Source organism: Colobus angolensis, unplaced genomic scaffold (assembly GCF_000951035.1).
Source record: "Colobus angolensis palliatus isolate OR3802 unplaced genomic scaffold, Cang.pa_1.0 Scaffold306, whole genome shotgun sequence".
Classification (NCBI taxonomy): Eukaryota; Metazoa; Chordata; class Mammalia; order Primates; family Cercopithecidae; genus Colobus; species Colobus angolensis.
This window is the reverse complement of record NW_012116333.1, coordinates 861,886-933,974: the sequence shown is the minus strand read 5'-3', so window position 1 is coordinate 933,974 and position 72,089 is coordinate 861,886. Positions and strand designations below refer to the sequence as shown.

Genomic DNA, 72,089 nt, shown 5'->3' with positions numbered 1-72,089 from the left:
CATGGCTCTCTGTTCCATGATCCCAGAGGGCAATTGTCAAGGGCAAAAGCTGTGGCCTTCCACTGGGAAGGTCCCTGTGCCCCAGCTCACCCAGCCCCTACACTGGGAACACATCAATGGCACCTGGTTGCAGCTCGGTGAATGAGGTTGCACAAAGTATCCTGACTGCCCTGAAAAGCAATGTGGCCATGAGGAAGCAATGCAGCTTAGACACTGCCTCCAGAAGGCATCAGGACCCTTCAGCTCACCTCAGCTCTGTCCCTAGAAACACACCCAGATAAGACTTAGTCTCCTCCTGGGGGAGGGGTCCTGGCAGCCTTATGGGTTAGGGGATGGCCACTGTGGGCCACAGAGAGTTTGGAATCTGGAAATAAGAGTATTTTTGGTGTGGGAGGAGGAGAAGCCAGGGACAGTTTTAGAGGAAAAGTACAAAAGTTAGAGGGACACGTGCTGGCTGAGTACAGGTCTTGAATTGAAAGGTGAGGTGGGAATGGAGCCTAGGCAGGAGCTGGTGGAATGGGAAAGGAGCCCTGCTTTAGGGGGGCACACAAGGGTAAGGCAGGTGAGAGGACCATGCCCTGCTCATTGGGGGAAGGTGCCTGAGACCGGGGAATAGAGAATAGGAAGGCAAGAATAGGCCAGAAAGCAGCCCAGGACCCATAGTGGGCATCCCTTGGTCACTCGGGGCTGCAGTGAGGCCTTTTTGGGCCCTGGTGGGGATGGGATGAGGGCCGTGTGTTGCAAGGCAGTGCAGGCCACTGGCAGGTGACTTCCTCCCCCTGGAGCCTATGTTTTGGCTTCTCTGTGCCCCACACTCCAGGGAGACACAGGCCTGGCTTCCCCAGATGCCCACTGAGGCTGCATAGGAGCTTGACACTCCCAGAAGAAAGAAAAAGATCTGACCACAGACAGAGCCAAGACCAAGGAGGAGGAGGGCAGAGCCAGGCAAGAACTCTGGGATCTTTTCCCCTTCAACAGTGGCCACTCAAGCACGCTCTTCATCCCTGTGCTGAAGCCCCCTGCTGCTTCCTGGCTGGGTATGGGGACTGGATCCTGCAGGCAGTGGGGAATCATTTTTAAAGGGTGTGAACTCAGTAGGGTGACCTTTGGAGATGGGCAGCTGGTGTATCTGGAACCATCTGTCTCCCCTTCCTCCACCCTTTTTGATACTGTCTTTCCTAGAAACCTCTTTTATGGTATGTAAATGGTTTGCCCTGCAGCCTGTATTGGGTGGAAAACAAGGTCCTTGCCATCAAGTCTCATCATCACACGTATCCAGTACATTAGTCACCTTAATGATGTGGACCAGTTTGGAACCAGCACTTGGGGGAAAAAAATTTCATATAATGCCATCCATTTAGAGATATGTCCCCAGAGCCAGGTAGAGCATCCCCCTTCAAATCTAGTACAGGATAGATTCATCTTAGAAATGTGCAGAGCAGCATGCACCAGCAGCCCTGTGGTCCCAACACCTCAGGACCCACCTCAGTCCTGGGGGCCCTTCCAGATTTGGGACAACATCATCTATACAAGTCCTGCTTTTTGACTTGGCTTCCCATTCCAGTCTTTTTTATAGACACTGTACTATATACTTTATTTTTTAACCAACTGATGTAGTTTGGATATGTGTCCCCACACAAATCTCATGGTAAATTGGAATCTCCAGTATTGGAGGTGAGGCCTGGTAGGAGGTGATTGGATCATGGGAGTGGATTTCTCATGAATGGTTTAGTACCATTCTCTTGGCGTTGTCCTCGCAATAGTGGTGACTTCTCACAAGATCTGTCTGTTTAAAAGTGTGTGTCACCTTGCTGTCTCTCTCTTGCTCCTGCTTGTATCATGTGACATGCCTCCTTCCCCTTCATCTTCTGCCATGAATGGAAGCTTCCTGAAGTCTCCACAGAAACTGGGTAGACATCAGCACCATGCTTCCTCTAAAGGCTACAGAACCACGAGTCGACTAACCTTCTTTTCTCTATAAATTACCCTGTCTCAGACATTCCTTTATGGCAATGCAAGAATGGCCTAATACACCGACAAATAGTACAGTTATAGATCCATAGGATACACACAACAAAGAATAAAAGAGATTGACAAAGATCTACAGGATGTATAGGACACCATTAAGTGAACAAATATTAATATTATGAGAATTCCAGAAGAAAAGCAGAAGGGGAAAGATGAGGAAAATACATTTAGTGAAATAATATTAGAAGGCTTCTCAAGTCTTAAGAGAAAGATATATCCAGGTCCAGGAAGTTCAAAGAACCCCAGACAGATTCGACTCAAACAGATCCTCTCCAAGGCACATTACTGTCAAAATGTCAATAGTAAAGACAAAGAAAGAATTCTAAAAGCAGCAAGAGAAAAGAGTCAAGTTATATATAAGGAAATACCCATTAGACTAACAGTAGATTTCTCAACAGAAACCTTAGAGGCCAGGAGAGAGTGGGATGATAAATTCAAAGTACTGAAAGAAAACCACTAACAACCAAGAATATTATACCCAGCAAAGTTACTCTTGATGAATGAAGGAGAAATAAAATCTTTCACAGACAAGCAAAAACTAGACATTTATCACAACTACACCTGACTTCCAAGAAATGCTCAGGGAAGTCTTACATCTGGAAATGAACAGATAATAACCACCATGATGAAAAAATGCAAAACTATAAAACTCACTGGTATAACTTATACACAAAGGAGAAAGAGAAAGGAAAATCATTAGATAAAACAACCCAATCACAAATATAAGCAATAAGGAGAGAAGTAAGGAACAAAGTCCTTTGGTCTTTGTTTCAGGGGCACAGGAAGTCAGGGAGCCCTGGCACTCTAATTGAGTGGTTTGCTGCTTCCTATAGCAGGGTAAAGAGACAAAGGGAGACTGAGTCAGGGTCAGGGGTATGGGGCTGTGAGGGTTGGGTTTTCCTGAACTCAGCCTTGCCTGTTGAAGGATAGAGGGCCCAATAAAAGAGAGCCCACAGGGCTAGGGTTGTCCTATTGAAGTCCTGTCCTATTGCTGGTCCCTGACCTCAGCTGCACATCCCTGTGTTGCAGTTAGGCTTAGGACTAGGAATGCCGGTCCACTGGGAGGGCCTGAGTTCCCTTTGCAGATCCATGGGAAGCTTCCCCTCTCACCATCAATGGTCCAGGTGGGACCTTTGGTGAGGTCACTCAGGCCTGTGTTTCCTGAGACTGGGATGAGCTCAGAAGGCTGTGAAATCTCTGGTCAATGTCACAGTGAGGAATGAGCAGGACAGAGACCTTGCCTGGTCCCCTCCTCCATCCAGGAAGCCCTGCACGATGAACAGTGGCTCCTGGAGAACTTGGGAGCTGATTTTTAACAGTCAACCCTCTTTTTACTTTTTTTTTTTTTCAAAAAGAAATATGTAGGGCTCTTTGTGCATTTGCCAGCAGGAGAAACGTTCATGATGAGAGGATTTGAAAGGGCACAGACCACTAGAGCACAGATAATGTATTCAAGTTTCTTAAGTTCCTAGAACATTGCTTCGGTCACCTCACTGTCCAGGCTCAATATTTCTTTGTTCCCTTGCAGGCAATTCAGAAGATGGAATATTTCAACTCTGGATGTAAGCACCTGCTGTCCCCATGGTGGTCATGTAGGGGGAATACCAGAGTCCCTGGGTGATTTCTACGCAGCACCTTCTTTCTCCTGGGCTGATAATCTCAGCCTGGGGGCCACCATTTACATCATGGGTATGAGCCAATGTGAGTAGGAGCAGGTGACTCAGAACAGGTGGCAGGCGTCACTCTGGAGCCTACTCGGGAAAGGCACCCCAAGCAGCTTTCCGGGGGCCACCCCATCATCTAACCTGCTACAAGTGACTTGGGCCAACCCATGACCACTACAGAAGTGATTGACAGCAGGTTGTATAAATACCACCACACCAGAGGGGAGGGCTGAAGAGCTCCCCTGCTCCCCAAGAGTGGGCTGCTTGCTGGAGAAGCTTGTGACCCTCAGAGCCTGACATTCTGCTGCCCCCAAAGCAGACAGACATTGTTCCCTGACCCTGGGATCTTTTGCATCCTCACCCCCGGCCGAGAGTCCAAGGCACCTCCCATCTCTGTAGATAACAGCAATTGCAGATAGCCCGGACCATGTGTTTGTGGTGGAGAATGGCTTCAAGGCCCTGAGAAACACCACTGATGCCAGGAGTGGGCTGATGGTGAGGGGCTGAGGCACCCGGCTCCTACGGCAAGAGGCTCACTCTCCCTGCCCTGCTCCACCCCTCCTGTGTTCCAGCTCACGTCAAAGGCCTGCACTGCAGTTAGGTCTGTGGATCCCCCACCATGTGTGCAGGAGGTGAGAGCTGAGGAGGCCCTGCTGAGGGCAGAAACGTCTGTGTCCGTGTCTGGCGGTGAGGAAAAGGGTGCGGTTTGTGTGTGTTGCCTGTGTATGTGGTGTATGTGTTTTTGTGGTGTGTGGGTGTATGTGTACTATATGTGTGTGGTATGTGGTGGGCATATGTGTGTGTATTTTCTGTGTGGTGTGGCACATGTGTAAGTAGTGTGCGTTTGTGGTGTGAAGTATGTGTGTGTTGTGATGGTGTGCATGTGCTGCGTATGATGTGTGTGTGGTGTATGTGACATGTATGTAGTATGGTTAGATGTCTGTGTGTGTGCATAGGGGTGTGCAGTATGTGAGTTTGGTGTATTTGTCATGTGGTGTGTGTGTCAATGTGTGTGTGTTTCATGTCTAGTGTGTGCTTTTCTGTGGTGTGTGGTGTACTGTGTGTGTGCTATTTTTGTGTAATGTGTTGTGTGTTTGTGGTAATGTGTGTGTTGGGGTGTGTGATAAGTGGTATGTGTGTCATATGTGCACGTGGTTTGTAGTGTGTGTGGTGGTTGTGTGTGTAGAGGGTCATGTGTGATGTGTGGGTGTTTGATGTGTGGTATGTGTGTGGCATTGCGTGTGTGTGTGTGTGTGTAGTGGGTGCGTGTGATAGGTAATGTGCATGTGGTATGTGTGTATAGTGTGTGGTGAGTGTGGTGTGGTGCTTGTGTACATGTATAGGGCTATGTGCGATGTGTGTGTATTTGCTGTGTATGTGATATGTGGTGTGTGTGGCAGTGTCACTGTGTATACGTATCTTGTGGTGTGTTATGTGTGGTGTGTTCTGTGCGTATCAAGTATATGTGTCTATGGTGTGTGGGTATGTGTATGTGTTGGGTGTATAGTGTGTATGGTATGTGTGTGTGATGTGTGCGTGCTGTGTATGGTGTTGGGTGCGTGCTGGGTGTGTGTGTTGTGTGGCAGAGTGGGGAATTTGTGCTCTTTGTGTGGTGCGTGTATGATGTGTGATGTGTGTGGTGTGTGTATGAGATGTGTGGTGTGTCTTTGGTATTTTTGGTGCATGTGTGTTTGCTATTTATGTGTGTGGTGTGTGGGTGTGTGTGTTTTGGGTGTGTGGTGTGATGTGTGTGGTATGGGGTGGGTTGTGTTTGTGGTGCAGTGTGCGTGGGTGGTTGGGTGTGGATGTGTGGCCCCATGGATGTGAATGTGTCTATTTGTGTGGGGGGAATATGCGGGGGTGGTGGTGTGAGTACCTGTGTACAATTAGTGTGTTATTACCTCACAACAATAAGTTTAACTCTGAGGCAAGAAAAGACGTGTGAGAGGCTCTCAGGGAAACACTAGCAAGTGGCATGGAGCAGCAGCTAACTCGGTCCACAGGCCAGGAAAAGCCAGGGCTCCTCCCAGGAAGACCAGGAGGGTGCAAGAGCTGAAATATCTGTGTAATTTACCACATCAGCAAAATGGGAAACAGGAACCAGGCACCAAGCGGTTATCTCAGGGGATGAAGAACAAGAAGTGGGGGCATCACCATCCCACAGCACCCTGTGAGCAGAAGGAAACCTCCATAGCCCGGCAAAGGTATCCACACAAACACCCTCGGCTCACCTCAATCCCACAGGATCAATCCCAGCATCCGTCCCTGCTGTCTGGAACGTGATGAGGATGTCCTCTTGCCATCCAGGGTCCTGGTATGGGTGGTGACAGCCTTGTGTGGTCCTCTGTGATGACCCCTGTCTGTCCTGACCTCGGCCTGTGAGTGCTGGGACTCCGCACGGCTGGCATTTACACAACTGCAGCTGCTGGAGAGGAGGGGAGCCCTGGGCATCCTCCCTCCATGGGGACAGCACGAGGCTGGGTGCCACTGGCCCCAGAGCAGCAGCTGGGCTCTGGCCTCCCTGTTCCTCACTGCAGGGTGCCCTGGCACTAGGCTGTGGGGACAGACACACCATCCATGTCTGAGCTCTGCTCCCCATGGGCACACGACCAGCAGCAAATTGTCCAGTGTCGGCAAGCTCCTGCAGTGCCTCCTATGAACAGAAAGGATGCAGTCAGGCCTGTCTTGAGTCCCAGGGCACTGGGCTGTGCAGGGACTGGCACGGGCTGGGAGCTGGTAGGTCCCAGAAATAGGAGCTGTGCTGACACTTCCATGATTGGTCCTGGGATCTGTCCCCAACTCCGCCTCTCCCCATTGCAGAACTGAGGGTGGGGGTGGAGTAGAGAGAGCTCCCCTCCCCCTCGGGGTCTCTTTCTGCTGCTCCTGATTTAAAGCCGCTCAGCCGTGCAGCAGTTGTGACAGCTGTGCTCCTCTGATGATGTCCCCTGGACATGCACAGGCTGTAGCGGCTGAGCAGACCTGTCAACCCCAGGTGAGGATGTGAGCCGTCACTCCTCAGCTGGAGGCAGCTGAGTCGAGGCGACAGGTGCCCTCTGCCCACCAGCTCGGCCCTCTGGCTCTGCTCGTGTGGCCTGGCAGTCACAGCCCTGACCTGTCAGCTGTTGGCCAACTTGTGCAAAGCTGCCCCACATGGAGGGTGACAGTCACAGCAGGGAAAGCCCAAGGCAGAAATTTGACCCCAAATGCAACAGAATATGCCCTCTCAGCAGGCTGCCACTGAGAAGCCAGGAGGGTTCTAGGGAGCCCAGGAAGGAGGCCAGGGAGGGAGGCAGAATGTAACTTGGAACCACTCGTTCCATGAAGGTCCAGAGCAGTCCCCAGCCCTGCTCAGGGTGGCAGAGTTGGGCTGGCCAAGGTGTGCACTACCCAAGCTCAGATGTACCTTCCAGTGTCCGGCTGGTCAGGACCCTTTGGAAGCCTGAGCAGGGAAGATATTGAGAGTGCAGCCCGGGAGCATCAGATTTGGAAGCAGCTGCTGTTGGCCTCCGCAGTGGGAGAGGACCCAATGCTTGCGCTGAGGGGGCCCAGGCCTGGGAGCTCAGCACAGGGCACCAAGCTGGCCTTTCCTGTCTTCTCTCTCACAGCCTCAGTGCCCCCACAAGGTTCTTCCTAAGAAAGCGTCATGGCCATTGGACAGGTGACCTCAGAGGCCAAACAGGAGATACCATGAGGAGGAACAGGCCAGGACAAGCCAGCTGAGGTCGGCAGTTGGAAAGCCTCGGAATGAAGGTGAGCCCTGGAGCTCCCCATGTGAGGAGGGTGGAGCCTCAGGCCCCAGTCAGGGGCTGACATGGAGGGACACAAACCCACTATTCCTGCCATTCCCATTTTACAAAAAATCCAGACATTTGCATTTTTAGAAAGAATGTTCAAGTTTTCTTGCTTTTTTTGTCCTTTGAGACAGGGTCTCACTCTGTTGCCCAGGCCAGCATGCACTGGCATGATCATGGCTCACTGTAGCTAAATTTTAAAAATTTTCGTAGAGACAGGGTCTCATTATATTGTCCAGGCTGGTTAATTCCTGGGCTAAAGCGATCCTCCCACCTCAGCCTCCCAGTGTGCTGGGATTACAGGCATAAGCCACCGTGCCTATCAATGTTCAGGACTGTGGGCCCCCATTTTTGAAAATACTTGAAAGCCTCAGAAAGCATGTCAGCGGGCCAGCTTCACCCACAGCCCGCCTTGAAGGTGTGATGCTGCAGGAAGGCAGGAAGCAGGGTTCACAGGAAGCTTTCTTTGGGTACATGGACCAGGGGCACCCCAGGCATCCGCAGGGATTGGAATGAGCAGGACCAGGGCCAGGAGGCAGGGATGGAGGGCAATGCCCTTGGCAGCTGCAGACCTGCGGGAAGCCCGGCTGGCTCCTGGGGCCAGCCCCACCGGCCCTGTGTCCCCTGTGGTGTTTGACTCAGGGTGGGAGTCACAATGGTGGAAGGACACACTCCCTGAGCCTCAGGGTGGGGCCCTGTGGTCCTTACTGGGTCAGGAAGAGCAGGAGATGAGGAATCACCTGTAGGTCTCTGGAATCACAGTTAAAACAGGGCTTCTGAGATGGATTCCCCCGCGCAGGGTCCTAGGTGACTCACCTGCCACACCCGAGTCCTGGCCCTGCCCCTGTGGGTGTCCTGCCTGCCACAGGCACACAGAAAGACAAGAAGGAGAGACCCCGAGTGTTCAGCAGCCCTGAAGGAGGCATCCAGGCCTGGGTGCCCAGCTCAGGCACAAGACAGGGTGTCTTTACGTAGCCTTGTGGCTCCGCTTACAACTTAACCTCAGGGAGGGCCTGGCTGAGTGCACGGCCTGCACTCCTGGGGCCTGAGGGAGCACCACAGATTTCAGGGCAGGAACATCACGCTGACCCCACCCTGTGCAAGGGCTAAGTGAGACCTTTCCTGGACTCCTTGCTTCAGGCATGGTAGGGACAGGGCCCTTGAGTACTCAAGGCCCAGCCACCTCCTCTTGAACCCTCAGTGACACCAGTTGAAGATGTGGCCCAACGACACACAGACACTGGTCGAGACACAGCCGCTTCCTCACAGCAGCCTCTGGGAATTCAGTTTTAGGGGAGGACCTTCAGGAACAGGGAGGTCAGAGGAGAGGCAGCCACCCACTCTTCCTCACCCCTACTGCCCCTTCGCATCTCCCACCAGAGTCCTCCTCCGTAGACTTGCTTTCTTCCCCTTCATACTCACTTCGGTCTCTCTCCCAAACCCACAGCACAGGAGGCACACACCCAAGCCTCCCCGTCTCCCACAGAGGGGAAGCCTCCTCCCTGCTCCTCATCAAAGCTGCAAGAGGCGCCCAGGCCCCCTCCCGTCCTCAGTGTCCTCACCTCTCCTCTGTGCTTCGTTCCCTCTGGGCTCAGTTCCAGGCATCTGCATGGGAAGTGTTCTCACCTCCCCGCCCATCAGGAGTTCTGCAGTGCCCTAGGGCTGCGCCACCTCCAGCACCATGGACACTTGTTCCTCCTGCCTCCCTCCAGCTTCCCAGCCTGACCTGGAACTCAGGACTCCACCCAGGGGCTCCCATGTCTGGGCCCACCAACTTCCCCGCGCTAAAGCCTCAGCACTCCCTGTAGCTCTGACCCTGTCTCCCTCCCACACTGGCCAGGGCAGAGAAAGACATATAGAGAGCAGTTGCCAGCATAGGCAGGTGTTCACAGGACACATACACCTGCCTCGCCAGCCTCTGCACCCCAGGAATCCTCACAGCCACTCCCCAGGGAAGGAGGCAGGGCAGAGAGAGGGCAGGGGAGGGAGAAGGTCAGGGAGGCCGAGAACGTTGGGAGCACAAGGGCCTGCAGTAACAATGCAGCCAGGGGACGGAGGGTTCAGGGAAATAGTTGTTGAGATCAGGGTGGGCACTAAGTGGTGTCCTGACCACCCTGCCACGTGTGCTGTCAGGCTCCCAACCAAGGTCGCAGGGCGCCCCTCAGCTCCCTGGAGTTCCCTCTGGCCCAGCCCCTCAGGCCTCCCTTGGGGACCCAAAACAGCACTCCCCTGCCTAGTGTGAGTGTGAGCTGCAGGATGATGCTGCCCTCCGTGCAGTAGGTGATGAAGGACAGTCGCGTTCTCAGGCTGGAGAGGAAGCACGTGGCCCTGAGAAGCCAGAGAAACAGCCAGAGTGGGTGACACCCATTCGCCACCTCCCACCCTAACTCTTCCTCTTTGGGGCCCCTTGCTAGATATAGGAAGATGAGATAAATGTAGTGAAGCACTCTGAGGCCTGTGGAGATGAGGGGCCCCCAAAGGAGAGTCAGAATGGCAACTCGCTGCATCCCCACAATCCCAGCACCTCCCAAAGACACTCGTACTCGCCACACACACACATGCACACACACACCACACACATGCACCGCCACACACACACAGGCAAACACACACAAACACACATCACACAGACACACATATGCACATATGCACACACACCACACACATGCACACACAAACACACCACACACACGTGCACACACACCGCACACACATATGCACACACAAACACACACATGCACACACACCACACACACGTGCACACACATGCACACACGTGCATTCACACACCCCACGCTGAACATGCAGGAAGATGGACACACAGCTCTCACAGCTGGTCTCTCTCTACTGGAAAATACTTTGCCTCTTCACCCCATTCCTCTCTCCTCTTCTCATCCCTCCTCCACCTCAGAAACCAAGCAACAAGGCAGAGCAGAGGGAGTACAATTCAGGCCAAACCCACAGCTTCCCCACACCATCTTCCCATCACCTGTGTTTACTGAGGTCAGAATACAAAAGCCCTCTGGGGCCACCACCTAACTAGAGGGTCCAGTGAGCTGCTGGGGTCCTGAGTAGTTTGGGGAGAGGCCTCTGGAGACCCGTAAGCAGAAACATCTAGTGCAAGGGCAGCCTGGGGCAGGCCGATGTGTGGGGCAGCCTGCCAGCACCTGCCGCCCAGTGCTGGAAGCCAGGAGCACTGGAGAATGGAAGGACAGCAGGGCTCAGCCAGGACCCAGGGGCCCATCCAGTCCTGACGGTGTGCACATGCTGGAATGCTCTGTGCCTCCCCTCCTAGCATATAAGTATGGTTAGGTCCTTTGGGGTTTAGATGTGCTCAGCATCCTGCTTGGCACATGGCAAGCTCTGGATTCATGTTATTTCACATTCTCCACCTGTGCCCAGAGACCTTCCCCATCCATCCCAGGCTTGAGCTTTGCCCCCACTGGGGTCCCCAGCAGAACCCTAGGAGAGTGGGCAGGTGCATGTAGCAGGGGGTGACTTGAGAGGACCGTTTGGACCCTTACTCCCACTCTCTGGAAGAACGGGCTCAACAAGGCTGCCAGCCCTCAGCGAAGCCCATCCATTGGCCAACCAGATGCCTAAGTGGGGAATCACCACCCTCAGGGCTGTGCTAAGGATCAAGGGCACAAGACCTGTCTAGTGCATCTTGGAAGTCCCTAGACTGGGCAGGGAGGAGGGACTCCCCTTCCAGCAAGCAGGGAGCTCCCCTCATTGCTGACTTTGCTTGGAAGTTGGTGGGCTGGGGTCTGTATTCCCTAAGCATCAGCATCCAGTGGGAATGAGAAAAATCAGAGGGAGTTCAGTGGTTGCCTCCCCCAAAGTAGTGAGCTGAGGATGCTGGAGTGAGCTGTCATGCTAGACATTCCTTATCTGCTCCTTGTGCACAACGTCCTGTTTCTGGTTTCCGTCTTGGTCAGCAGTGCCGCAGCACGGATGTTGCTCAGGTCTTTGGAGTTATTCCACTGTTTGTCTTAAACTCTGTGTTTGTGTTTCATTTCTCATTAATGAATTTTAGAACTTTGGTCCTTTTAAAACTCTGCATTTGTCATAATTAGCTGTCCTGGTCGTATAGTTTTATTCCTTTATCTTTTTTGAACACTTTATACACCCTTATTTCAATGTTCCTTTTAGATCATTCTATTCTCTTTACTCTCTGGGCCTTGAATCTCCTTGTTTGTTGTATCTGCTGCCTCTCTTTGGGGAGATACCTGGGAGTTTTTCCTCTGAGCTCCTCTTCAGTAGGAAATGATGTTCCACGAGAATCCTGGTTCCCCTGGATGAGGACAGTGTCTCCCGGGGAGAGTTTCCTGTTTGGTTTTGCTGGAGCCTGGCAGGTTCCCTCAGGTGGAGATGGGTATAGTGTTAGCTCCTCAGCTCAGAGTTTCTGCACCAGTCACTGTAGACCTGGGGCCTTGGTTTCCCACAGATGCCCAGGGCAGGGGCCTTCTTCTGTGCTAGGTGCTGCTCCGTGGTGTTTGTTCCGTGACTCTGCAAACATTGTTTTAGAATCAGTTTGTAACATCAGCCTAGTAAACAAATGTAACACATGTGTCTCCTGGAACAATGGACTGACACACCACCCCCTTCTCATCTTCATCCCCGTCCTCAGGGAGGCCCCTGGTCACTGAAGTCTGAGGCTACCAAGGCAGGAAGATCCTGGGGGGAGGGTCAATGAGAGATGCCTCTCAGCCCCTGTGCCTGCTGTCTCCTGGGCCCCAGGGTAGAGCTTCTGTAGACTTTGTTCCTTCCCATTTCTGAGACAGCCTGAGCTTGGGCCGCCCTCCCCTTCATGGAGTCCCAGCTGTCAAACAAACACCGCCAGGGCCATCTGCTCTCTGAACAAGAGTTTTCCTCCTGGGATGCCCCCACCCACCCACAGAAGCAGGGATATAGGGAAGGAAGGACCAGGATTTCTGGTTGCAATGATTGTATCCGTGAGTTTGAGACTCTCAGATTACCTTTGGACTCATGAGCTGAACTGCTGGGCATTCTGGCCTGGATGTCCCTGGAGCCCCAGAACCTCCACAGGGATCATGAGCAGGGGGGTCACTGTCCCAGAACAATGAGAGCACCCACATAGTCTACCCTGACTCCTCACTCATCAGAGGAAATGACGAGATTCCAAGGTCCCCTCCGGTGTCACAGGCTGGCCTGACCCATAGGGTCCTGACCCAGCAGGGCATCAAATGCCTGGAGCTCATCCTGCAGGAGCAGCCACGGAGGAGCCCCCGGGTGTGCTGGGTAGGGGGGCTGTATGGAATCTCATTCACTCTGGACAGCTGTGGTCTCTGCAGAGGTCAGGGGTCTGTGGCTCCCAAACTATCCATAACGATGCAGTCCAGCCAGAACTGGCGCCTTTTGGCTTCAAAATGTGTTGGAGTCTTTCCCCAGAGCCCATTGTCTTTTAGAAATTACCACTTAGGGAGGGTAGTGCTGCTGATAAAGCCTGGCATGCACTGAATTGTGTCCTCCCCAAAATTTATATACTAAAGTCCTGACCCCTGGTTCCTCAGGATGCAGCTGTACTGTGTTTGGAGAGGATTTGTAAAGGTTAAACAAGGTCATTAGGGTGCACCCTAATCCAGTACGACTGGTGTCCTTACAGGAACAGTTTGGGAAACAGACATGCGCAGAGGGAACAGCGTGGGAGGACGCAGGAGGAAGGCGGCCGTCAGCAAACCTGCTCCGTGAGACCCAGAGGAACCGACCCCCACACCTTGACCTTGGACTTGCAGCCTGCAGAATTCTCAGGAAAAGTGTCTGTTTTTTGTCACTCAGTGCATGGAACTTTGTTCTGGCCCCTAGTGGACAAATACAATGGCTTTGCTTTTAACAGCCTAGTGGACAAATTCAAAGGCTTTGCTGTTAACAGCCCAGACCCATGTTTCCTGCACGTAAGGCATGGGACTCCCTCATCCCCTCTGCCCAGGCCCAGCCCTGGTCTCCGAGCTGAGCTCACCAGGTAGGCTGCAGGCAGCAGGTGGGAGTGGGGCCTGATGGAAGGGGCGGTGCTGAGGCAGTGAGGGCGGCAGAGGGATGCTCACTTGCTCATGTGGCTCGGCTTCGTGGAAGCATCGGGAGCAGGAGTGAAGGAAGCAAGGTGACAGGGGCCACTCATGGGGAGACGGATGGGCAGGCTCCTCCACATGCTGGGGACAATTTTGGGGGCGCCTGATAAAGCCATTGCCACACTCTCAAGCTTCCCCATACCCCATGCAGGGTCCAGCAGCAGCCCTGATTGTATGGTATGACCTTGGTGGTCAGATCAGGCATGCAGAGCTTGGCGCAGACTATGGGATCAGAATCTCTCCCCAGCAACGTGGCCATGGGGTCTCTGAACAGCGGACGAGCAACCACAGACTGCAGGGCTGCTAGCAGCCAAGTGCACAGAGAGGCAGAGGTGGGGAGAAGGGAGCAGAGCTGGGGCCGCATGACCCAGGAAGCAGAGCAACCTGAAGGAGACCCCAAGCAGGGGTCCTATGGGCTTTCCAATGTCTGGTCCTGCTGAGGCCTGGCTGCCCTTGTGATCATGAGCCGGCAACCTACAGTCACTACAGCCCTGTCCTTCTGGTCTCCTCTTGGGTCCTGCGTCTGCACAGCCTGTAGCCAGGCTCAGGCTGGGATCTCCCACATGGACCCTGAGGCAGGCTTTCTTACACTTTCCACGGAAATTCTCCAGCTGATAGAAGAAGTGAACACCCCAAGCTGGGGCCACATTCTCAAGTGGTCTGTAAAATTTTTGCAAGGTTTGTGGTTCATCTAAAAGATTCATAATTTTGGAATGGAATTCTTGATAGTTAGGGAGACTTTTCACATACCCTCAAAGGGCTCCACTTTCTCCAGGGTTGGGTCAAAGTCCTGTGTCCAGAAGCCCCCTGGTCAGCAGTCCTCTTGGCTTCTCCAACCACCCAGTGTCCAGCCTGCATGGGCCCTTCAGTCCTGGGGCCATGGTGAGGCTGGGTCCCTTGGCCTGGCACCATCTAAACACCACTTGGGGGTCCAGTGATGTGCAAGCTACATCTCTAACCCCCTGATTTCTGCCTTCTCTACCTCCCTGCCCACTCCCTCATTCAGAGACACTGAGCATCACCTCTTAGGAGTTTCCATCTTAATACAAGTTGGAAGAGAGTTTCACTTCAGGCCACTGTTTCCCACTGTGTTTTAGTCCATTTGGGCTGCTGTAAAGAAACTACTACAAACTGTATAATTTTTAAACAACAGGAATCTATTTTAAACAGTTCTAGAGGCTGGGAAGTCCATATCAAGGCAGATTAGGTTTCTGGTGAGGGTCAGCTCTCTGGTTCATTGTTAGCATCTTTTGGCCAACAATGTCTCCTGTGTCCTCCCACTGTGGAAGGAGGGAGGCAGCCCCCTGGGTCCTCTTTTATAAAGGCACTAATTCCAACCATGAGGCTCCATCCTGGTGACCTAATCACCTCCCCATACTCCCACTTCCTCATACCATCTCTTGGGGTTCAAGATTTCAATGAAATCTTTAGGGGACACTAACTTTCAGGTCATAGCATTTGGACTTATGCCATTGCCCCACCCCCACCCCTCTAATTCTTGGGCCTTCGGACTCAGACTGAGTCACACCACTGACATTCTTGTTTCTCTAGCTTGCAGATAGCAAACTGCGGGACTTCTCAGCCTCCATAACCACCTGAGCCAATTCCTATAATAAATCTCCTCTTACATATACCTGTATATATCCTGTTGGGTCTATTTCTCTGTATAACTCTGGCTAATATGCACTGCAAGTACCTGTGCAATACCAAGGGCCTGGCTATCTGCTTGAAATGTAAAATAGAAAACATACGCGTGCACACACGCACACACACAGACCCTGCCCAGAGGCACCTGCCAAGTGCCTGTCCCCAAACCAAGGCCCAGTCCCCTTCGCCCATCTCCATCACAAGCATCGCTAGCCTGTCTGACAAACTGCCCTACAAAGATATTGACATTGGCCCGGCCGCCTGGGGACACAAGGCCCTCAACATTGTGGAGAATGAGATGCCAGGCCTGATGCACATGCCGGAGCTGGGCTCAGCCTCCAAGCCACTAGAGGGCACCTGCACACGACCATGGAGACGGTCATCCACATTGAGACCCTCATCACCCTGGGTGCCCCAGCAGCAACATCTTCCTCACCCAGGACCATGTGTTGGCCGCCATTGCCAAGGCCGGCATTCCACTACATGCCTGGAAGGGCAAAAGGACGAGGAGTTCCCAGAGTGCTTCGAGCAGTCACTGTAATTCAAGGATGGGCCCTCAACATTATTCTAGAGAATGGCAGCGACCTCACCAACTTCTTCCACACGAAGTACTCACAGCTCTTGCTGGGCATCTGAGGCACTTCTGAGGAGACCATGACGGGTCCACAACCCACACAGGATGCTGGTCAGTGGGATCCTGAAGGTGCCTGCCATCAATGACAATGACTCCACCACCAAGAGCAAGTTCGGCAAGCTCTATGGCTGCTGGGAGTCCTTCATAGATGGCATCAAGTGGGCCACAGAGGTGATGATTGCCGGCAAGGTAGCGGTGGTAGCAGGCTACGGCAACGTGGGCCAGGGCTGTCCCCAGGCCTGTAGGGTTTTGGGGCCCACATCATCATCACCAAGATCAACCCTGTCAACGCACTGCAGGCTGCCATGGAGGGCTATGAGGCGACCACCACGGATGAAGCCTGTCAGGAGGGCAACATCTTTATCACCACCACAGGCTGTGTCAACATTGTCCTTGGCCAGCACCTGGAACAGGTGAAGGATGATGCCATCATGTATAACACTGGACACTTTGATGTGGAGATTGATGTCAAGTGGCTCAGTGAGAACACTAGGAGAAGGTGACCATCAAGCCCCAGGTGGCGGGGTACTGGCTGAAGAATGGGCGCCGCACAATCCTGCTGGCTGAGGGTCAGCTGGTCAGCCTAGGTTGTGCCATGAGCCACCCTGGCTTTGTGACGAGTGACTCCTTCATCAACCAGGTGACTGCACAGATTGAGTTGTGAACCCACCCAGAGAAGTATCCCATTGGGGTTCATGTCCTGTCCAAGAAGCTGGATGAGGCAGTAGCTGAAGCCCATCTGGGCAAGCTGAACGTGAAATTGACCAAGCTGACTGAGAAGCAGGCCCAGTACCTGGGGCATGTCCCCTGATGGCCCCTTCAAGTGTGATCACTACCGCTACTGAGAGTCAGACCTGTGTTTCACCTTCCAGCTGCTGTTCTTGCCCAGGCTCTGCCTCTCCTTCTTAAGAGCAAATAGCACCAACTTTGTGACTGGTTTGTCAGCATCCCCCATCAACTCCTCAGGGCTGGTCACTCAATTTTTGGCTTCTGTTGCACCCCTCATACTATTCCAAGTGTGTTGGGAACTGAGAGGCCCCTCCTCAAGCCCTGGTCATGGCGGAGATATGAGGGAGACAGCCACAGGGAACTGTGAGCTCAGTGGTCTTGGAACCGCTCACTAAGTCAGTCCTCCCTTAGCCTGAAGTTGGTAGTGGAGTCACAAAGGCCATGTACTTTACCATCTAGGCCTTCACCTGGCCTGTAGACTTATACTGTGTGCTCGGTTTACAGGTTCAGTGGTTCCTCAGCCCCTGACAGAAGGAGCTGTACTGAAGGGCAAGGAGGAACTGTTTCAATTTTCCTGAGAGCTTGGCTTAGTGCTGGGCCTTCTCTTAAACCTCATAACAATGAGGTTGGTACTTTCAGTCCCTGTTTTACAGGGGTTAGAATATACTGTTAAGGACAACTGAGAAAGAACAGAGAAGTGACAGCCAGAGGTTGAGAAGGACCAGAAAAGCACAAAAGCAGGCATAGATTGGCCACTACTTTGTAACGAGATGGTTCCTATCACAACCCTGGGTCAAAAAGAGAGTAATTTGGTTTATAATGTTTATATAATGTTTATAATGTTAAAAGAAAGCAGGAAGGTAGGTAAATAAAAATCTCAATGCCACAAAAAAAAAATCAGAGAGGGAGAATCCAAAACAGAATGAATATTTCAATAGATGCCTAACCAGGCATGCAAATTACCCATCATAGCACAGGCAGAAACACTAGGCAGCACTGAGACATAGAGTTCCCTTCTGCCCCTCTGTCTCCCTCTACATGCTGAGCCTACTCAAGGAATTCTGGTGTTCGCAGAAGAGGTCAGGGGAACTGCATGAAGACCACAGCTTTGTGTAGGCCCACAAGCTTCAACACAGGCTTATGGATGTGTGGTTGTATATGTGTGCACGCAGAGGAGTCCTGCAGCCACGCCTGGTGGGAGTCTAGGGGAGGCTCCTGGCTTCAAAGAGCCCAAGCCACTAGCCCAGGCTTGGAGACCTGAGCTGAGGGATTGGAGGGAGGGGCTGAGCAGCAAGCTCAGGAATAGCCCAGGCCAGCCAGGAGGACAGTCCACCCAACCAGCAGTAGTGAGGGAGCCTCGGCCCAGCCCAGAGCTGGGTCCACTGGCCAGCCAGGTGGAGGGGTTCCTTCAGGCTCCAGTGATGACCTGGCAGGAGGCTGGGGACATGCTCTAGGCTGTGAGCCTCTGTGAGAGGTGGGTGGATACTTCCCCCATATCCCCACTCCTGGTTGCAGGTTCCACACTTACAGAAAGGAACCGAGTGCCCAGTACAACTCTGCAGACAGCTGCTCTGCATTGACTCCTGGTTCTTCCGCTTAAAAGTTGTGGGATGTTAAGCAAGTTGCTGTACATTCTCAGACCTGTAGTTTCCTAATCTATCCAATGTGAAGAAAGCAAGCCAAGCTCACAAAATATTAGTGAGTCTAAAACAATTCACCCGTGGTGATCAGTGCACATCCCCAAGGAGGATAAAACAAAGTTGACAAAACTCCCCAGTGTTCTGATGTGACGTCCCCACCTCCTAGGACCAAGGGTCTAGCACAGAGTGGACGCTTAGGATGTATCAAGGCCCCGTTGAGCTCTGGGAGTTCTGGCTGTGCCCACTGTAATGATATATGATCAGAGTGCTGCACTAAGGCAGCTTCACCATGAAGCAGCCATCGGAGGGCCTGGTGGTTCAGCTCCTGACTGCGGAAGGGGGCAACCTGGGGAAGTGCGCAGGGCTCTGGGCTAGAGTCAGAAGACTCAGCTGCTAACGCCCAGCCCAGCCTTCCTACACTTTCCTACACTTCGACCCACCTGATGCCTCCTCTCACAGAGGCTCGAGCCCCTGGTGGTAGGTGCGGGGTGGGGGATCTAAGGGCTCACCTTGTCGCTAGGCAGTCCCTGTCCCAATCACCTCCATGCCTCTTTGCTGGGGCTTATGGGTTGACAGTTGGAGTTTCAGGACCCCAGGAAAAGTGCCTTAAAATACACTTTCCTGCAAATGAATAGCCATTTATTTTCCCATTGATTGGAGATGTTCGCTGTAGCACATCCTGTGTGGGTCTGGTTCCTGCCTTTATTCTCTCCCTCACCGTGGTGCTCCCCAGAGGACTCCCTAACAAAATAAACCTTCTACATGTACATTTTCCTCTCCAGTCTGTTTCCAAGCCTCTGTAAGAGGTTCAGCTAATACAGGTGTGCAGACCAGGTGTGCACATTTGCCTCCAAAAGTCCCACCAGGGTCTTGCCATCAAGGGAGCCTTCCCTAGTAAGCTGGGGAAACCAGTAGGAGAGCTAAAGTTCCAGGGTCCTTGCCCTCAGTGATTGGCATCATAGCAGGGACTGGGCACTGGTCACAAATCTATCCCTAACTCCTTCTTGGATGCATGGCTACTAAACTGTAGCCTCCCCTGCAGCTCAGCAGGCTGTGTCTGAGCTCATGGCAGTGGCAGGTGCACATGCCTGTCACCTAGCCTAGCCCTGCTCCTTCTGTCTAGCCGACTAGAAGCTGATCTCGAAAGAATGCTCTTGCCTGGCAGAGCTTCCCTTGCATATTGAGGTCCCTGAATGACCAATGGAGGCCTGCAGTGCCCCTAGAGGCCTGGACCTTCTCTGTGCCAACTCAGGGGTGAGAAGTGCCCTGGCTTCGTGTGAGCTTGGTTGTTCCATGTGGGGCTACTCATAACCTCACCTGCTCTGGGTCTTTCCAGCTCTACAGGGGTGCTTTAAGTGACATCCAGCAGACTCTCAGAAATGTGTGTTCTTATAGTCAAAAGTAAGGAATAAGCAGCTGTGATGTGAGACTTGTTCTCTGAAAGTATGCTGCTCCCCTCCGAGGAGGGGCAATGGAAAAATGGCAGCCCAGGAGTAGAAGTAGTTAGTTGGCACCTCTCAGGCATCAAAATAGTAAGTAAATACTAACACTTCAAATCAATCCTCTAGGAGAGCACACTGAAATTCACCAGAAACATGACAGGAATCAGACAGCAGAGGATAGGGAAGCCTGCCGAACTGGGACCCCCAAGGAGCCACAAGGGGCTCCCTAACACAGGGAAGAGGTGAGTGAGTGAGAGAACCCTGAAATTTCACACCTTCACCATGGACCTTTGCATTCCTAGTCACAGGGGGCCCCCTCATCGCCCCCAGGCCTCCAGATGAACACAGGGAGCCTGCTGGAGATGGTGCAGAGGCACTGCTCAAGCCTACATGGATCCCACAGGCTTTTCATCCCTGATCCGCCTGGTGCAGCCGCTGCTGCCCGCCAGGGAGGGGAACTGGGCACTTTCATGTGCCCCAAAGACAGATACTGCAGCTGTGGTAAGGAGGAGTGGGTAGACGATGCTCTGCATGGCTTCCCTCTGCTGCTCCTCTCTGCCAAACGAGACTTGCCTGCTTTGGTGATAGGCTGCCAGTGCCACCACCAACCCCTACCTGAGCATGACAGCCACAGCTCAGTGTTCCTCTGAGAGCCCAATCCCCAGAGGCTGCCCATTAGCCCTTTCCACCACAGGCTTGCCTCTGCTGCCCCAGGCCAGGGAGGGAGCAGGAAGTTCAGGTACCTTCCTAGCTCCTAACAGCAAAATCCAGCTTTGGGAGAGAAGTGTGAGTGGGCCATGAGCCCAACAACTGCCATCGCTCATTGCCCCAGCTGAAGGGTCCTGCCCTCCTGAGTGAAAGGTGCACAGCACAGCCACCCTGCTATGCCTGAACATTGCAGCTGTGGCCTGGAGCCCTTCGGAATGCCCAGCCCCCACAGTCCTGTGATCTGTTCTCAGGCTCCAGGAAACCAGCTCACCCCTCCCTATCACAGCTAGCACCCGAACTCTGGACTGGCTGGATCCTGGTCCAGTCACATCAGGACTCCTACATGCCATCTAGTGGGTCATTGAGAAGTGTGGGGGTTGGGGAATTACCTAGCCCAGTCCAACATCGCTGGCACCTGACTCCTCCTTGGGCCTGCGTTTGGGCCCATCCAAGCAGCCAACACCACCATGATGACTCCCACCCACATGGCTGATAGGCAGAGCCGTTCCCCATCTCCCAATGAGGCAGTGGCATTACCACATGGAGAACATCACCACATTGGCGAGCCATACAACTGCCTGCATCGGGCTGAGTGAAGACCTTCCACCCTGAAGCCACTCCTGCAGAGAGGCACACAGGACAGGCATTTTCCATGTCTCTCAGCCACACTGTGGCCTGGAGATAGACCACAGTGTGCATCTGAACTGAGAGACACCAGCCCCAGAACAGGGGTGTGATAGGGAAGCTGATTGCGTTCCTACCTATCTAGGATATGGAGCCAGTGCAACCCCCTCATCCCACCACAGAAGCATTTCATCAGGAGCTCCCCCAGCCACCCCCATCAGGGCTGGTGCCTGTGCTTATCACTGGGGGTATTTGTGGGAATGCCAGGGTTCCAGCTCTGCCCAGCTGCATCCTCTCTTCCACCCTCCCAATCTACTCTGAGCAGGAAGCTCAGGGCACCTGGCATTCCGCTCTCCAGTCCATCACCTGAAACAATAGAGAGCACCTCAGTGAGCAAAGGTCAAACATACCCATGGGCTTATGCCACAGCCAGTAGTGAGTACCTCTCAGGCATCAAAAGAGTGAGTAAATACTAACACTTCAAATAGATCCTTTAAGAGAGCATGCTGAAATTCACCAGAGACATGACAGGAATCACAGACAGGAGAGGAGAGTAAAGCCTGCTGAGCTGGGACCCCCATGGACCGAAAAGGGGCTCCCTAACACAGAAAAGAGGTGACTGATATATAAGTCAAGTAAGCCAGCTCTTATTTGTAAGTGCCACCTACTGGCCTGCAGGTTGAACTGCATGGCCCAATATAAAACAGAAGGGCACAGGGCTGCAGGAGAAAGTCCAAAACACCTACCAACATATTATACAGTGACAACCGCAAGGCGGGGGAAGGGGGAGATAACAGAGAAAATATCCCACATAAATGAAAATAAATTCAAATATAAGAAGTGTCAGCTCCTCCTGATGAGAAGGAACCAGTGTAAAAATTCTAGCACCATGAAAGATCTGAATGTTGCGACAACATTGAATAATCACACTAGGTCTCTAGCAAAGAGCCCCAACAAAAATGAAAACCCCAAAATTACAGATAAAGAATTAAAAGTACAGATTGCAGGGAAGGTCAATGAGAGCCTAGAGAAAGTTGAAAACTAACACAAAGAAACCATGAAAACCGGGAAATGAAGGAAGAGATAAATACCTTTAAAACAACAAAAACAACAGAACTTCTGGAAATAAAAAATACACTTAAACAATTTCAAAATACAGTTAAAAGCTTTAATGATCCAAGCAGAAGAAAAAATTTTCAGATCTTGAAGACTGGTCTTTTGCTAACATAGACAAAAACATAGAAAAATAAATTTTAAAAAAGAACAAAGAAATATGGGATTTTCCCCAAACCTATAACTTATAGACATTCCTGAGAGAGAAGAAGAAAAAGTAAGTAAACTGGAAAACATATCTAGGAGAATAATTCAGGAAAATTTCCTTAATCTTGCTAGAGAAGTAGACTTCAAAATATAAGCAACCCAGAATACATTTACAATTACAGAATGGGAGAAACTATTTGCAAATTATGCTTCCAACAAAGGACTAATATCCACAGTATATAAGGAAGTCAAACAACTAAACAGAAGAAGCAAGCAACTCCATTAAAAACTGAGCAAATGATATGAACACACATTTCTCAAAAGCAGCAAACAGATGAAAAAATTCTCAACATCACTAATTATTAGAGAAAGGCAAATTAACACCGCACTGAAATATCATCGTGCACCAGTCAGAATGGCTATTTTTAAAAAGTTAAAAAACAACAGATGTAGGTGTGGATGTAGAGAAAAGGAAACATGCATACACTGATGGTGGGAATGTAAATTCATTCAATATCTATGGAAATCAGCTTGGAGATTTTTCAAAGAACTAAAAATAGAACGACCATGTTACTCAGTAATCCACTTACTGGGTATCGATCCAAAGGAAAAGAAACTGTTCTATAAAAAAGACACCTATACTTTTACATTTATCTCAGCACTATTCGCAATAGCAAAGTCATAGAACCAATCTAAGTGTCCATCATTAGTTGACCAGATAAATAAAATATGGTGTATATACACTATGGAATATTATGCAACCATAAAAATTGAAATTATGTTCTTTGCAGCAACATGATGGAGGTGGAGGCCATTATCCTAAGTGAACTAACTCAGAAACAAAAAAACAAATACTGCATGTTCTCGCTTGTAAGTGGGAACTAAACAATACATATATATCGACACAAGGATGGAAACAAGAGAGGCTGTGGACTCCGAAACAGGAAGGAGTGGGAGGGGGATGAGGGCTGAAAGACTACCTATTGGAAACGATTTTCAGTATCTGGGTGATGGGTACACTAGAAGCCCAATCCCCACCAGTACACAATATATCCATGAAACAAACATGCACATGTGCCCCCTGAATCTAAAATTTAGAAAGGCAGCCCACCTGCAACTCAGTCTCCCTGCATGACCAAGGGTTGTGCCCCTTTTCTCCCTTCACTAGGGTGAGAAGCCCCTGACTGATGCCAAACCTGGGGGATCAACTCTGCTGGAGAGGAGGAGGCAGGGCAGGAGTGGCCCACAGAAGGGTGGCTGGCAAAGTTCGCTCTGCCTGCCCCTGCTATCGTTGTTCAACACAGAAAGCCTGGGAGGGTCCCTGTGGGTGACCAGGGTGGAGGGGTTCTCTCCGCTGATGTCCTCTAAGCTCGCCTTCTTAATCTATGACTTCCTCCCTTGAGGGATGAGGAAGGATGACAGGCCCTAACCTGAGTTCACATTGGCTAAACTCCAAAGGCTCTCAAACCCGATTAACAAACATATGTTGATTTCACCAGTATCACATACAACTCTTCATTAAATTGCACATGCATTTCTCCTTATGGGGTCTCAGAGCCACAGAGATGGAAAGCAGCATCTTCATGTTTACACATGGGTTAACACAGGAGCACAGACCAGCTGCAGAGGAGTGGGCTTGAACCTCCCAGGGCAGAAACATAATTGTCATTAGTTAGAGACAACCCAATCTGAGGAAGAAATAAAATCTCTCTACACTTTCAGGTTATTTAAATCCCCTTTCTTTATCCTATCTATCTATCTATCTATCTATCTATCTATCTATCTATCTATCTATCTTTTTATTTATTTATTTATTTTGAGATAGGGTCTCGCTCTGTTGCTCAGGCTGGAATGCAGTGGTGAAATCTCAGCTAGCTGCAACCTCCACCTCCTGGGCTCAATCAATCCTCCCACCTCAGCCTCTTGAGTAGCTGGGACCACAGGCAGCCCATCATGCCTGGCTAATTTTCATATTTTGGATAGAGAAGGGGTTTTACTATGTTGTCCAAGTTGGTCTTGAACTCCTGGACTCAAGCAATCTGCCTGCTTTGGTCTCCCACAGGCTTCCCACGAGCCATCATGCCTGACCTCCCTTTCTGCCTAATGAAAGCTTCCCCATGCTTTTCCTGGTGTCATGAGTACAGTGAACATTTTCTCCCTGAGTCTTGAGAGACACACAGTTCTAGGCACCTTGTAAAGTTGCCTTGGCTGCTCTGGGCACATTTGTATACGGCCGTAGGCATTAGGCAGCTGGGCCAGGCAGTCTAGAGCCAGAGGGTGCACTGTCTGGCTGTCCATCCATTCCCACACCTGCACGGACATGTGACCCACCTCTCGGTACCCTGCCCATGGGGCCGCACACAGGCCATGCACCTGCTCGCCAGGCACCAGGCACCCTTGCCATAAATAACTCCACCTGTCCAGCAATGAGGTGGGAACACTCAATTCTTTGTGAAAATCTCTGTATTTACAGTACCAGAAGTGTGTATATTTTGTGAAACAAAAACTGTCTAAAAAACAAAGCAAGGCCGGGCGCGGTGGCTCACGCCTGTAATCCCAGCACTTTGGGAGGCCAAGACGGGCAGATCATGAGGTCAGGAGATCGAGACCATCCTGGCTAACACGGTGAAACCCCGTCTCTACTAAAAAATACAAAAAATCTAGCCGGGCGAGGTGGCAGGCGCCTGTAGTCCCAGCTACTCGGGAGGCTGAGGCAGGAGAATGGCGTAAACCCGGGAGGCGGAGCTTGCAGTGAGCCGAGATCCAGCCACTGCACTCCAGCCTGGGTGACAGAGCGAGACTCCATCTCAAAAAAAAAAAAAAAAAAAAAGCAAGACAAAAAAAATTGATGAAGCCAGGCCTCCCACTGCAGGAAGAATGTTGAGAAGTGAAGTGTGGAGGGGTGGCATGTTCTCTTCAGCACCCACGGTTGCTCAGGGAATGAGCCTCCAAATGGAGAAAAACCAAATAACTGGGTCCCGTCCACCCCCAGGGGCTCTAGCACCCTCTTCCATTTCCTCGACATTGACCTGGCTTATTTCTCTGGACGCCTTGTGCAGGGCGTTGTGTGCCTGGAAAAGCCTCTCATAACCAGCTAGGGAGACAGATGTGCAGACACAGAGGGGAGAGGCTGGGGAAGGGTGGGAGAGGCCCACTTTCCAACATCGCAGCTGGCAGGACTCAGATGCGGAGTCCAGGCTGCAGCAGGACAGAAGGGTGCAAGACGGGGAAGGGGGACAAGCAAGAGTAACTCCTCGGGATGATGGCATTGAAGGTCAAAGTCATGTGACCTAGAGAAAGCCCCAAAGCCCTATACACAGAGGCAAGCCATTGCATTGAAGCCTTAAAAGAAAAAAAAAAAAAAAAAAACATGGAGCGGGGACATTGCCATCCAAATTAGTCAATACTGTTTAAAACCTAAACCTGGTATATTTTTAACTTGTACTTACCTTTCAAAAATTCTACGGAAAAGCATAGATATTGCATTCTAGTAGATAGGGGAGGTGGAGAGCAGTTGATTTACTCTCAAGATAGATTAGGTATGACTGGACAACCTCAGCCACAGCCCCCCAGGGGATCCCCTCCTGATGTGCTCAGGGGCCCCATGTGTGGGGCCTGTGTGGGTGGCACCTTGGGCCATCCTGCAGCCACTGTCTGCACATGCTGGATGGTAGGATCCTGTCTGTTGACACTCATCTCTTTTGGGGCTGTGCTTCCTTCTTTGGGGACAAATGACTAAGAGGGGAAGTTTATCTTCTCTAATGAAATGAGGAAAATCTGCTGAAATTTGCCTGGTTTTGGGGACAGTGTGGGGTATCTAGAAAGAGAATTCACATTTCCAGAAAGACCCTCATTGCCTTCTGGGACACATTCAGAATTTGAATAGCCAAAAAAGTGGAAAGCAGGGACAAGGATGTGAAGAGTATAGAGAATAAGATACACAAGTATTTTTCATTGCAAAAAAGCTAGGGAGGGAGATACAGCATTGAATTCAAGTTTCAAAGACTTTGGGGCTTTTTTTAGAGAGGAATTTGGCCTAAGACCTCATGGTCCCACCCCTTGGTGACAGATGAGGTTGGTGCTGTTAGGAGTGGAATGCATCCATGCCTGGCATCCCCACGGCACCAGGGAGCTGTATTCTGGCAGGTGCAGTATAAATCCAGCTCATTCAGAGGACAAGCTCCCTGGTGACAAACTCTTTGGTTGATCAGCAAGAATTCAACACCCTTGAACACAAACAAAGGCTCAATGTGTATGTCCAGTTCAGCAATAAAGGCCTGTTAATCTTGGGTGTTTGGTGCCTTAGAAGTTGGGCACTGGGGGAGGCAGTGACAAAGGGGGTTCTGCAGTGTGCCCGAGAAGAGCAGGGAGCAGTGGCAGCATCCTGGAGGGAGGCCTCGGGCACCTAGTGGGGAGGAGGTGGCACCTGGAGGAGCAGGAGATGGGGAGGCACTCCCAGCTGGGTTGAAGGCAGCTCTTTGCATTGCAGAGTCTGCTTGGGAAAAGTACTCCAGGCTGTGTCTCAGGCACATCCTTGGGCGGCAGGGAGCCTGTGGTAGGGAAAGGCACTCCTGGCTGTGTGGAAAGCAGATTCTTGGGCAGCAGGGACCCTGTGTGCATTCGGACTGTGCAAGGGCTAAGCTGAGGTACCTCCCCTGTAGGGAAGAGAAGACAGAGAAGGTCACCGTGATGACATTGGAATTGGGCTCGGAAGGTTGCAGTTGCCTTGCTCAAGGGGTGGGGCCAGGACCCATCGGGACCCACAGGGTGGGCCTTGCTGAGCTCCTCCTCTCTCCCTAGGTGCTGCCTCCAGCCTGGACTCCTTCTTCCAGACCTAGCTCAAGTGTCAAAAGTCCCCCCTTCCTCTCTGGGCAGCCCTGGGTCTCTGACTCTGGACTCCCTCAGTTGGGGTTGAACTTGTCTTCTTCCCCCTGGGAGTCAGGAGGAGGCCCCAATTACCTCTGTGCCCCAGCATGGCCTGGAAGGCTCTAGTGAGCATGTGGAAGGGATGAGTACTCACCACAGCCTTCAAGGCTGGCTCCAGGGACCCTAGGGTGGGTGACGAGCTGAGAAGGCAGCAGCTCCATGGTACCCTTGGTTTGGGAAGAGGATGATCCAGACCCGTACGAACAGCTAATTCTGTCTTGCAGGACCAGTTGCTTTGCTTTCATCCTGGGCACACACCAGTGTAGCCAACCCACCACCCACACAGCTGCAAGTCTGCGATGCCTTTCTCTCTGCTGGTTTCCTATGCTCATGATCAGGGCAACCCTGTCTGAAGACTTGATCAGGGCCTTTCAAAAAGGCCCTCAGGGTCACTCTAAGTAAGGTCAAAGGGACTGGGGTTCATTCCAGCCTCCAATCACAGGCAAGTCACTCAGCCTCCTGGGAATGACTTTTCCATCTCTCAAATGGGTCCAGCGATACCAAACACGGATTGGTCACCCCAAGCTATTCTTCCTGTCTTCCTTACTAACGAGACCTGATTTTGTTAAGAGAGGCAATGCACTCAGCTGTAAAATGACCTTTTCCAAGTCTCCCTTGCTGAGCAGCATGGCCACATGAATGCATTCTGGCAATGAAGTATAAATAGGAATTGTTAGGCATTGCTTTAAAGAAGGCTGCTTTCCCTTTTTCCTTCTTCTTCCTGCCTGGAGTATGAGTGTGATGCCTGGAGCTCCAGAAGCAATCTTGTAAGCACAAAAGCAAATTGAAAGCCTGGCCTTTTCAAGGATAATTGTTCAGTTTCCCCAAGGCTGTTCTCTTGGGGCTTAGCAGGCAGTGAATTAGATAACAGTCTTTCTCAGAGCCCCTCAGCTCTCCCATTTCCCAATTTGCCTAGGATGTCCTCTGTTTCTGGAATGCTCTTCTTAACCTTGCCTGCCCAGTGAACTGCCACTTACCTTTTCAGACTCAACTCCCGAGTGGCCTCCTCCAGGAAGCCCCTTATCCTTGCTCCCAGCTAAAGTGACCGCCCTTCTTGGTCTTTCTGGTCATGTCCTGGCAGAAGGCTGAGCCCGTTGTGGGAATTGCCCTGTCCTTCTAGTTGTACCTGTCCCTGCTCTGTATGCATGAGGACTGTAACTGCATCCCCTTCCGCATCTGTGGCTGGAGGGCTGCAGCAGGCTCCCAGGATGCCGGTGGGCATACGCCACTTCGCCTTGACCTCCCCATCTGTGATGTGGTGCTGATGATACCCACAGACCACGGCAGGAGCAGCAGCCCATCAATGCCTGTGGTTTCCCTGGCGTGGGGCCTGCTCAGCTCCTTCCCCACTCAAGGCCACCCTTCCCAGGCTGTCTGGAATCCCAGGGGTCCCCTGCCAGGCCAGTCTCAGCCTGATGGTCCCCAGGAAACCCTCCATTCCTCACAGGTGTTCCCCAGAGTGTGCAGACTTTGAGCTTGCTTGAACCTGTCATTCATGCATAAAGCCTCCCCTTGGGCACGTGAGTGACAAGTGTCTCAAATGCTGGATTCCCTTATGGAGACAGTCCCTCTCTTACTGAGAGGGGCCCTTCTCCCCTCTAGGCCCCGTCCTGGGACCTGCCCTTTCCTGCCCCTGCCCTCCTAGTCCCCATCCAGGATGATGCTCACTTTCCCCTTGTGGCCCCTCAGACCGTGTCCTGAACTACCTGTGTCTGCAGCTGCCTGTCCACCTTCCTCCATGCCTGACTGGGCTCCTGCTTACCTGTTCAGGGATTCAGGCTTCCTTCTTAGTACAACCCAAGTGTGTCAGCCTGCTCTCCCTGGCTCCACCCATCCCCAAATTTAGTCCTCCCAGGACCATCTTCCCTCGCAGCTCACATCCTCCAGAGAAGCTCTGCACCGCTGGCAGGATCCAGTCCTTCCAACCAGCCTGCACGCCAGACCTTCCCCTGCCAGGCTCCTGGGGTCTCCGCACCCTGCCTTCAGGCAATCATAGCCCGGCTACTGGAAGAACTGGCCATGCCCTGGCACCTTCCCTTCCTCCTCTGCCTTGAGGGCTCTGCTCCTCTGCCTTAAGTGGTCTGCTCCTCACCTCTCCAAGTTGCATATCCAAGCCCAGCCATCCTGAGCCTCAGCCTCAGCTCTGATGCTGCCTCTGACAAGCTGCCTTCCCTGAAGGGGAGCACCCTGGTCCCAAAGTTCCAGAGCACTAGAGCTGAGCCTCTTTCTCTTTCTCCAGGCAGTCTCTCTCTCTCCTTGCAGCACAGAATTGGGGGCTCCTTCACATCATGAAACCCTCAACTTCCCTGCCCCAGGTCACACACCAAGTTCAAGGCTGAGCACAGAGCAAGAGCAACCAGAGAGTCCATGGGCTTGGCCCAGACCTCAGTCTGGAGGCACAGGGACAATTTCTTTCCACTTCTCCTTTGGGCCCAAGAAGTCTCAGCACCGTATTCCATCCACCACTGCCCCCTGACCACAGGCCAACTGGACCCAGAACACAGGACACTTCATCAGGATGTCTGGGCCACAGTCCCGGCCTCACAGAGGTGGCTCTGTCAGGGTCCTCAAAGCCCCACGTCACTCCTCCTGGCACCACGCAGACTATAAGGCCCAGGAAAGATCTCACCTGCTGGTCAGTGCTCTCCTCTGTCCACTCAGGCCTCAGCTTCAACCTTCTTGCCTCTAAGCAACCCCTGTGTGCAGCAAGGCCATTGTGTTCAAACCCTCTTTTGGCATGGTTAGGAGGCGTGGTGGGAACCAGAAAGGATAATGCCACTCCCAGAAGGAGACAGCCCCTCCTTCTGGCACTGCCAACACAGCCTGGGGCATCTGTGGTGACATTGTGAGGGGCTACGTGTGCTCGTTTTTGTGGGAGGAGGAGGTGCCAGCTATGGGGCTCCAGGGCGCTAGGGGCCTGCTGACTGCCAGCCACTCATTTCTCCCTGCCTTCCCTCAATTTTGACCCAAGTGCTGGGTCCCTAGGCAAGACAGAAGTCCTCCCAGGGACATTCCCACATCAGACCCTGTATTGTCTTCCTTCCTCCTCCTTATGTTTCTCTTTCTTTATTTCCAGAGCTCCTCTTTCTTTTTCTATGCTAGGCGCTTTACACACCTATTCTTCACTTCTCAGAGTAAAGCCCTGCAGAAACACTGAAACACAAATAATGGGTGATCCATGCTTTTCCTGGGTTGGGGGCTAAGGTGGACATCTTTCCAGATGTGAGGAGAGAGGGTGAGGCAAGGGGGGGACACAGCAGGCCACCTCTTATCCACAATAGGATGAGGGATAAAGGGTAGGTTCCCCTCCCAGTATTCTCCCTGTCAAGCACGAAAAGGAGTCTGGCATGCACTTGCACAGGAGGTTCTTAGATGTGCTGGTGCTCTCCTGGTGTCCTGGACAGCTGATGAGCCAGAACCGTCCACATTCATGCTGATGCTGCAGTGGGCAACTGCCACCAGGTGCAGACCACTGGCAGACAGGCCTGGATTGCATCTGGCTATACAGTCTCACCTTGCCATTCCCTTAGCCTTGCCATATAGCTTTCTTTGTGTCTGCATTTCATTTTATCCTTATTTTTGAGACAAGAAAGGTGAAAGTTGGAGAAGCTAAGCCACTCAACTTGGTTGGGCCATGTTCATCTATGGTCACCCTTGAAAATGCCAAAGGGGTTTCTCACTTCTCTACAGTTATGCCCAAAACAGGTTCCTGTTCATACATGTCAGATCTGAAGTGTTTCCTTGTGAAGCAGAGAAACAACCAAAAGTATATTCACAGGACCGTGTCTCACTAGAAATACTCATTCATTTTTTCAACAGAGAGCCCTGTATCTGTGAATCCAGACGCAAGACAACGGCTACTTGTGGAAAATATACTCCTGTCAACACTGACCTGCAGGGCTGGGACGTGTCTGTCTTCCACACCCTGCATCCATGTGACACTGACTGTCATCATGAACAGATTGACAAGGACAGTATTTGATGTCCTACCTTTGGTTCACCAACTCCAAGCTGCCTCAAAATATTCACACTGGCTGTGTCTTCTACTTGAAAGGAATCCCCCAGATTTTCACTCCACTGACTTCTTATCATTTTTTCTCAGTTTAACTGTCACTCCCTCCCTCGTCCTCTCCTTTTCTCCCAAGAGAGTCTTCTCTGGCCAACCAGGCATTTGTTGACACATTAATGACTTTTAATCCTCTGGACAGTTTCTGTCACCATCTGACTCTCCCTAAGAAAATGCAAACCCTGCCTTGAAAGTGAGACATTCTTCATCTGGTTCATTTTGTCTTCCCAGCACCTGATGTGGAATACATTTTTGCTGAATTAATGAATATGAATAAATCTGTGAATATTTTCCTTTGAACATTTTTTCCTTGTGACAAAGCTGGTCTTGAAATTAAGAAAAAATAAAAATTTTCCACTGCTTTTATGCTTACCTAGACCTCTAGAATAAGGATTCATGGATAATGAAATCAAACTTGCCTTTATTCTAGTTATTATTAGTAATTATATATGTGTGTGTGTATATATATCTCATATACATTTAAATTATTTTGTATATATTTTAGTGTATCGTGAAATAAGGCTTTTATCTGAGCTTTTCCCCAATAGCGTGCCAAAGTTTACAAAAACATTTGTGTTAAATCAAACTAAATTTGACCTAAGAAAACTTCTGTAATCGCATACTTGAGTTCTCACACATGAACTGCAACCTAACAAACTGAAACCCTAACTGAGAAGTTGGCTTCCGTAACAATAGCTGAGTCTTAGCCAATCACAGCAGCCATGCTTCAACCACTCATAGGGAGCTAATTGTTCAAACCATGTTCAAATAAGGCAAATGCCAAGGTGTAACTAATCCAGATGTTTGTAATTCACTTTCATTTTCTGTATGTCATTTCTTTTTCTGACCGCACATCATATCTGACCGACCATATGATAGCCACAGAGTCTCTCTGAATCTGTTCTGATTCTGACGTTGCCTGATTCACATTTTTTTCTTGATTAGTTAAACTCTGTTAAATTTAATTTGTTTAAATTTTTATTTTAACAGATTTGGTGTCAGAAGATAAAAAGCAAAACTGCAAAAGGCTTGAGAGGCTTCAAGATGGCTGACTAGAGGCATCAAGAACTCACCTCCTCCACAAAGAAAAATAAAAATAGCAAGTAATCACACTTCAAGAAGAACATCTAAGAGTGAATGCTGAAATTCAATAGATAAATGATGGGAAACATCTGAGGCATGAAAATGGAAGAAAGTGAGGCAGCAAGCTTGGTGGGATTGGCTGGGAACCCAGAGTGGCTCCCTAGTGCAAGAAAAAGGTAAGTGAGAGATCCACAGTGGTTGACATTCTGACCATGGGTTTTATAACCGTAGCCAAAGGAAAACCCCTCAACCCTCTAGGCCCTGAGACTAGCATAGGAAGGTGCCTAGAGACTATCAAACAGCATTGCTTCAGGGGGAGCTCATGTGGGTCCCACCCCCCAGGTCCTAGGCAGCTGTAGCTCTTTGCCATTTGGAGAGCCCAGACACCACCAAACTGCATCCTGCCCTGGAAACCAACAGCCCCTGCATTTCCACATCCCTAGAGCTCCACTGACATCTCCCTGTGTTCACCTGTAGGGTTTCAGTAGTGCAATGCCAACTGGACCCAGCAGAGCCTCCCCAGCACTCTAGCACACACAGTGTACTGCATCTTGGGGAATGGACAGTGCAGCACAATAGGGAGGCTGCCTCCCCAGTGTGCTGAGAAGCTGCCCTCAGAGAAAAAGAAGCCAAAGTGTGGGTTGCTTAGAGCTTGAAAACTGTCTACTTGGGGCAACTATCATGGACAGCAACCCTGTTCCCACCCCAGCAGTAAGACTGCCATGCACATGCCTTGAGGGCAGGGTCTGCTGCTGCTCACTGCATCTGTTATTGCCGTCACTGGGGCCAAAGCACATGCCACTTGACAGTGACTTTGCCCTTTTCAGCAGCAGAACCACTGCATACTTGCATGCCCCTTACTACTGGTTTTCTCTGTTGCTGCTGCTACCACTGCTGCTGCCACCCCACAACAGCTGGGGGCTGAATCTCAGAGCCTAAGAACTCCTGCTTATGGCTGGAGCCACTGTAAGCAACCTGCCCATTATGGCCCAGCCATTTGCACATACCCTGAGGACAGTTTCCCCTGACCCACTGCTGCCACTGCCACAGTCACTTAAGTACTCTGACAATGGGCCTGGGGATCCCTCCATTTTGCCAACCACAGCCATCACCTGAGTGTTCCATTGGGGGGCCTGAGGATACTCCCACCCACCCTGACACTGCTTACCTCAGTGCCCAAGCATACTGCCTGGGGGCCTAGGGATTACCCCCACCCTGTTCACCATTGCTCGCCTCTATGTACTCCTCCTAGGGACCTGATGATGGACCCACCCAGTCTACCACTACCACCACAGCCAGCATCCATTTGCATGTATCACTTTGGGTTTAGGGAACTGGCCTACCCAGCCATCACTAACACTGACGTGTGTTGCTTTAGAGCCTTAGGGTTGCTGTGTCATTGCTATTGTCAACACTCGCTCCACACATGCTGCCAAGGGAAGGACCTGCCCCAGCCAGACCTGCCACTATGACTGCCAGCACCCAAGCCAGCCACATGGAGGCCTGAGAACTGCCCATTTGTACCTGCTGACACTAGTGCCTGTGTACATTACCTGGGGTCCCAAGGACAGGTACACTTACCCTGCCACTGCCACTGTAGCAGGACAAGCCACAGACAAAATCTCTCAGACACCGAGTTATAGAAGGAAGGGCTTTATTCACCTGGGAACATCGGCAAGCTACTGCCTTAAAATCCGAGCTCTCTGAGGGCATAATTACTGTCCCTTTTAAGGGCTCACAACACTGAAGATTTCACATGAAAGCGTCGTGATTGATTTGAGCAAGCAAGGGGTACATGACAGGGGTTGCATGCACCGGTGGTCAGAGAGAAACAAAACAGGGCCAGGAGTTTCACTACGTTCTCTTAGGCAATGCCTGGAATCTATGAATAATATCGGTTTCTAAGTTATGAGTTGATTTTTAACTACTGGGTTTAGGCCAGGCAGGCCCAGGCCTGGTTTTGGGCCTGGCACCGGGCTGCCTGTCTTGGTTTTACTTCCTTGTTTTTTCCTTAAAACAGGTACTGAGTATAAAACAATGTAAAACAGTATGAGAGGGTCTCTCTCTTTCCTCACCACCATCAGGGTTTGAGGGCACACCCACCTAACATCCCCAACCCCAGCAAAACATCACCATAGCCTCCACCAACAACCACAGCCTGAGCCACTGGGGAAATCACACACCACTGATGCTGCTTAGAGTTGAAGAAATCATAGAGAGACCACATTGCTTCACACATTCAGAAGCAAAGCTAAAGTTTCTGACCCAATAAAAACCATATATACATCTTCAGGAAAAAACCAATCCAAAATATATGAAGCAGCAACTGTTACAAAAGATGTGCAGATATCAATGTAAAACATAAGAAACATGACTAAACAAGGGAGTATGGCACTTTCAAAAGATTACAATAATTCTTTAGCAACAAATTCCACTGGGAAAAAAGTATGAAATGTGAGGAAAATAATTTTTAAAAATGATATTATAAAAGCTCAGTAAGATACAAGAGGATATAAACAAATACAAAACGTTAGAAATTGACTGAGGGTATTGTCATGCACCTCCGTGTGAAGAGACCACCAAACAGACTTTGTGTGAGCAGTAAAGCTTTTTAATCACCTGGGTGCAAGGTGGGCTGAGTCCGAAAAGACAGTCAGCGAAGGGAGATAAGGGTGGGGCCATTTTATAAGATTTGAGTAGATAAAGGAAAATTACAGTTAAAGGGGGTTTGTTCTCTGGCGCGCAGGAGTGGGGGTAGCAAGGTGCTCAGTGGGGGAGGTTTTTGAGCCAGGATGAGCCAGGAAAAGGAATTTCACAAGATAATGTCATCACTTAAGGCAAGGATTGGCCATTTTCACTTCTTTTGTGGAGGAATGTCATCAGTTAAGGCAAGAACCTGCCATTTTCACCTCTTTTGTGGTGGAATGCCATCAGTTAAGGTTGGGGCAGGGCATTTTCACTTCTTTTGTGATTCTTAGGTTACTTCAGGCCATCTGGGTGTATTCCTGCAAGTCACAGGGGATGCGATGGCTTGGTTTGGGCTCAGAGGCCTGACAGATATGAATAAAAAATTCACCAGAGAAATAGATATAATAGAAAAAAGAATCAAACAGAAATCCTGAAAGTGAAGAATTCAATGCATAAAATAAAAATCTATTCAAGAGCCTCCACAGTAGAGTGGAACAAAAAGAAGAAAGCACTCAGAACTTGAAGGCAGGCCTTTTGAAATAACCCAGCCAGAGCCCTCCTCCCCATGCCCCACTTGCATAAAAGAATAAAAAAAAATGAACTAAACCTACATAACATATGGGACACTATAAAACAACCAAAAACAGAAATTGGGGGTGTTCCAAAAGGTGAAGATGCCAAAGGTATAGAAAACCTAATTAACAAAATAGTAGCTGAAAACTTCCCAAATTTGGTAAGAGATTTAACATTCAGATACAGGAAGTTTTGAAATTCACAAGTAATTAAAACCTCAAAAGTTTTATTTTACAGCACATTATAGTAAACTGTCAAAAGTCAAACAGAATTCTAAAAAGAGCAAAAGAAAGGAAAAAGTTCTGGTCACATGTATGGGAAGCCAGATCAGACGAACAATTTCTCAGCAGTAACCTTATAGGCCAGGAGAGAATGGCATAATATATCTAAAGTGCTATAAGGGGGGAAAAAACCTGTCAGCCAATAATACTATCCCTAACAACATTATTCTTCATTAAAAAATGTGAAATAAATGTTTATTCATCATCACTAGACCAGCCTTAGAAGAAATACTTAAGGAAGTCCTATGCCTGGAAGTGAACGAATGATATCTACCATCATGAAAACATACAAAAGTCTAAAACTTACTGTTAGGGCTAACACAGAAATAAGAAAAAGAACTCAAATGTTACCACTATAGAAAACCACCACAACATAATGATAAACTATGAGAGAAAGAAAGGAAAAATATATAAAACAATCAGAAAAAAATTTAGCAAAATGACAGAATTAAGTCTTCACATATCAATAATAACCTTGAATGTAAATGGATTAAATTTTCCACTAAAGTCTGGCTGAATGAAGTTTGAAAATGCCCCAACTATAAGCTGCCTACAAGAAACTCACTTCACATGTAAACACATATAGACTAAAAGGAAAGGAATGAAAAAAGATATATCACACAAATAGAAACCAAAAGTCAGCAGAAGTAGCTATACTTATATCAGATAAAACAGACTTTAAGACAAAAGCATTACAAAGTGACAAAGAGGGTCATGCTATATAATGATAAAGGGATCAATTCAGCAAGAAAATACAATTCTAAATATATATGCACCCAACACCAGAGCTCCCATATACATAATACAAATATTATTAAATCTAGTAATAATCTAATAATAAGTGTTGGGGACTTCAACACTTCACTCTCAGCCTTAGACATGTCATCTAGAAAGAAAACCAACAAGGAAAAAATAAATTTAAACTACAGCTTAGAACAAATGGACCTAGGAGACATCTACAGAACATTTCTTCCAACAACTTCAGAATACATGTTCTTCTAATCAGCAAATAGAACATCATCCAAGATAGACCATAAATCAGGTCACAAAACAAGTCTCAACAAATTTTAAAAATATCAAAATCATACCAAATACCTTCTCAGAGCATCATGGAATAAAGCTAGAAATCAATAACAAGAGGAACTTGGAAAATGTACAAGTACAAGGAAATTAATCGATGTTATTCTGAACAAACATGTGTCAATGAGGAAATTAAAAAGGAAATCAAAACACTTCTTGAAGCAAATGAAAATGGAAACACAACATACCCAAACATATGGTATACAGCAAAAGCAATGCTAAGAGAGAAGTTTATAGCAAAAAAGGCCTACATTAAAGAAGTAGAAACATTTCAAGTAAGCAATCTAATTATGCACCTCAAGGAATCAGAAAAGCAAGAACAAACCAAACCCAAAATTAGTGTAAGGAAAGAAAGAATGAAAATCAGATCAGAGTAGAACTAAATGAAATTGGCTAAAAATACAAAGAATCAATGAAAAGCGAAGTTGGTTCTTTGGAAAGATAAAATGGATAAACTGCTAGTTAGACTACTGAAGAAAAAAAGAGATAAGACCCAAATAAACGAAATCAGAAATGAAAAAGGAGACACAATAACTAATACTACAGAAATACAAAACACATCAAAAACTATTGTGAACAACTATTTGCCAAAAAACTGGAAAACCTATAGAAAATGGATAAATTCCTGGACACTTACAACCTACCAAGATTGAAACAAGAAGAATCAGAAAACCTGAACAGACCAATAAGGAGTAACAAGATTGAATCAGTAATGTAAAAATCTACCAACAAAAAGCAGCCCAGGACTGTATGGCTTCACTGCCAAATTCTACCAAACTTTTGAAGAACTAATGCAAATTCTCCTCAAATTATTCTAAAAAAATAGAAGAGGCCTCATAGAATGAGACATTATCCTGATACCAAAACCAAACAAGAATGCACCAAAAAAGGAAAACTACAAGCCAATAACCCTGATGAACACAGACACAAAATATCCGCAACAAAATGCTAGCAAATTGAATGAAACAGCACATCAAAAAGATAATCCTGCCATGATCAAGTGGAATTTACTCTGGGGATACAAGGATGATTTAACATACACGAATCAATAAACATGATATATCACATCAACAGAATGAAGGATAAAAGCCATATGATCATCTCAATAGATGCCGAAAAAGCATTTGATAAAACTCAAAGAAATGCTTTTTGACAAAAACTCTTAACAAATTAGGCATAGAAGGAATATACCTCAACATAATAAAGGCCTCATATGACAAACTCACAGCTAACATCACATGAAATGGGGAAAAGCTGAAAGCGTTCCCTCTAAGAAGTGGAACAAGGCAGGGATGCCCACTTCCACCACTCCTATTCAAAATAGTACTGGGTATCTTAGCCACAGCAATCAGGCAAGTGAAAGAAACAAAAGGCACCCAAACTGGAAAAGAGGAAGTCAGATTTTCCTTCTTGGCAAATGACATGATTTTATACTTAGAAAAACCTAAAGATTCCACCAAAAAACTTCTAGATATGACAAACAAATGCAGTAAAGTTTCAGGATACAAAATCAACATATAGGCTGGGTGCAGTGGCTCACATATGTAATCCCAGCATTTTGGTGGAAGGATTGCTTGAGTCCAGGATTTCAAGACCAGTCTGGACAACATAGTGAGACACTCATCTCTATTATCATTGTAAAAAATTATTAAATCAACATACAAAATTCAGTAGCACCAATAATAACAGAACTGGAAAAGAAATCAAGAAGGCAATCCCATTAACAATAACTACAAAAAAAAACCTAGAAATAAATGTATCCAAGGAGGTGAAAGATCTCAATAAGGAAAACTACAAAACACTGATGAAAGAAATTGAAGGCCGGGCGCGGTGGCTCAAGCCTGTAATCCCAGCACTTTGGGAGGCCGAGACGGGCGGATCACGAGGTCAGGAGATCGAGACCATCCTGGCTAACACGGTGAAACCCCGTCTCTACTAAAAATACAAAAAAAACTAGCCGGGTGAGGTGGCGGGTGCCTGTCGTCCCAGCTATACGGGAGGCTGAGGCAGGAGAATGGCGTAAACCCGGGGAGACAGAGCTTGCAGTGAGCTGAGATCCGGCCACTGCACTCCAGTTCGGGCGACAGAGCGAGACTCCGCCTCAAAAAAAAAAAAAAAAAAAGAAATTGAAGAGGACACAAACAAATGGAAAGACATCTCATATACACAAATTGGACAAGTTAATATTGCTAAAATGATTGTACTACCCAAAGCCATCTGCAGATTCGATGCAATTACTAACAAAATATCAATGTCATTTTTCACACGCCAACTCCACACAGACAGTGACCTCAGCCAGGAATGGATTTTTTTCTGATCAGCATCATCATTTCTCACTCAGTGTTCAGATGACGTTGAATGAAATGTTATTTGAGGACCTGCTGTGTGACATTTTGCACTGAAGAGATGCAATTGCAGGTGTTTCCATAGATCACTGACAGCAGGACATGGGGTGGAACCTGACTTAGGCATGAGCCTCTTCTCGGGTCAGTTCATAGCCCGGCTCTACCACTCAACAACCCTGCCACGTTGAGCCTATCACTAAACATCAGAGCCTCGGTGTCCACAGCTGTGAAATGCAGACAGTAGTTACTACCTTGCAGGACAGAGAGGTGGCCATGAACACAGTAAGGACCTGGAGTCAGGCTGCTGGATGCTTGTCTTATTGCTTCCTGGTTGTGTGACCCTGGATAGGTTACCTAACTTTGTAGGGCCTCTAGTTTCCTCCCCACAATAGAGTTATGGCATATGTTAGTTTGTGGAATGTACTTGCAACAGTGTCTGTGCACCTTAAGATCTATATGAATGGCAGCTATGAGCCCTGTGGGTGTTATGAGAATGAAATGAGATCCAGTTTCTAAAGGGCTTCCTGCTGTGGTGCGCACATGAATTAAACTCACTGGAAAGGCTGTTATATCATTGTGGCCACCACATTTGGTGACAGAGGGTAAGGTTTCACATTATTAGCCTGACTTTCTTGATGGATCTAGCAATACTGTTTCCCATTAACATAATGAGCATCCACAGGATAAGGTGAAGGAGGATCGTCAGCATGGATGGGAGGTAGAGTTTGACTCAAGAGCCTCAGAGTTTTGCTGCTTCGTTTTGTATGAGTGTGTAGTGGGGATGGCCTGGAAGAGGACACTATCAAAAAATTTATTCAGGGAACTGAAGGTGATGGAGCAGGGAGACACACTCAATTTAAAACAAAAATTGAAAGTAAGCAAGACTGACTGCTTTTGCCACAAAAATGTTGAGGTTTTTGGTAAACTAAGCCTTTGAGAATTTCCTGCATTATCATGTGCTGAAATGCAAAAATGTTCAGGTTTGCCGAAATCAGCAACTAAACAAGGTTTTAAAAGGTGAGAGACAGGCCTGGCTCACCTGGCCCCTGTGCTGACACCACATCCATGGCACCTGGCAGCAGCTTGGGTGAGAGAGGTCACAAAAGGTATCCAGATTGCCCTGAAAAGCAGCGTGGCCACAATGAAGCCATGCAGCCTGGACGGCTTCTCAGGACTCCCCAGCCCTCCATGGCTCTCTGTTCCAAGGAACACACCCAGAGAAAGCTCCCATTTCCCCCTGGAGGAGGGGCCTGGCAGGGTTGTGTGTTGGAGACGTGGTCACTGTGGCCACAGAGAGTTTTGGAATCTGAACCAAAAAGTACTTTGGTTGTTGAAAGAAGAAAAGCCAGGGGCAGATTCACAGGAAAAGTCTAAAGGTGGGAGGAGCCTGTGGTTCCAAGCAGAGGTCCTGAAGGGGAGCATGAGTTAGGCCTGGGGGCCCAGCATGGGGGCCTGAGCAGGAGGGAGGAGGAGCCTTGCTGCTGGGGGCACACAAGGGGAAGGCAGGTGAGAGGACCATGCCCTGCTCAGGGGGTAGGTACCTGACACCAGGGAAGAGATAAGAGGAAGGCAGAGAGGAACAGGCCAGAAAGCACCCCAGGACCCACGGCAGGCAGCCCCTTGGCCAGTGGGTGCTGCAGTCAGGCCTTTCTGGGCCCTGGTGGGGATGGGATGAGGGCCGTGCATTGCAAGGCAGTGCAGGCCGCTGGCAGGTGACCTCCTGCCCCTGGAGGCTGTGTTTCAGCTTCTCTGTGCCCCACACTCTGGGGAGAGACAGGCCTGGCTTCCCCAGATACCCACTGAGGCTGCAGAGGGACTTGACACTCCCAGGAGGAAGCAAGAGATATGACCACAGACAGAGCCAGGACCAAGCAGGAGAGGGGCAGAGCCAGGCAGGAACTCTGGGGTCCTTCTCCCTCAACACCAGTCACCCAGGAGCCTTTTCTACCCCTATGCAGGGCCCGTGCTGCTGTCTGGCTGGGTTCCCCTCAGCAAGATGGGCTCTGTACCTGCCCATGAAGGAGGTTTCCTCAGGAAGAGTGGCTGTTGTGTTGGCTCTGGGGCTCGAGCTCCTGCACAGGTGTCTTGTGAGGGCTCTTTCGGGTCTCCACCTCCTCCCCTCCCTGCAGTGCCTGTCAGCCCATCTCAGCAGGCGACGAACCCACTCAGGGACAGCTTTTCCTCACTGCCTGAAGATCCTGCTGCCCGAGCTGGCAGGTGGCCCTGGCATCCTTGCAGTGTTCGTGGTAGTGAGAATGCGTGTCAGGACTGGTCATTTCTATTGCTTTTTTTTTTTTTTTTTTTGCATGACCTTTTGTGACTCAGGTTGTTTGACCCATGCACCTGCAGGCAGGTGGTTTAAAGCCCCAGGCCACCACCAGAGCTGAGGCACCCTTATGGGAACCAGGGACCAGTCAGACATCAGAAGCTGCCACTGTACAGAAATAGATCCTTCTAGGGAGGGAGTTCAATGTGTGGGGACAGACCTGGTGGTGCAGGGGACAGGAGCCCTCACATATGCCTGCCACTGGGGCGCTAGCATGAGGTGGACCTCTGGTTTCTCCTGGCACTAGGTGACCAAAGTCCATCCTCCATAGAGCCTACCTTCCTCCAGGGCCCAGGTCTCTGCAGTGGGACCCAGCTGCCCCCTCCTCCTGTAGTCCCAGCTTGGGGGTTGCAGCCCCTCTCCACTGTGCTTCTCACCTCTATCCCTCTCATCCCACACACTCCCAGACACCCACAGCAACAATCACAGTGGGGCAGGTGTTTACAGGAGCGGGGGGCGGAGACAGTGGATGCGGAAGTTGTGGTGGTGGAGATGGTGGTATCTCCTGCTCTAGCACCAAAAAAAAAACAATGGTTTGCTGACTTTTCAGACAACTCTTAAGAGCAAGGGTATGGTGTCATTGCCTTAGCACCAGGCACAGTGCTGGCCACTCCCAGATGTGTGTCTGGGGAGTGAAAGGACCAGTGAGAAGCCCACACCACAGGGGACTGTCCTTCACGTGAGAAACACTCAAACTCTTCCTGGTTTGCAGACATGCCTCTTCCCCTAAATACTAACGACTTCGTCCCAATCGCCTTGGTTCTCCCGAGGTCAGCCTTGTTGGAGGAGGCCTGCCCTGGGGGCTGTGCGATGGTCCCAGCATTTGCAGGTGACTGTCTGCATCCACCTGGTTGCAGATGCAGCCTCCCTGGGCCCACTACGTAGCACTGCAGAGGCCATCCTTGACCAGGGAGGCCCGTTCCCACCCGGTCTCAGGCCCAGGGCCTCCTGCCTCAGTTACTCACCACTGCATATGGCCCTTGGGGTGGGTCCCCAGCCCAGGTGAGCCACAGCCTGCTCCCAGACTCCTGGTCCTTGTGTTCACTGGGCTGGTGTCCCTCCCAGCTTGGTGCCTGCCAGGACTCCTTCACCCCTCAGCCCTGCAGTCTCTAGAAGCTAACCCCAGCCAGCCCTTCATCCCTGCCAGGAGACAGGGATCCAGAGAAGCCAAACAGAGCCACACCCGCATCCGGAGCCTGGGGACGGGGCTGAGCTCTGTCCTCTCCTCCCTCTGCTCTGTCCTCTGTCTGCAGCTCTCTGGGCTGGCTTCTTCCGCCCCAGCTCCCAGCGCCCCTGACACTCTCCCTGCCCTGGGCTCCATCTCTGCTTTTGTCTCCTGCTCTGCCTTATAGGGGGTTGACATTTCCCACTTCTGTGGGGTTGACATTTCACCCCCAGCCCCGACAAACCAGGACTGTAAGCTGCCCGTGGGGAGCTTCATTTCTGTCCCTCCCCAGCCCAGCATGGGGCCCAGGGGAAGCTGGAGCTCAGTAATGACAGATAAAGGAATGGGGCAGGCACCAGACATGTACCGAGATCCATGCTGGTTTCTCAAGTCACAGACAGCTGGGGGTTACAGCACCATCCTCCATTTGGGCCATCAGGACCTCATGGGGGACCCTCTCTTCCTCACTCCACACAAAGGCCACCTCCTGGCCCTTGTCCATCTGAGGCTTCCAGAAGTCCCGATTGTTGAGGCAGCCCTGGTTTCAGGAGTTCTGGGGTCACTTTTCTCTAGGAGCCAGGGCAGGCCTCACCCCCTTGTCCAGGGCAGGCCTCAGCCCCATGTCCAGGGCATCCCAGGCCAGCTCTCTGTGGCCAGCCCAGGGCAGGAGGCCCTGCAGAAGCCCAGGCTTGCTAGGCTCTGGGAATGTTTGGACAGGTCTGCCACTCCCTGGGCTCACGTGATGAGCCAGGAGCTGAGGGAAACTTCCCACAGGCAGGATCATGGGACAGTCACCTGTTAGAGTCCCTCAGAGGACGGGCCTGTACCTGGGCCCCAGGGCTGGGTGGGGAAAAATCACTTGTCTTCTTGCAGCACAGCCACCAGACACAACACAGTAGCAGTGGTGCAAGCAGCAGGAGAGGCACAAAATAGGCCCAGTTGCGAAAAATGCCCTGGTGGAGAAAGAGAGCACCATGAACTACGCCTAAGGGACAGAGGAATGCCAGGCCTGGGAGGGCCTGGGTAGCCTCATCCTGGTGCCCACCACTTGGGGGCCCATCTGCCCACTCCCCTTTCTCTACAGGTGGTCCCACCTGAAGGCACAATAGTGGGGTCGGGGATAAGGGATGCTCCCAAGGGAACTACAAACCCCTCCTCTGGCCCCGCTGAAAGTCTCTGCCCAAGAGCCCTGTCAAGAAAGTCCTGGAAGCTCACACTGTCTGACACACCCACCCTCACTGCACACCTTGCCTGCAGCACAAGGCTTCTGGCAGGACCCCAAAATCTCCAGGTACAACGATGGGCAAGGGTGGGGGTGCTGTGGCCAAGAAAGGTACAGGTGCAGGAGCAAGGACAGGAGACCCAGATCCATCCCCAACAGCCTACATCCCCACTTCCAGGCTCTGCACTGTGGGCACATCCACACACAGCTCTGATTCTCAGCCTCCACACCTCTGCAAAGAGAATAGGCCTCCCTCCCTGGGGGCACTTGTGAGGTTTAGAGAGCTCAGAGAAAGTCCTGGCTCAGAACCAGGGCCACATGGGGTGTAAGCAACAGGAACTCTTCTCTGGGTGTTCTTCACAATGAAGGGAACCTGGGCGGCATCCGTGTGAATACAAGCTGCCCAGGCCTTCCCCAAACCCAGAGCTCTGTTTAGAGAGAAAGATGGGGAGGGCAGGGGAGGGCGGGGAGGGAAGGGGAGAGGAGGAGAAGGGGCCTGTGCTGAGAACCCAGCTGGCTGAAGGAGAGGAACCACTGAGGCTGAGCATGAAGGCCGCTGGTGAGGCTGGAGCCCCAGGGCTGCTCCTGATGTGCCTGTCACCGTGGAGCCTTTAGTGGGTGGATTCCTGATGGGGAATGTGTGTGTTCAGTCTGCTAATCCATGCTTGGATATGCAGGGACAGGCGGGGGTAGACCCAGAGGGAGGACTGTCAACACTGGTGCATCCTCACAAGTAAGACTGGGTACAAGGCAGTAGAGTGGGCTCAGGCCTCCCACCCATCCCTCCAGCACATCCTCCTGCCTATGTGGCCCTGGGCCAAGCTACCCAAAGATGTGGAGCTCTGAAGGGCAGACTCCTAGGACACAGCACCTCCATTCCCAGGGGCCTCTTGGAGCTGAGCCCAGGTCCCAGTGCCCGAGAGCCTCCCCTTCAGCCAGCAGGAGGGAACGAAATGCAGAACTCAGCAAGGGAGCAGAGAGGGACATCTCAGGGACCCAAGCAAGGAGTAGAGGCAGAAAGGTTCAAGGTATCTGGGCAATGACAGCAGGTTATAACCAGGCAGGCTCGGGGGCCAGGGTCTTGAGCGGGTTTAGGACCAGATCAGCAGCTAGGGCACCAGTTCAGCACACACACACACCCTGACGGCAGTGTGTGGAATACTCCAGAACTCCTGGGCCTGGGAGGTCCATGTGGAGAAGCTGGACACCCAGGAGCTGCTGGACTCTGGCTCCTGGAAGACAGCCTCCTAGCTTCACCCACCTGCACCATCTGGAAGCCTGGTTGGAGCGGCCTCAGGTGCCTGCTGCACACACTACTTTCTGGGACTGCCTGGGAACTGCCCGCCCTTTCTGTCCTCCCCAGGGTATATCTCCTTCTGGTGCAGAGGCTCTGGACAGTCCTCATACGTGTTTGCAGCCCCATCCTGGTACTCACACATGTGGTGCTGGTGACGCTGACATTGCTCTTGAAGAATGTTTTGCTGTTGTTCAAGCTGACTTCAATAAAGTACTCCCTAAAGCACAGAAAATGTAGATGGTGAGAGCCAGCCCAGAGAGATGCAGTTCTTGCCCTTGGCCAGTGGACAGCATGGGTCATGAGAGGTCATTCCCCAAACACTTGCAGGTCAACTCAGCAATGATGACCAAAGGGTAAGTGGGTCAGGCAGTGAGGGGCCCTGCCTGGGGTCTCATGCCATTGTGACCGTGTCCTAAATGACCAGGGACCACTGCTTGGTGTCACCATCCTGGCTCTTCTGTATTTACAGAGTCTGTTGGCTTAACTCTGAGAGGCAACCTGAAGCAAAGGTACCATTCCTCGGGCAATCATCTCCTGCATCCTGCCCCCCTCACAGACCCTAGAACACTGCAGATCCCTGAATAGCTTTGGGGCCACCAATGACAGAAGGTGGGGAAAGTGCCCTTAGCCCAGTGGCAGACATGTGCAGCCCCAGCAGGGTGGCGGGGGAGAGGGGGACATCCACATTCTGTATACCTCACTGTGCCCAACCCTGACCCCCTGGCCTCTTATCCTATAGCGCCTCCTGCCAGGATTTTCTGTCTTTGGTCCAGGGCAAGTTTTGGAAGTCTTGTCCGTACTGATTGGATGTTCATTTAAAAGGAAATGACATGGGAAGAATGTCGATGCACATATCTGACCACTGTCTCTCCCCATGTCTGTCCTCAGCGTGCAGAGCTGACCCTGTGGCCCAGGACCAGCATCTGGGCTCTGCCTTCCTCTTACAGAGACCCCTGTGAGTACCCACCACACCCAGTCCCTGTGCAGCGCTCTGCTGTGTAACAGGAACAGGCAGGCAGAGTCCCTGCTCTCAAGGGACTCACATTTAGAGACTACATGGGACACAGAAAACAAAATTTAAAAAATAAAATAAAATAAACAGGACAAAACAGATGACAAAGAGTGCGATGTTCTGTGATGTCCATGACCAGAGAAGGTGAGGGGACCAGAGGGAAGGGACAGCCACTTCATTATGCGTGACTTCTCCTATCTTGTAGAGCCACAATTTCTGGTCTAGAGGATCATGAAATGATGCAAGGCCAGGGATTTGCTTCAAAATACTCTGTGGTAAGGGTACCAAGGAAAGCAGGTTGGAGCAGGTTGAGAATTATTGAAAGTAGGTTCATTGCACAATTCTTGTTATTTTGTATACTGTTGAAAACTTCCACGAATAATAAATTATCTCTGAAGAGGTGACATTTCAGCTGAGATTTAAAAGATGAGGAGCCAGCCAGGAAAAGATCATGTGCCAATGCCCTGGACAGTGACTCCCTGACTTTGTCAAGGAGGGAAAGAGGTGACCCAGAACAGGGGGCAGGGCCTCGTGGGCCCTGGAAAGGGTTTTATTTCTTGTGCAGTGAATCTGTCCAGGTTGGGCAGATCCAGGATATATTTTGCACATGGAGGCAACAGGACTTGCTGGTGGGATGGATGTGAAGAGGAAGCTTGGAGGAGTCAAAGATCACATTTGAGTGTTTGACCACAACAACCGGCTGGACAGTGACACCATTTACCAAAAGGGGGAAGCCTGAAGAGGGGACTGGTTTTGTTTGTTTGTTTTAAGTCTGTAATTTTCTTTCCCAATGTTTATTTATTTATATAATTATTTATTCATTTTTGTGGGAGCGTGGTGGGCTCAGGAGAATCACTAACGTGTAGACATGGAACCTTCTCACTCCTGAGCCCACACCCTTTTCATGCCTCCTGAAGTGTGGGGGAGGGCGTGGGCATCTGCCTGCTGGCCTTGCTCCAGCTCTCTATCCACTGGGCTCGGCTGCCAGGACCTTGGCTTCCCAGGGCTCAGCAACTGCCTGGCAACCTAGGACTGGCAGAACCCGTGGTATCGACCTTTTTGCCAAGGATGATTTCAAAACAATTTTGGCATCCTCCTCATTTTCCTTTGAAAACCTTTCTCTGTTTTTTTTTTCCTCCCTCAATATGCACATAGTTTACTCTGGCATGTGTTTTCCATGCCCTGTTCCTGAATAAAGAGCATTTCTGTTTAGAGACACTCTCTCTGTTTGTTATTTTGGTTGACAAAAATCGCATCCAGGCGCTTCCAGAAGCCAGAACCAGGCTCTGCCCCTGCTTCCCCACAAGGACAGATTCAGGACGAGGGGAAGTCTCTCCCTGACCTGCACCTCCAGGCTGGCATCAGCTGCCAGGGAAGGCACGCTGCCATCTAGTGTGTGGTGCAAGGGAAATGCGTTCAGTGGTGGCCAACACTCTAGGGACATTTTCAGGGGATATCTTCCTAATAATGAAAATAGGTTTAAAGGTTGGTCTCAATTATTTTTAAAAACAAGCTTTTTACTCCTGGACAAGGCATCAACCAGGAGCAGAATGGCCATCTACGCAGGTGCCCAGAGCTGTGGCAGGGGCTCCCTGCTGCGAGATGTCAGTGCTGGCCTGTGTATGGAGAGGTAGACGGTAACCTCCAGGGTGGGAAGCCAGTGCAGCCACAGGCCCACAGAGGAGGCAGCTGAATGCCCTTCATGGAGGTAGGCTGGGTACCCCCTTTCCCAGCAGCTGCCATCACAGGGAGGCAGAAGGCCCTGGTAGGGCAGCCAGATCGCCTGGGTCTGCTTTCCTGCCCTGCAACATGAACTGTATGGCCCTGGGCAGACTCTTCCATCATGCTTCTCTCTAGTTCTCCATCCATACTGGAAAGTTGTCAGAACTAAAAATGGAGTCATTTGTGTTTAAAAAAAAAAAAAAATTAAAGTCCATGACAAACAGGGCTAAGAAAGGCTGCAAATAGAGGGTTTTTATGCCTGTATGTCTGATAACAAAAACTATCACAAAAGACTTTGCAAAAGCCACAACCTTGCACAAAAGCCATTGCAAACTTAACACAAAAAATACTTCCACAGGAACATGTGCCCAAGAACTGCCTGTCCAGCCTTGGACTAGTGTCACCCTTGCCATTGATCTGTTTAGACAAGGGTAATGATCTCAAAACAATTCCCTAATCCTCATTTCTCCTTTAAAAGCCTTTGTCTTCTGTTACCTTCCTGATTATGCACATTACTATGGCACACATATTCCTAGTGCCAGGCACTGTTCCTGAATAAGCACTGTTTTCTTTTAGAGAGAAACTCTGTTGTTTAGGTTGACATAAATGGTGTCCAGACGTAGGACCTGGAGTAGGACCACTATTGGAAGAAATCAGCCATTCTTGGAACTGGTGTGCAGTCGTCACTTGAGCCCTTTGAGCTCTCTGTTTCTGTGACTTGCTTTTTCTGCCCTGGAGAGTCTTCTCTCAGGCTGAGCCTCCTACTTTTGGGTAGAAGTTCTTGACTTCATTCAGCATCTGATTTGGATAAGGCCACTGTAACCAAAGACCTTACATCCCTCCTGAAATGATAACAATGTTTTCTCTTTTCTGGTAAATTCTTTCTGGTATAATGACAAGTGTTCTTCTGATTTGAGCACCCTTGTTTCTATATAATTTACATTTGTTTGTGAGGCATGTCTTTTCTGGCAAATTCACTTTTAGTTCTGCATGCCTAATTAAATATTTGTTTGATCTGCACACCTGGGTTAAAATCCCTGTGAACAATAATTTTGGTTTGGTTCCATGTGTCTGTAATTCATATGGAACCTAAAAAGCCCACATAGCCAAAGCAAGACTAAGGAAAAAGAACAAATCTGGAGGCATCGCATTACCCAACTGCAAACTATACACATGGCTATAGTCACCAAAATAGCATGGTACTGGTATAAAAGTAGGCACATAGACCATTGGAACAGAATAGAGAATCCAGAAATAAACACGAATACTTACATACAGCCATCTTATCTTTGACAAAGCAAACGAAAGCATAAAGTGGGGAAAGGACACCCTATTCAACAAATGGTGCTAGAATAACTGGCAAGCCACCATGTGGAAGAATAAAACTGGATCCTCATCTCTCACCTTATACAAAAATCAACTCAAGATAAGTCAAAGACTTAAATCTAAGACCTGAAACTATAAAAATTCTAGCAGATAACATCAGAAAAACCCTTCTAGACACTGGTTTAGGCAAAGACTTTATGACCAAGAACCCAAAAGCAAATGCAACAAGAACAAAAATGTTTATGGCAGGTAAATTGATGAAAAAAATTTTGCATGTAATTGACTTGGTAATAATCAGAATAAAATTATTTATAAGTCTTCATAAAGATTGAGCTCTGGTATTAAAAATACAGTAATACTAAACTAAAAAATTGGTCTCCTATGTTAGAATACCAAAGTTTTCTTGAAATATTGATTTGCTATTAGTAAAATTGCAAGAGGTTGTGATTTTTAATTCTGACTTCTGTTTTCTTTAACAGCCATCTTCTAAACTGCAGTCAGTTTCTATTTCTGGCACATTTTTTCCTGAGATCCATTTAATTTCCCCAGTTTCAGGTAAGGAATGCAATCTTTTTCATGAAGAATGGTAATTTTACTTATTAAGGTAGAGTCTTCCTCAGATTCTTATTTCAGAAGTTCAGTTTCTGCTGCGTCCCACTGCACATGGTTTGCAGGCCATACACTATAGCCTGAAGCGCTCCTACTCTCTTCCTCTGAAGAGTTGCAGCTTTTTGGTTGGCTGAGGTGATAACTCTCTTCTCCAACTTTTTCATCAGCTGCTCTAACTTTTTTCCTCCAGTTCTAACTCGGCTTTTATGGCCTGGCACTATAATGTTTATTTTGAAGGCCAAGAAAAACAATGTTTTCCTCTAATATAACTAGATTACGTATTCTTGGCTTTTCTTGATATGTGTGAATTGTTCCATGCTACCAAGAAACTTTACGTGTTTTTACTTTATCTAAGAGCTCTATATTCCTCTGCTCAAGGTACTAGTCTTCTTGTTTACACTCTTCTATGAGTGTACACTCTTCTATGAGTGTACACTCTTCTATGAGTGTACACTCATAACCCTTGGATATGTTATTTTATCTCTAACTGAATTTCAGGACCCTTTCATCAGGTTCAATTTCCAGACTAAATGGGCTTCCCATGAGAAGAAGCAATTACATTGCAGGAGATTTCTTTTTTTACCTTTTGGTAACTGACCTAAAAGACAAACAATTTATATATTTACATTTAACCAAGATAATTTTCTGTGTTGTCTTTATTAAATTTTCGATTACTTAAGAAAACTGAGCTTTGAACAGGTTAAGGTTTTAAAATCTTTGTAACTTTCTGTATTGCTTTTGAAGTTTTGTGATAATCACTCGAGTTAAACGAATGACTAGTATTTAACAATGACTTATGATTCTATTTTGATCTAGGGCTTTGAATCTCTTGACATTTTTGGTGGGCTTCTCTTGGATCAAAATTCTAAATTAAGTATTTTTGAACTGCAATTAACTTTGAGATTTTCCAGTTGGGCCCCTGGAGAATATCAAAGAAGATATCTTTTAATTTATAGAGATATTAAATGATCAGGCTTATTTGGTAAATTATATGACAAGGATTGTCAAATGAGAAGTGAGGCTACATCTTCTTTTAGTCACATTTGTGGGTAGGCTATTGATAGGAATGTTCTAAAAATTATATAACAAAATCTAATATACTATCAGTCATAATTTGGGTTGTTATGTTAAAACTTCTTTAAAGTTTTATTTATATGGCTATGTTATTGATGTGAGTATTGTAAACATTATATGAAATTTATAAGTCTGATACTTGTGATATGATGCTATCAGTCATGATTATGGTTGATATCTTAAATTCCTGCAGGTAATGGAAACAACTAAATTTTCTTGTCGATTGTGAACTTTTATCAGATTTTTAACCATGGCTGTTCTAAGTTTTTTGGATTCTACTCAAAAAGCATTTGCACTCAGTTGTTGTCCAAGTTCTTGTTATCTGTCTATAGACTAGACCACATCCCGAATTATTCTATGTTCCTCCAATCCAATCTTCTTCCATGGAATTACTATAAATGGAAAACTGTTCTGTTCCCAAAGCCCTATAAGCTGAAACTAGATGAATCTTAAGACACCAGCCTTGTGCCTGACGTATGGGGCACATAAAAAGTTAGCCAAACCATTCGATGCCATGACCAGAGACAAACTGCAAATCAGGAAGAGAAGTTGACCTTTGCACACTGTAGACAGCTTTTTTCAAGACATTGGCAAAGACTCCATAGTATAATGAGACTCTTACACTCCTTAAGGCTACCTTGCTCACTTGGCAAGATAATGGAGTCATTGAAATTTCACAGTTAGGCGGGGCGCGGTGGCTCACGCCAGTAATCCCAGCACTTTGGGAGGCCGAGGCGGGCGGATCACGAGGTCAGTAGATCAAGACCATCCTGGCTAACACGGTGAAATCCCATCTCTACTAAAAATACAAAAAAATTAGCCAGGCGTGGTGGCAGGCGCCTGTAGTCCCAGCTACTCGGGAGGCTGAGGCAGGAGAATGGCGTGAACCCAGGAGGTGGAGTTTGCAATGAGCCGAGATCGCGCCACTGCACTCCAGCCTGGGCGGCAGACCGAGTCTCCGTCTCAAAAAAAAAAAAAAAAAAAAATTTCACAGTTAGTACCTTTTGCTTGTAACTTGACAGAACCTGACCTAAGAGATCTTTTGGTATACATTGGTTAAATAAGAAAATGTCTGTACTATTGCTGATACTACATGCCATACCTGGATAAATTCTGCTGGGAAAGTCAATACCAATATACACAGAGTAAGAAAACAGGCCACATGGTTAAAACAGATCTCACCTAATTCCTTATGATCATTTGATTCATTCGATGGGTTACTGATGCGGTTTGGCTGTGTCCCTACCCAAATCTCATCTTGAATTGTAGTTCCCATAATTCCCACTTGTTATGGGAAGGACCCAGTGGCAGATAATTGAATCGTGGGGGTGGTTTCCCCCATGCTGTTCTTGTGGTAGTGAAGAAGTCTTAGGAGATCTGATGGTTTTATAAGGGGTTTCTCCTTTGGTTTGGCTCTCATTCTGTCTTGCTTACCCCATGTAAGATGTCTCTTGCTCTTCCAGCATTATTGTGAGACCTCCCCAGCCAAGTGAAATTATGAGTCAATTAAACCTCCTTCCTTTATAATGTACCCAGGCTCAAGTATGTCTTTGTTAAGAGCATGAGAACAAACTAATACAGTTGTCTTTAAGCCTAGGTTCATGGATCAAAACTATTATGCAAACCGTATTTTCCATTTTTAAACTTTTTATATGTTACTTGTTAAATTTTTGCAGAAGTACAACTTTGCTATAATAATGCTAGCCCATCACTTTGAGACAACAGCAAGACTATGGAACCCACAAAATTGAACTTAATAATGGACTCAAGATAGACTTAGCCTGAGAGTCACTCCTTTCAAATATCCTTGAAAGGTCAAATGCGGCTGAAAGAGTTTGACACTTACTCCTAGTTACCAGTTGCCCCCTCCAAAATGAACCAAGACATGCAACCAGGACAGGCCCATCCCATTATCCAAGGACAGTCAAAACCTAATTACAGAATGATTGATTTGTGAGGCATTTGCAGAAAGATCTTGATCAAAAGGGAGAAACTGTGAAAGTTGTCAGAATCAAAATGGAGTTAACATGTTAAAAAACAACAACAAAAAAAAATCCTGGCAAGCTGAATTGGGGAAGTTTATGAAGAGAAGATTCACAAGCTTGTATACCTGATAACAAAAACTACCACAAATCTCTAAAAACTACAACCTTGTACAAAGACCATTGCAACCTTACACAAAAAATACTTCTGCCAGGACATCTGCCCAGCTACTGCCCGTGCAACCTCACATTGAGGTCACCTCTATTATTATTGATCTTAGTAGCCAAGAAGAATTAACTCAAACAATTATGTAATCCTCCTCACATCTCCTGTCAAATCAAACCTTCCTGAATATGAATGTAGTTTCCTGTGGATGCGCATTCCCACTGTGATGCCCATTCTCAGATGAACATCGTTTTCTTGTAAAGAGCCCTTGTCTGTTATTTAGGTTGACACATACAAAGGAATTTCTGTGAGGCTGCTTTGAGGATTCAGGGAGATACTGTGTGTAAGGTACTTGGCACAATATCTGATGTAAGTGCGCAATAAGCGTTAGCTTTCCTTAGAAAGGGGCTGCTCAGTCCCTAAGACACTCCCGAGAAAGCATAACCCAGTGAAAACCGAATTTCCTGAGACCATTCACACAATGCTGATGAGTGGGAATGTGGGGATGACAGGCCCAGCCCTTCCTATGTACTCATGGAAAGGAGGAAAATGGCCAAGAAGCCTCTTGGGGGAAGAGAAGTCATCCTGGGATTAGCACATGGCCCTGGAATTAGATGTCAGTGAACATACTATCATCAGATCAAATGAATGTATCAAAGGGCCACCTGGGAAGATCAAGGAGGATGCAAAAATCCAACTGCACCCCAGGCACTCAGTGAGGAAGAGCACACGCCCCTCCCCAGCACCCACGGCACAGCGTCTGCCTGGACCATGCGCTTCCTCAGGCCACTCCACCATCACAGAAGTCCCCTGATGCCTAACTATTGCCAAATAATAGGAGATTTTTTAAAATGCTATAGCCCTTCCATGAACCAACTGCTCTACACATGTGATTTTGCTTAGTTAGGTGCAACTGTGGCTGACCAACTGTAATATGAAAATCCACACTCAAAATGCTTCAAAATCTGAAACTTTTTGAGCACCAACATGGTGTTCCAAAGAAATGCTCAGAGAATTTCAGATTTCAAATTTTAGGTTTAGGGATGCTGAAACATAAGCATAATGCACACATTCTAAAACGTGAAAAAAATCTAAAAACTAAAACATTTGTGGTCCCAAGCATTTTGGTTAAAGAACACACAAGCAGCACCATATGGCTCCATGTTAAGTTGAGAAAATAGAGGCTCAGAGTAGAACACTCATCTGGTCAAGATGACACAGGCAATGCTTGCCTGAGCCAGGATTCCAGGGCCCAGGCCTACAGGCTGGCATCCTCCCTCAATGCAAGGTAAACACACCCCTCTGGGCAAGCTACTGGTGCACTTGGCCAGCCAGGCTCAGACCTCCGAGGCTGCCACCATTTCCCAGGAGTAGCCTTGTGGGCTTCGGGTCCTGGGCTCTCAAGGGAAGGGGAAACTGAGGCTAAGGTGGGCAGATGCAGCTGTGATGGCAGACCCAGTCCTAAACCCAGCCTCACTGAGGGGGAAGCCCTGATCTGAGATGCTCTCTTGGGATTTGTTACTTCCCCGTTTGGCAGATGAAGGGAGGGGTGGCCGGGCTTCCCAGTGCCTCCTTCCACTTGTCCTCACAGCCTCTAACCCCACAGGGTCCACAGGGAACAGCTGGCAAGGGCTAGGAGACTTGGCTGGCTGTGGGGAAAGGCAGCATTGTGTGGGAAATACGTGAATCAGAGGCACCGAGGAGACAACTTACCAATGATAGTGCTTTCATTGAAGATAAATCTGCAAATAACTTCATCCTGTTTCTTTAGATTCTGAAAGCCATTTCCATGAATAACCACATGGTAGGATTCTGCAAGGACAACATTCAAAAGTCTGAGTGTGGAAGAGTGGAGGGCTGCATCCCCTCTGACCTCCCTGATCCTGGAGATCCTCCCCCAAAACTGAATTTGCAGAGGCTCCTGTAAGGAAGGAGCAGTGTTTGACCAACATCTATGAGTCCACTGGGTCAAATCTTCATCTGGTGTCACTGAGGGTCCAGGAGGAGGCAGCTGGGCCTTGAGCACACTCAAGGACTCTCTCCCTACCATTCCTGAACCAACACGCTCAGGAAAGGCCTTGGTCCCTGCACAGGGCAGGCTCAAAGTGCTATCCCTGCCCTGAAATCTGTGGTGCTCCCTCAGGCCCCAGGGGTACTGGCCATGCACTCAGCCAGGCCCTCCCTGATGTAAGGTGTAAGCAGAGCCATAATGCTGCCTGAAGACACCATGTCTCATGACTCAGCTGGGCACCCAGGACTGGATACCTCCTTCAGGGCTGCTGAACACTCGGGGTCTCTCCTCCCTGCCTTTCTGTGTGCCTGTAGCAGGGAGGACACCCACAGGGGCAGGGCCAGGACTGCTCAGGGGAATCCATCACAGAGGCCCAGTTTCAGTTGCGATTCCAGAGACCTACAGGTGATTCCTCACCTCCTGCTCTTCCTGACCCAGCAAGGACCACAGGGCCCCACCCTGAGGTTCAGGGAGTGTGTCCTTCCACCATTGTGACTCCCACCCTGAGACAAACACCACAGGGGACACAGGACAGGTGGGGCTGGCCCCAGGAGCCAGCTGGGGTTCCCGCAGGTCTGAAGCTGCCAAGGGCATTGGCCTCCATGCCTGCCTCCTGGCCCTGGCCCCGCTCATTCCAATCCCTGTGGATGCCTGGGGTGTCCCTGGTCCATGCACCCAAGGAAAGCTTCCTGTGAACCCTGCTTCCTGCCTTCCTGCAGCGTCACACCTTCAAGGCAGGCTGTGGGTGAAGCTGGCCTGCCAACATGGTTTCTGAGGCTTTCAAGTATTTTCAAAAATGGGGCCCCACAGTTAAAAGCCTGAACATTTCTCTTAAATATCCAGATTTCTAGCTTTCTTGGAAAATGGGAAACACAGGCCTCAGTGGGTTTGTGTTTCTCTGTGTCAGCTCCTGGCTGGGACCTAGGGAACCAGGCTCCTCAGATGAGGAGCTCCCAGGCCTGCCTCACTCCAAAGACCCGCAAACTGACTGCTGACATCAGTCAGCTAGGCCTGGCCTGCTCTTCCTGCTCAAGGTGCCGGCCCAGCCCTTGTGGGCACCCACTTGATGGATACTACACTGCCCTCAGAAGACCCTGGGCCTGGTGGGGGCACTGAGGCTGTGAGAGAGCAGGAAAGGCCAGCTTGGTGCCCTGTGCTGAGCAACCAGACCTGGCCCTGCCTCAGGGCAAGTATGGGGTCCTCTCCCACCACTAAGGCTGACAGCAGCTGCTTCCAAATCTGATGCCATCAGGCAGCATTTTCAACATCTTCCTCACTCAGGTGTCCAAAGGGCCCTGGCCAGCCGGACCTGGGCTCAGTGTGTGCCCAGGAGGGAGCAACTGGGCCTGTGGCCTTCACCCCTGGGTCAGCCCAACTCGGCCACCCTGAGCAGGACTGAGGGCTGCCCCAAAGCTTCAGTCGAGGTGGTTGCAAATTACATTCTAGGCTGTCTTAGGACTATGTATTCTATGTATTGTAAGCATTTTTTTTTTCAAGGTGGATGGATGAAAAGAGAGAGAGAGGGAGAGATAAAGAAGCATGGGCGAACATTCAGTGTAAAATCCCAGTGGTGGACAGAGGTGTGTTTGTGTTCATTGCACAATCCTTTCCATTCACCTATAGGTTTGAAAATTTCAACAATAAAGGGTGGGAGAAAACCAAGGAACTAAAGAAGAAAATTATACTTGGACATAGACAACCAGAAGTCATGATACATCCTGGGTGACAAGTGACTGATGAGAGGCACAGACCAAGCCCTTGGCTGCAGGGAGTCAGAGGGGCTGGCTGGTCATCAGGGAAGGCTTCCAGGAGGAGGTGCCCTATGAGCAGGGCTGCAAAGGAAGGTCGGCTCGGCCCTTCAAGGTGAGGCAGGGCTTGCAGAGTGCCTATGTTCCACCCGGTCCCACCTCTGCACAGGGCGTCCAGGATCGGGAGTGGCCCCTGGATGGCATGGGGGTCCTGCTAAGAGCCTCAGATACCTGCCAGGCTTGGAAGGGAGGCGCCTGCCAAAACCCTCCAGCATGGGTGGGGGATGGGCTCAGGAATGGCCTGGAGCAGTGAGGCCAGCAGAGGCCTCTCCCAGGCTGGATATGAGGCCCAGAGCTAAACGGGGGAGTCTGGGCTACGTGCCTCCCTCCCTGACCTCTTTTCTGGGCTCCCTGGAGCCCTCCTGGCTTCTCGGCGGCAGCCTGCTGAGAGGGCTCATTCTGCTGCATTTGGGTTTCAGGCTCCTGCCTTGGCCCTTCCCTCCTGTGACTGTCACCCTCCATGTCAGGCAGCTTTGCCCAAGTTAGCCAACAGCTGACGGTTCAGGGCTGTGACTGCCAGGCCACATGGGCAGAGGCAGAGGGCTGAGCTGGTGGGCAGAGGGCACCTGTCACCTTGACTCAGCTGCCTCCAGGGAAGAGTGACGACTCACATCCTCACCTGGGGTTGACAGGGCTGCTCAGACGCCACAGCCTGTGCAAGTCCAGGGGACATCATCAGAGGAGCACAGCTGTCACAACTGCTGCACGGCTGAGCGGCTTTAAACCAGGAGCAGCAGAAAGAGACCCCAAGGGGGAGTGGAGCTCTCTACTCCATCCCCATCCTCAGCTCTGCATCAGGGAGAGGCCGGATCAGGGACAGAGCCCAGGACCAATCATGGAAGTGTCAGCCCAGCTCCTGTTTCTGGGTCCCACCAGCTCCCAGCCCTGTGCCAGTCCCCACACAGCCCAGAGCCTTGGGACTCACGACAGGCCTGACTGCGTCCTTTCTGTTCACGGGAGGCACCTCTGGAGCTCGCTGACATTGGACAATTTGCTCCTGGTCTTGTGCCCATGGAGAGCAGAACGCAGCCATGGACGGTGTGTCTGTCCCCATAGCCTACTGCCAGGGCACACTGTAGTTAGGAGCCGGGAGGCCAGAGCCCAGTTGCTACTCTGGGGCCAGCAGCACCCAGCCTTGTGCTGTCCCCATGGATGGAGGACAACCAAGGCTCCCTTCCTCTCCAGCAGCCGCAGTTGCGTAAATGCCGGCCAGGCAGAGTCCCAGCACGCACAGGCAGAGGTCAGGACAGACAGGGGTCATCACAGAGGACCACACGAGGCTGTCACCACCCGTGCTGGGACTCACCCTTGCCACATTCCAGACAGTAGGGACAGATGCTGAGATTTATCCTGTGGAATTGAAGTGAGCCGAGGGTGTTTGGACGCCTTTGTTGGGCTATGGAGGTTTCCTTCTGCTCCCAGGGTGCTGTGGCATGTTGACGCCCCCACTTCTTGTTCTTCATCCCCTGAGATAACCTCTTGGTTCCTGTTTCCCCTTTTGTTGATGTGGTAAATTTCACAACTATTTCACCTTCTGCACCTGCCTGGCCTTCCTGGGAGGAGCCATGGCTGCTCCTGGCCTGTGGTCTGGGTTACCTGCTGCTCCATGCCATTTGCTGGTGTTTTCCTGAGAGCCTCTCACACATGTCTTTTCTTGCTTTAGAGTTAAACTTATTGTTGTGAGGTAACAATGCACTAATTGTGCACAGGTACTCACACCCGCACCCCCGCATATTCCCGCCACACCAACAGACACACACATTCACACCCATGTGGGCTATACATCCACATCCACCCACCCACGCACACTGCACCACAAACACACTCAACCCACCCCATACCACACACATCACACCACACTCCACATACCCAAAGCACACACACCCACACACCAACACACACATAAATGGCAAACACACGTACACCAAAAATACCAAAGACACACCACACATCCCATACACACAACACACACTCCCCACTCCCCTAACACACACCCAGTACACCCCACACACACAACATAAACAGCAAACACGTATACACCAAAAATACCAAGCACACACCTACACGTCCCATACCGTACACACACAGCCACGGCACACACACCCACCACCCACTGAATGCACACACAAAGTATACACATATGCCATCACACCATTTCCTTCCCCTCATGCCACACGCACAAGATATACTCACGTAGACACCCACGTATGACACACACAACACATCCAAACACTCTAGTCCTACTGTACATACCCGCACCACAGACACACATAAATAGTAAACACACATACACCACAAACAGCAAACACACAGCACACATCCCATGCACACACACCACATACACAAGCAGTACACTCCCGACTCCTCTACACAACAAACTCACACACTAGACACCACGCACCAGGTACCCTTCCCACACACTTCCACAGCACCCCAACTTACGCCACACACTCCTCACATACACCACACACACATACATATATGCCCCGTACACACACTCACACCCCCACACACATACAACACATACCTCCTCAGCTCCCACACCACATATACCCATAACACAACACACACAGATGCATCACTCATGCATACCCCACACAGACTACACTCACAGCCCATATACACACCCCACACACAGATCACACACACATTTTCACAACACACTGACCACATATTACCCTCCCCCACAGACTTCACACACATCAGGCTTCCCACAGCACACCTTCCCACACACACGACACACACTGCACCCACACAAACTACACACACACCACACACACCAAACACACTCACACCACATACACGCACCACACTCACACACTCCCCACACACATCCTCCCCCACACATACCAAACAAACGCACACTCCATGCAAGCATGCACTCATGCACACCACCCTTTGGCTACCACAGGGCCGCCGCAGCTCTCACCTCCTACACACACAGAGGAAGGTTCCACCAACACAGCTTCAAGACAGGTCTTTGATGTGAGCTGGAACACATGAGTAGGGGTGGGACAGGGCAGGGAGAGTGAGCTTCCGGTCACAGAAGCCAGGCCCCTAGCCCCTCACTTCCACCCACTCACAGCATCAACAGTTGCTTCTCAGGGCCTTGAAGCCATTCTCCACTGCAAACACATGGTCAGGGCTATCTGCAATTGCTGTTATCTACCCCGGCCCAGGGGTGAGGATGCAGCAGACCCCAGGCCCAGGGGACAGTGTCCCGCCCCCATGCTTTGGGGGCAGCAGAATGCCAGGCTCTGAGAGTCACAGCCTTCTCCAGCCAGCAGCCCACTCTCAGGGAGTGTGGGGGGAGCTCTTCCGCCCTCCCCTCTGGTGTGGTGGGATTTATATGACATACTGTCATTTCTGCAGTAGTCATGGGTTGGCCCAACTCACTTGAGGCAGATTAGATGACCCTTCTTGGGGTGGCCCTGGGAAAGACACCTGAGACGCCCTTCCCTACTCTAACCCTAACCTGACCACAAGGCTCCATATTGGTACCTGGTTAACCTGTTTGGAATTACCAAGTCTTTCCTATAATCAGCCACACCCAGGGTATAAATGGTGGCCCCCAGGCTCCAAGTCCTTTCAGCTTAAGGGAAAGAAGGCACTGAGTATTAATTACCAAAATACAAGGAGCAAAATGCTGATAAATACGAACTGAACTCACTTCTTTGAGAGTGTCCAAAAATGGATGTTTCATCATTGTTCCATGGGTCATAGCAATAATCATGCTGGAAACCTTGTTGTCTGCAGGAGAAGCAAGGAGTGGCCTGCTCAGCAAAGGCCATAGAAGTGACCTCCAAAAGCTCTGGTGTTGGGAGAAAAGCTGGGTGTTGGGAGAAAAGCTGGGTGTTGGGAGAGAAGCTGAGGCAGGGCTTGCATGTCTGCTAGACTTGCTAGCTCCTTGCTTCTAGCACTCTCATTATCTCAAGGGGCTATATGTTTCTCATTCACTTGATACACTGTTTCTTTTCAACCCCTGCATCCTCACCACCTGTTTCTTTGTTTGAGCACCAATAAATAGCATGGACTCCCAGAGCCAGGGCCTTTGCAGCCTCCACACTTGTGATGGCCCGCTGGTCCCACTTTCTCTCTCAAACTGTCTTTTTCTCATTCCTTTGATTCCACCACACTTCATCACTCCCATGATCTGGTGCTGGGTCTGATCGCCGTAATACTCCAGGACCCCTGCGGGCTGCCGGGCCCACAGCACTGATCACTCCAGGGCATGGCCAGGTGCCCCTGCCTCATCCTCCAGGGGAGAGGCTGCCAAGAGCCAAGCACCTGCTATCCAGAGACCCCCTAGAGTGAGGGAGGTCTCAGCCCAGCACCCATTTTACAAAGGAGGAGCTGAGAGGGGCAGACCCCTTCTCAACAGGCTGCCTGAACTCTCAATCCAGTAGCAGCAGCACCACCTCTGCCTGAGGGCAGCTCCAGCCAGGACTCCACAAGCACAGGCCTGTCCCATGGGCAGGGGGAGGAGAAGCTGGGCTCTCCTGTGGGCAGAGCCTGTGGGTAGCCCTGCTGGCATCTGTGGGCCCAGGAACACAGGACTCCAGGTCAGTGGCACCTGGGCAGGGGACTCCACGGCCACCTCAATGCCTTTCCCAACCAACCGTGCCTTTTCCTGACAAGAGCTGCAACCACACAGTGGGGAGGGGAGTCGGCGGCTGTGGACAGCCTTCTGCATCATCTGAGGCACATTCAGGGAATGCAAGTTACTCAGAGGGGAAACGAGGAAGGGAGGAGAAAGACTAAGGTGTGTGCAAGGGGGCAAACCCCTTGACTCTTCCCTCTTCCTTTTCACACAGCCCAGCTGGAGGGCAAGCACCTCAGGGTTATGAGCACCAGGGGTGCACACTCAGGATCCCACACAGTTCTCAGAACTCCATGGGGCAGGGGCTTACTATGCTCATTGCACTGGGGAGGGACCTGGAGTTCAGAGCAGGTGAGCAACTTGCTCCAAGAGGCAGGGCAGGTGTGGCCTTGCAGAATCTGCACACAGTGCTCTCTGAGGCTCTCACCCAGCTCTGTTTCCCCAGGTGCTTACATGTGGAGTTGAAATTTTCCATCTGCCGAACTGCCTGCAAGAAAATGAAGAAATAGCGAACCTGGACAGTGAAATATCAGACCTGGACATGGATACTCTAAGACCTTGTAAACTAGAATCGATTATTGGAGCTCAAGGGGTGTATACATTTCTAAATCCTGCCTGCATGGATGTGTGTCCTTCAGGAACCATCTTCTGAAGTTGGTTGAGACCCTCTTTTATTTTCTTCCTGAAAAAAACTCCAAAAAGGTGGTTGACGTGGAAACACATGGACTGTTAAAAATTAGCTCCCTGGCCGGGCGTGGTGGCTCACGCCTGTAATCCCAGCACTTTGGGAGGCCGAGGCGGGCAAATCACGAGGTCAGGAGATCGAGACCATCCTGGCTAACACGGTGAAACCCCATCTCTACTAAAAATACAAAAAATCAGCCGGGTGTGGTGGTGGGCGCCTGTAATCCCAGCTACTCAGGAGGCTGAGGCAGGAGAATGGCATGAACCTGAGAGGCGGAGCTTGCAGTGAGCTGAGATCGCACCACTGCACTCCAGCCTGAGTGACACAGTGAGACTCCGTTTCAAAAAAAAATAGCTCCCAAGCTCTCTGGGAGCCACCATTCACCGTGCAAGGCCTGATGGATAGAGAAGGGGGCCAAGCGAGGGCTCTGTCCTGCTCATTCCTCATTGTGATGATGACCATAGATTTCAGGACTTCTGATCTCATCCCAGTTCTAGAGAATGCAGGCCTGAGGAATCTCACCAGAGCCCCGCTTAGACTATCTTTGGTGACAGTGGGAGCTTCCCATGGATGAGCAACTGTGAGTCAGGAACTGCAATGGGGCTGACATTCCTAACCCTAACTCTAACCCTAACTCTGAAACAGGGATGGGCAACTGAGAGTCAGCGCCTGACAATAGGGTTGACATTCCTAACTCTAACCTTAACCATAACCCTGAACGAGGGATGGGCAGCTGAGGGCAACTGACAATGGGGCTGACATTTGTAACTCTAACTCTAACCCAAACCCTAACCCTAACCCTGAACCAGAGATGGGCAACTGAGAGTCAGCCACTGACAATGGAGTTGACATTCCTAACTCTAACTCTAACTCTAACTCTCACCCTAACCCTAATCCTAACCCTAACCCTAACCCTAACACTGAACCAGGGATGGGCAACTGAGAGTCAGCCACTGACAATGGGGTTGACATTCCTAACTCTAACTCTTACTCTAATCCAAACCCTAACCCAAGAAGGACTCCCTTGGGTTGGGCACTCCATCCTTTAACAGGTAGGGCTGCATTTGGGAAAAGTCATCCTGCTAAGCCCCCAGCCCTACACCCAGACCCGACAGCCCCAGACCCCTGACCCTGACTCAGTTTCCTCCTCTCTCTTTACCCTGCTACAGGAAATACCAAATCTGCTTAATTAGACTGCCTGGCCTCCTTGACTTTATGTGCCCCTGAAACAAAAAGACCAAAGGCTGGAAAGGCAGCCCCGACGGCTGTGCATGCAGGGACTGAACACTGATCTGCAGACTGGCTGGGGGATGTGGCCTGTCAGCTGCTGTTAAAACAGACAGAATGGGCTGGGGCAGCCAGGACTGGCTCTGGTGGCAGGACTGGGACGGGCCAGGGACTTAGGGTCAGGCTAATCCAATGTGACAGGCTGAGCCTGCACAGCAAGGCTGGGCAGAGCATGGACCCTGAAGGATGGCTTCCCACTGTGGGCAGAGTCCCTGCCATGGCCGGAGCTCTAAGAGCCCTGCCCTGCCCAGCCCAGGAGGGAAGGAGGCCAGGCCCATCCATACCCAGAAGAGGCCATGCCCTGGCCTTCTTCTGGCCATGCTGAAACCCCGCTCCCCGTCTGGGTCATCTGCCACAGTCCTCCCCAATAGATTTGCTTTTTACCACCTCACACCCACTCCAGTCTCTCTGCCAAACCCACAGTACATGGCGCACAGATCCAAGCCTCCCTCCAGCTCAAGATGTGGCAGCCCACCCTGTATCCCCTCGAAGCTGCAAGTGGGGTCCAGGCCCCCATCCAGTCCTCAGTGTCCTCACCTCTCCTGTGCTTCACCTTATCTGGGCCAAGTTCTGGGCATGAGTATTGGAAGTGCCCTCACCTCCCGCCAAACAGGAAGTCTGCAGTGCACCCTGCTGGGCCTGGGCACCTCGCTAGGCCACCTCAAGCCACCTGAGCTTGCTCCTCCTACCTCTCTCCAGTTTCCCAGCCTGGCCTGGAGCTCAGAACCCCACTCAGGGACTCCCCTGTCTGGTCCTGCCAGCATCCCTGCACTAAAGCCCCAGGAATCTCACCACCGGCTCTGACCCTGTCTCCCTCCCACACTGGCCAGGGCAGGGGGAACAGGCACAGAGCAGCAGCCCGCATAGGTGTGTGTTCACAGGACGCCTCCACCCCTCCGCCAGCCCCTGCACCCTGGGAATCCTCACAGCCACCTCCCAGAGAAGGAGGCAGGGTTGAGAGAGGGCAGGGGAGTGTGAAGTGGGGGAAACTGAGAACTTCTGGAGCACAGGGGCCTGCAGGTAACCTGGCAGCCATGGGTAGAAGGATGCAGGGGAGCCGGGGCTAAGGTCAGGGTGGGTTCTGTGAGTTGCCCTGTCCAGCCTGCCCTGTGTGCTGTCAGGCTCCCAACCAAGGTCTCCGGGAATCCCTCAGCTCCCTGGAGCTCCCTCTGGCTCAGCTCATCAGGCCTCCCTTTGGGGCTCAAAGCAGCACTCACTTGTCTGAGGTGAGCAGCAAGACAGTGTCACCATCCATGGAGCAGGTGACGAAGGACATCCGCATATTTGGTCTGAGACAGAATCAAGTGCTGGTGAAAAGCCGGAGGCACCAGCTCAGAAGCCAGGGCGAGTGATGCCAATTCCCCACCTCCCACCCCAACTCTGTTATGAATTCCCTGTTATGATTGACAGGAGGCTTGACACAGCGACTTTGTGACCTGCTGCTCTTCCCAATATCCTGCATGTTGACAACGCCAGGGGGAGGCACAGGACCTTTGGAGGGGCTACAAGAGGAAGCCTCTATTTCCCTTATAACAGCCCTCACGGTGTCCCTTAAAACTCCCAGACCCTGCCGTTTGTTCACTGGAAGAGTTATCCCAGGTGACTTAGGTGAGGACATTGCTGTGGGTGAGGAGGTTAAGGACTGGGAGGTCAGAGTGTTGGCAGTGAGAGGTCATTTGTGTGACACTGAAGTCTCCCAGGGGACAGCCGATCTGGAAGGAGATGGAAACTGCAGTGTTGCCAGAGTCCTTGTGAATGAGGGACATTCTGGTTCTTTACTGCTGTGCACCAGACCACCCTCATTTAGGGACACAGAACAGGCCCATTTTATTATGCTCACAGGTTCTGAGGATCAGGCACTCAGGGCAGAGTAGGGAGGGCTTCCTCATGTATGGGGCCCCAGATGGGAAGGCTTGAGCAGCCCGAAAGACTTGAAGGATTGGGCACTAGAATTATCTGGAGGCTGCTCCACTCACAAGTGTGGCTCCTGGGCAGGAGGACTCAAAAGCTGGGCTCAGCTGGGACTGTGAATGGAGATCCTGCATGTAGCCTCCCGGTGTGACCTGGGCTTCTTCCCAGCATGGCAGCTTCAGGGTGCTTGGGATTTTATAGGTGGCCCAGAGTTCCAAGAGTGAGTATTTCCAGTGAGCAAGGCAGTAATTGTAAAGCCTTTTATGATATCACTTTGGAAGTCACACAGCGTCACTTCCACTGTACTCTATTGGTCCAAGCAGTCACAGCTGCCTAGAGTCAATGGGAGGAACACAGGCCCCCTCTCTAAGGCAGGAGTGTGGACGAGTTCACATCCCATGTCAAAACTGCTGTATGACCAACGCTTTGAATGGCAGAGACGTTACAGTGTGTGGAAAAATGTGGACACTGATGATGGGATTCAAGTTGGACTCAGAAAAGTTAGACTGTGATAGTTAGAAACACCTTAATTTTATTTTCTTCATTTTTGTATGCAGAAGTGATATATGATTTAAAATCCTTCTTCAATAAGTCTTAAATAGATCTTTCAACATATTTAACACAAAAATTACAAGTGACAGCCAGGCAAGGTGGCTCATACCTGTAATCTCAGCACTTGGGAGGCTGAGGCCAGCAGATGACTTGAGGTCAAGATTTTGAGAGCTGCCTGGCCAGCATGGTGAAACCCATCTCTACTAAAAATACAAAAATTAGCCAGGCGTGGTGGTGCACATCTGTAATCCCAACTACTCAGGAGGCTGAGGCAGAAGAATCACTTGAATCTGGAAGGCAGAGGCTGTAGATTGCAAGATTGCACCATTACATTCCAGCCTGAGTGAGACTCTTCCTCAAAAAAAAAAAAAAAAAAATTACAAGTGATAAAAAGCTCTGGGTTAGTGGACTTTTGGGGGTTTTGTCTTGCTTTGGAGTGGTGTTTAAAATAATGGATTATTTTAAATAAGTGGTATTTTAGAATGGGTAAAGTTGGTATAATTCCTCCGAAAGCATATTAGGTTTTCTTGCTTCACATCCTTCATGACTCTTGGTAGTGCCATATTTTAGATTTTTTATTTCTAATTATTTTTTGATGTCTAATCAATAGACAAAAGTATTGTCTTAATTTGCAGTTTCCTAATTACTAAAGGATTGTTCATCTGTTCACATGATTTTGGGTGATTCGTGTTCCCTCCTTGAGAAGTGCCTACTCATGCCTGTGTGTCCATTCTTGATGTGGGTGTTTGTCTTTTGCCTATTGATTCATTCACATTCTTTAAATTCTGAATACTAATCCTTTATCAATTGTTGCAAATATCTTCTTGCATGGTGTGGCTTGTTTTTTCACTCTATTTGTTGTCTCTTAGTAAAGCAAAAGCTGTTCATTTTAATCCAGTTGTTTGTCATTTTCTTTTTCTTTTGTTTTGTTGTTGGTGGTGGTGGTGCTGCTGGTGGTGGTGGGTTGCTTGTTTGTTTGTTTGCTTTGTTTTGTTTTGAGACAGAGTCTCACTCTGCTGCCCAGGCTGGAGTGCAGTGGTGTGATCTCGGCTTACTGCAAACTCTGCCTCCCAGGTTCAAGCAATTCTCTGCTTCAGACTCCCAAGTAACTGGAATTACAGGTTTCCACCACCACGCCCAGCTAATTTTTGTATTTTTAGTAGAGATGGGGTTTACCGTCTTGGCCAGGCTTGTCTTGAACTCCTGACCTCGTGATCAACCCGCCTCAGCCTCCCAAAGTGCTTGTCATTTTCTTAAACTTTAATATTTGCTCTATTTTGAATCTTAAGAATTTCTTCCCTGTTACAGGTGACATACATTTTATTTTACAAGTTTTAAAGATTTGCCTTTCACATTGAAGTCTTGATTCTACCTAGAATTAATTTATAAGTGTGATTTGTGCCAGATGTTTGATTTCATTTTTTGCTGTGTAGATAACAAACTGTCCCAGCAATTCCATTTTTTCCCCATTGATCTTGTCACTACTTGTGTTTCAAGTTCCACATATATTTGAATCTGTTTTTATTAATTTATTTTGAGATGGAGTCTCTCTCTGTTGCCCAGGCTGTGTAGTGCAGTGGCACCATCTCAGCTCACTGCAACCTCTGCCTCCCAGGTTCAAGTCATTATAATGCCTCAGTCTCCCGAGTAGCTGGGATTATAGGCACTAGGATGTGCAGTGTTCCCTTGGGAACCTGGGATGAATACGTGGGATAATGATATATACACATGAGAAATATAGTTTGTGCTTTTCAGATGATTAAATGGGGAGAGGGAAGGGGGTAACTGGAAGATAACCTAGACTCATCTGACACATACACACAGTTCTTCACATATACGCTGTGCCTAGCTAATTTTTGTATTTTTAGTACAGACTAGGTTTCTCCATGTTGGTCAGGCTGCCAATCTCTTTATCTATTGACTTGTATTGACAGCATCCATACCACACTATCTTAATGACTATATAGGGGAAGACTGTATTACCGTCCATCACTGTCCCTTCCCATTTAAGGGAAGGACTGTGCTCCCTGCCATGTTCGTGGCAGGTTTCGATTGACCAGTGGAAAGTTAACGGAAGTAATGTGTGCCACTTCTGGACAGAAAATGTTTAAGAGTCTAGGTATGACTCAGGTGGCCCCAACAGCCTGGTGCTTGAGCAACTAAGATGTGCAGCGTTCCCTTAGGAACCTGGCGTGGATACGTGGGAGAATGACATATACACATGAGAAATATAGTTTGTGCCTTTCAGATGATTAAATGGGGAGAGGGAAGGGGGGAACCGGAAGATAACCTAGACTCATCTGACACATACACAAAGTTCTACAGCAAGTCTTCACACAATACGGTCAATCATCCACCTTTTTTACTTCTGGTAATTGTTGGCTATTTGCTCTTTGACATAAATTTTAGAATCAGCTCATCAAGTCTCCTCTCTCCCAAAAACTTGTTAATGTTTGATTACAATAACATTAAATGTATGGATTCATTTGGAAGAAACAGGTCTGCAGTAAGAGTTGTCCTATCAGTGAATATGACACATGGCACACGTCCATTTACACAGGTCTTTTCCAATGCCTTTCATATAAATTCCCCTACAAAGATCTTGACCTCATTGGTCCAGTGCATTCCCAAAATATGCTACATTTTACTACTATTGTAAATGATAATTTAAAAGTTTTTAAACTGTGTATCATATACAGAAATGTACTTACATGTTTATATATTGACCCACCTTGCTAAACTGTCTTCTATGAATTTATCTGTAGATTTATTTTGACTTCTTGTAAAATATAATTTTTTTTAAAAAAAAGAATAAGCATTGTGCTGACTAGTTCTCCAATCCAATGTTGACTAGTGATGGAGGCACTCTTGATTTTAAAAAGAATATTTCTACCATCAAAATTAACAATGATATTCATTGAAAGCTTTTGGTAGAAATTCTTTATCAGATTAGAAAGTTTCTCTACTAATCTTGGTTTGCTACAAGCCACAAACAAGTGTTGAATTTTATCTAAATGCTTTTCCTGGTATTTTGTGATGAACATGTATTTCTGTCCAGTAATCTAAATTTAGTATGTTTAGATACATTAATGCATGCAAAGCCAATTTTAAAATGTTATAAATAAACCTCACTTGGCCATGATATTTTAAAACATGCTAGAGTTTAGTCATAGTTTAGAACTTTTTGTTTATTTATGATCATGAGAGAGATGGGTCCATACTTTCCAATTTCTGTGCTGTCCTTATCTGTTTTTGGTATTAGGTCATAGGAGACTCATAAAATGCACCTGGAGGTTTGCTCTTTCTCCTAGGAAAGACTTTGAACATGATAAATATAATCTGCTCGTTGAATATCTGGTATGATATCATCCTTGTGTTTTCTTTTGGGAAGACTTTTAAATGATATAATGTAATAGTTCCTCGATGTTATGAATTCGGTCTCCCCCAAAATGTGTATGTTGAAGCCCTAACCAGTTGATGTGACTGTATTAGGACATAGGGGCATTAAGGAGGTAATTAAGGTTAAATGAAGTCATAAGGGTAAGGCCTTAATCAAATAAGACTGATGTACTTACAAGAAGAGAAAGAGACACCAGAGCTTTCTCTTCAAGCATGCACAGAGCAAAGGCCATGTGAAAACTCCATGAGAAGGTCTCTATTTGCAAGCCAAGAAGAGGAGTCTCATCAGAGACCAATCCTGGTGGCACCTTGACCTTACTTTCAGCCTCCAGGATTGGTAGCAAATAAATTTTTATTGTTTAAGCCCCCCAGCCTGTGGTATTTTCTTATGACACCCAGAGCAGACTAACATTTATTTATTTTATTCTTCTTCTTCTTATTATTATTATTATTATCTTTGAGACGGAGACTCACTTTGTTGCCCAGGTTGGAGTACAGCGGCATGATGCTGGCTCACTACAACCTCTGCTTCCCAGGCTCAAGAGATTCTCCTGCCTCAGCCCCCAGAGTAGCTGAGATTACAGGGGTGCACCACCAGGCCTGGTTAATTTTTGTATTTTTAGTAGAGACAGGGTTTCACCATGTTGCCCAGTCTGGTCTTGAACTCCTTACCTCAAGTGATAAGCCCACCTTGGATCCCAAAGTCCTGGGATTACAGCCATGAGCCATCATGCCCAGCCCTAACACTTATTTAGTGTTTCTATTTCTGCCAATTCATATGACATATTTTTCTAGGAATTTGAACATTTATTAGTATGCCTTGTTATAAGATTGTTCAGAATGTTTAATTCTTATATTTCTGCTCTATCTGTAGTTACATCTTTTTAATTCCTATTATTGCTTAGTTGTGCCTTGTCTTTTTCTAGGCATTCTAGACAGGGAGGATATTGTCCCTAAAGGAGTGAAAATTAGCCTTGGGTGGGTCTTACTCTTCTAAAATATAAAGCACAGATATGTATACAGTACATAAAGGGCAATCTAGTATATATGTGGAATCAAAATTTCTTGGGGGTTAGTGGGGAGAGGTTATTAAGAAAAATAAAGCCTAAAAAATTTCCCAGGATGGGGAGATTATAATGAAAAACAAAAAAGGATAGGAAGCACTGTCTTGTTTTCTGGTCAATTTCACTAGAGTATTGTCTATGTTAGCAAATCTTTCAAATAACCTTTAGCTTTGTTATTACTCTCTATTGTATTTTTGTTTTCTATTTATAGTTATTTACTTAATATCCTCTACCTTTCACTTTCTTTGGGTTCATTTTGCTACTCTTTTTCTCATATTTTCATTTGGATTATTAGCTCTTTATTTTCACCCCTCTTTGCTGCAAAATAAACCTAATAGGCCTCAAATTTCCCTCTAAGTTTCTCTTTCACTGAATCTCATAAGTTTTCATATGTAATATTTTATTATCAGTTGATTTTAATATTTTAATTTCAGTGTAGATTTCTACTTTGATACATTCAATTTTCAACTTCCAATTTTATGTGGTTTTAAAAAATTCTTTTTGTCATTGATTTCCAACCTAATCGCATTATAATCAGAGAACATGGTCTGTATGACACTATTTCTTTGAATTTTATTGAGATTTGTTTCAATACATGATTTGGGGGAGGATTCTTTAGAAGACCATTAAAACCAAGTTTATTAATTGTGTTGTTCAAATCTTCTAAATTTTTAGAAACATTGTGTCTACTCGACACATGCATGTTGAAATTTCTCAAATGCATAGTGGGTTTCACAATTTCTCCTTATAGTTTTTGTTTTTTGTTTTATTTTATTAGGCACATGCAAGTTTAGAATTGTTACGGCTGTCTGTAAAATGCAGCTGATTGGGAACTGATTCTCTCAAACCCTGGTCACGTTTTCTCTGTGCTGAAGACTCCCACTTCCTTTCGGTTTCCCCAGCATTCCGGTCATATCTCTGTATCTTTTCCCATCCTTCTATGTTAAACTTTTTTATGTCCTTACGATGTGTCTTTTTAAAGTATATAGCTAGTTTTTGTTTTTGTTCCTTTTTTTTTTTTTGAGACATGGTTTCACTCTGTTGCCTGGGCTGGAGTGCAGTGGTACGATCCTGGGTTACTGCAACCTCCGCCTCCTGGGTTCAAGACATTCTCGTGCCTCAGCCTCCTGAGTACCTGGGACTACAGGTGCGCACCAACACATCCAGTTTTTGTATTTTTTTTTGGGCGGAGATAGGGATTCACCATGTTGGCCAGGCTGGTCTCGAACTCCTGACCTCGAATGATCCGCCTACCTTGGCCTCCCAAAGTCCTGGGATTACAGGTGTGATCCCACAGTGCTCAGCCAATTTCTGTTTAAGAGTCAGGGTCTCACTCTGTTGCCCAAGCTATAGTGCAGTGGTGCACTCATAGCTCACTGTAACCTGGAACTTCTAGGTTCAAGTGATCCTCCTGCCTCCCACAGTCCGGTAAGTAGGACTATAGTGTGCGCCACCACACCCAACTAATTTTGTTTTCTGTGTTTTCTTTTTTGTTTTTCTGTTTTGTTTTGTTTGTTTGCTTGTTTGTTTTTGAGAGAAAGGTTCTTGCTATGTTGCAAAGACTGGCCTCAAG

The 72,089-nt window shown here is 49.0% G+C and overlaps 1 protein-coding gene and 1 pseudogene across 1 annotated transcript; one reads left to right on the top strand and one right to left on the bottom strand.

Annotated features, from left to right (window-relative positions):
* The first annotated feature begins 15,439 nt into the window (after positions 1-15,439).
* Positions 15,440-16,698, top strand: LOC105517697 (annotated as a pseudogene).
* An 8,491-nt stretch (positions 16,699-25,189) lies between these two features.
* LOC105517733 (anthrax toxin receptor-like) lies at positions 25,190-64,872 on the bottom strand. The gene is given in 17 exon segments (XM_011950393.1): positions 25,190-25,350; positions 26,683-26,911; positions 40,338-40,418; positions 42,002-42,048; positions 42,051-42,134; positions 43,607-43,742; positions 45,447-45,525; positions 46,051-46,123; positions 54,913-55,011; positions 59,948-60,008; positions 60,102-60,113; positions 60,115-60,183; positions 60,543-60,610; positions 60,685-60,768; positions 62,072-62,105; positions 62,219-62,300; positions 64,808-64,872. Coding segments are annotated over 17 exon segments (1,464 nt in total).
* Positions 64,873-72,089: the final 7,217 nt, after the last annotated feature.